This window comes from Rattus norvegicus, chromosome 18, assembly GCF_021556685.1.
Source record: "Rattus norvegicus strain SHRSP/BbbUtx chromosome 18, alternate assembly SHRSP_T2T, whole genome shotgun sequence".
NCBI classification, from domain to species: domain Eukaryota; kingdom Metazoa; phylum Chordata; class Mammalia; order Rodentia; family Muridae; genus Rattus; species Rattus norvegicus.
The window spans coordinates 71005254-71076217 of record NC_141551.1 but is presented as its reverse complement, the minus strand read 5'-3'; the positions used below and the strand labels follow the sequence as shown (position 1 = coordinate 71076217).

Below are 70964 nucleotides of genomic sequence, written 5' to 3'. Positions count from 1 at the left end.
AGAAACTAAGCCACTCGTGAGAAGTGTTTGTCTAGGTACACACGGGCCCTTACTCAGGGCCTGGGGAGCATTCTTATTGGCAGAGGCCAGGAGCTTTGCAGCATAGGTGGATGTTTTCTGTCCTAGTGGTGGTCGTTTGAAGCAAGGACTCACTATAGCCCACGCTGTCCTCCAACACCAGGTTTCTCTGCCTCGGCTTCCCCAGTGCTGGGATTAAAGACCAGCACCGCCACACTCTGCTTTGTGAACTGATGGTTTTAACAGTGAATTCATCTACCTGGGACCGTCTTTGCCTGCATTCTGATCCAAAATATTGGATTCGCTCAACTGGAGAGTTCTTTCTCCACCCAGAATTAGAGTCATAGCATGAGTCTAATAGTGTGACTTGGAAGGCCACGGTGGGAGGGAGATGGCGATGGGGGGGTTCGTGGCCTGACTGTACTGTTCTCAGGAGGGAGGTGACACTCACAAACCTGTCATGAACGAGGACCAGTGCATCAAGATAGATCTGCTGACTCCATTCGAGCAACAGCCTCTCTGTCCCTCGCACTAACTGTCGCTTCATCAGAGCGTGAGCAAAAGGGTCCCTAGGGTCCCAGGGATGCATGCAAAGAGCACAAGGTTGTCAGCCAGCAGAAAGGCATGCCCCTGGCCCCATGCCAGTCCGTTAGTTGTTTGTGAGAATGATGCTTCCTTTGGTTGGTTTGGGGTTTTCTTGCTTGCTTGGAGACTCGATCTTGTCAAGCAGCCCAAGCTGACCTCAAACTTGCAAGGGTAAGCCACGCTTGCCTTCTTGGAAGTGCAGGCTTGGGCCATCAGACTGGTGGGAATTGCTTCCTTAAGTTCCAGATTCCCAAATGTCACAGCAGGTTGGCATGTTGCTTTTCGAGCTGGGCTCTGAGAGCCTTAAGTCACCTCTGCTAATTTGGGGGGAGAAGTGGTATTAAAGAAGAGGTGTGCTGTCCAAACCACTTTGACCCCACCCCACCCCACGCCCCCACACATAACTCTCGAAGCCCGTCTGATCTCCCCCGGAATCCCCTCAGTACATCGGGTTTGTACTAAACACCGACCCACCTAAGAAAACTCAAGCTAGTTAGCCAAGAGTCTCCAGCCCTTCAGGAAAAGTCGTGCTGATAAAGACAGCCTACAAAAGCAGTGTTCTTCCCACGGTAAAGGAGTTCAGGTACCTCTTGTCCTGCAGGTCCCTCTCAGAAGAAAGGGGCACAGCCAGGAGGTTAGTTACATGAAGAACTCTGCCAGGAGGGACCAACGGTGTGGATTCCGGAGAGCAGAATCTGGCTCCTGGCTCCTTCGGTATGCTCACATAGCTCTTCTACCTCCTTCTCTCTTCCTCACCTGCGCCTCCAGCCAATCAGCTGAAGGCTTTTCCCCCTGAGCAAGCCTCGGAGGGAAGGAAAGGCCAAGGTGGTACCCTCTACCTTACTAGGTAGACAGGTTACCCAGCGCAGCACTGATCCCCATCTGCTTATGGGGCCTCCTCATTCTGGGACTGTGGAGAATGGCCCCACCCCAGTCTGCTGCCTGAAGCCCAGGACCCTCCTCTGCCAGGGCTCTACCAGGCTGGGTCCAGCTTGGCTGCCCGCCTGGGCTGCCGTATCGATTCTTTTGGCTCCTTTTTGCTGGGGATATCAATCTAGCGGGTTCCCGGGATGGCTGTGTTTTAACCTCTCACCCTGGTCTAGACTCTGTCGGCTCCTGCTGTCCCTCAGCCAGAAGGAGATGGAGGCCCCGAGCCTCTTGGGCAGGCTCTGGAGCCAGCGGATTTCCAGGAACCGAAGCTGGGATCGCCTGGCGGCTCCGCAGCCCGCCAACCTGCCTCTCTCCAAACCGGCCGGTGAATTATTAAAGATGCAATTTCCTCTCATCTTTCCAGTAAAATTGCTCCCTGTACCGTGCGTTGCTGTCTTCCTGTCACTGGCCAGCTGGGGTCTTGGCAGAACTGTCATTCACCCCAGACTAGGGCATAGGGGTCTTAGGATATTAGTGCCTGTTTGATTCACAGCACAAGTGAAGGAAGCCCAGAGAGATCCAGCAACCAGCCCCGGGTGGCCCTGCAGCTACCGGCAGAGCTGGGCTGTGACCCTGTGCTCCAAACAGGGCTTCCTCGTCTCTGCACCAGCAAAGCCTGGAGCGTCCCCACACCGGTGGTTGCTCAGGACTACTGGCACACACACTCCCTGGTGAGAGTTGGGTCAAGTTCCCTGTCTATCGATCTGGTCTCCAAGTGTGATTTACAGTCTTTGCTCGTTATTTACCGCCAGGTCCCCCACCGCAGCCGCTCAGCTAGGTAAAGCCGTCATTGTTAGTGCCCCCTTGTCTGGATTTATTGTTTTGGGTTTTGCTGTTTACCGTTGGTGGTCATAACGCCCCATCATCTTCATGTATGTTCTCTGTAACTACATGGCCGTGTGCCCAGGTACTGCTCTTTAAAGCCTTGCTCTGGCTGACTTTGTCTAGATGCCCCTTTTGTTTGTAAGAGAAGAGTCTGTGTGTGAGAGAGAAGTCTGTTAGAAGTCTATGAGGGGGGGTTAGGGATTTAGCTCAGTGGTAGAGCACTTGCCTAGCAAGCACAAGGCCCTGGGTTCGGTCCCCAGCTCCGAAAAAAAAAATAATAATAAAAGAAGTCTATGAGGGAGAGAATTCTCTGTGTGAGAGAGACAATTATATGTGTGTGAGACAATTTTGTGAGAGGAAGAGAATTCTCTGAGGTGGGGATTCTGTGTGTGAGAAAATTTTCTATGTGAGAGTCAATTCTGTATGAGAAAATTTGTATGTGAAAGACAAGAGAAACAATTTTCTTTTAATGAGAGAGAGGATTCTGTGTGTGAGAAAGAATTCTGTGTGTGAGAGACAATTCTGTGTGTGAGAGAATGTGTGTATGCGAGACAATTCTGTGTGTGAGAGACAATTTTGTGAGAGGAAGAGGATTCTCTGAGAGAGAGAGAGAGAGAGAGAGAGAGAGAGAGAATTCTGTGTATGAGAAAGTTTTCTGTGTGAGAGAATTTGTGTGTGAGAGACAATTCTCTGTGAGAAACAATTCTGTGAGTGAGAGAGGATTCTGTGTGTGAGAAAGAATTCTGTTAGAGAGAAGTCTGTGAGGGAGAGAATTCCACGTGTGAGAGAGAATTCTGTGTGAGAGAATTTGTGTGTGAGAGAACTTCTGTGTGAGAGAATTTGTGTGACAGACACAATTCTGTGTGTGTGAGAGAGAGAATGGTCATTGGTGGGTGTGTTTAAAAAACAGCGATAAGGGTGAGAATTTTATGGGAGAGAAATGATAAGTTCATAAATGCAATATTCATGAGTAAATGTCCCTTGCAAGCGGGTCTGTTTGAGAGAGTGGACATGCTGACTCTGGATTAGCAGAGCTTCTCCAACAGTCCCCAGATGTATAGAGAGACCCGGGCAGGCCATGAAGGAGAAGGTCCCCGTAACTCCTCCCTTTGGGGAGGGACTTGTGACTCCTTTGTGATGGAGTGGAGCTTGAGAACCCTCCCATGCTCCCTCACCTGCCACAGGCTTGGGCTTGGTGGTCTCCTCAGAAGCAGAAGGCTCAACAAATATGCCACTCATTGATAGAATGGCTTTCCTGTCAGCAGCTACTGAAAGGACTGGCAGAAAGCCCTCTGACGTGTGACAGCCACCTAAACCTTAAAGCTCTGTGGAGAATTCCTTGGAGAACTCTGGGCATTGGCCCCATCCATGCTCAGAATGGGCAAGACGTCTTCTCTCCAGATGCCCCCAGCAGTCAGGGAACCACTGTGTGGCGGGGAAACGCTGACAAACAGGCAGCAACCCGCACGCTCAGGCCTTTGGCCCTTTACAGAGTCTCTCGGAGCTCTTTGAGGAACTGAGGGGAGCATGGGTTCGTTTTCTAAAGAAATGGTTCCACCCATATAGATCTCCCCTCTGATCTTAAAAGCTTCCTGAGTCCCATTCCTCCATTCAGTGTGGGTCTCCATGCTCCAGTGAAATGCAGCACAGGGGGTTGGGGATTTAGCTCAGTGGTAGAGAGCTTGCCTAGGAAGCGCAAGGCCCTGGGTTTGGTCCCCAGCTCCGAAAAAAAGAACCAAAAGAAAAAAAAAGAAAAAAGAAATGCAGCAGAGCCCCTGCACCAAGGTAGCCTGAAATTGCCTGCAAGAGCCCATCCCCCATCCCAGATGATCCAGGGCTCGGTGTTCTGAAAACAAAGAAGCATGTGCCTGTACTCTTGGGAAACAAATAGACAGAAGGCTAGAGGGCTAGAGGGTAACCTGAGCTACATGGCGAGACCACGCTGAGAAACTTCCCACAGGGCTCTGGGTTAGATTCTCTAGTATTAATAGATAGATAGATAGATAGATAGATAGATAGATAGATAGATAGATAGATGATAGATAGATAGATAGATAGATAGATAGATAGATAGATAGATAGATAGATAGATAAAAATACCTAAATAATAAATCTGAGGAATAAATGAATTGCCTCCCTACCATGATGTGATGGTAGAGGTGGTGGAGGGGGAAGGAGGTTGTGGTAGTGGTGGAGGGGGAAGGAGGTTGTGGTAGTGGTGGAGGGGGAAGGAGGTTGTGGTAGTGGAGGTGTTGTAATGCATTTAATTGTCCTTAACAAGCACATTGTAGGGGGGGAGGCTGGAAGTAGAAGAAAGAGGATTAAATGTTTAAGGTCATCCTTGGCTACATACCAAGTTTGAGGCCAGCCTGGGCTACATGAAACACTATCTTGAAAAAAGAAATTACAAATTGGAAATAGAGTTCACAAGTATTTTGCAAGTTGGATTCGAGAGAGCGGATTCTAGTCATTTTTCCCTCCCCAAAAGAGGAGAGGTTTACAAGAGTAAACCTCTGGGTCCCCCAGATTCTCAATTGTGTCCAAATCAGCAAAATGTACCAGGGATACCAGGCAACAGGGGCGTATGAGTGGAAGGGGGGGCATAGTAGCAACAGACACGGGTATTTGGCATGTCCAGATATTGGTATTTAAAAGGATAGACTTTAAAATAATTGTTATTCATGTGTTAAAAGGGTGTAGAAAATAAAGAAGTTAGGGCTGGAGAGATGGCTCAGAGGTTAAGAGCACTGACTGCTCTTCCAGAGGCCCTGAGTTCAGTTCCCAGTAACCACATGGTGGCTCACAACCATCTGTAATGAGATCTGATGCTCTCTTCTGGTGTGTCTGAAGACGGCTACAGTGTACTCATATATAATAAATAAATAAATAAATAAATAAATAAATAAATAAATAAATAAATAAATCTTTTAAAAAAGAAAGAAAAGAAAGAATTTTAAAAGAACTGGAAATCAGCCAGGTATGGTGGTAGTTCCCTTTAATCCCAGCCCTTGGGAGGCAGAAGAAGATGGATTTCTGAGTCTGAGGCCAGTCTGGTCTACAGAGCAAATATTTGAACAGCCAGGGTTACACAGAGAAACCTTGTCTCAGAATACATACATACATACATACATACATACATACATACATACATACATACATGAATAAACAAACAGACAGACAGACAGATAGGCTGGAGAGGTGGCTCAGTGGTAGAGCACTGACTGCTCTTCCAGAGGTCCTGAGTTCAAATCCCAGCAACCACACGGTGGCTCACAGCCATCTGTAATGGGATCTGACGCTTTCGCCTGGTGTGTCTGAAGACAGCGACGGTGTACTCATATATAATAAATAAATAAAATAACTGGAAATCATCAAAGACATCAAATGGAACTATAGAAATAAAAGCATAACTATAAGGTAATGGACAGGTTATCCAGCAAATCAGATGAAGTTAAGTGAGGACTGGGAGGCTGGAAATCAGGGAACTATAAAATATGAGGCACAGTAATTTAAATCATCAGATGGATATAAAGGCATCACAGTCACATTAGAAAAATCCCTACACTTACCCCTCTACAGCCCTTATAGCGTAGAGTATATGTAGACTACAAGCAATAATGAGCCTTATATAATAAAGAATACACGTACTTAAAGCTTTCGATTATCTACAAGCTAAAGAGCCCAGGGGTCTCCAGTCCTAAGTGTGCTACTGTTACTGCTCCCTGGGGAATCGGACAGGGCAAGAGAACGGACTTTTGACCACAGCTTGGTAGAACCCTGCACCTGCCTCCTGGACTAAACCGTGGGTTTCTCTGAAACTCTTTTGTCATCTTAGAAAGGAAAAATACTGCCGTGTCACCACGAGGATCCAACAGGTGTGTATTCTGGGTACCAGGCGCTGCCTAAGGGACAGTGAGGGGACAACTGGCTAGACTCAGGAGAGGCAGGCTCTACTCGTCTCTCCACCGTGGAAGTGTCACTCTTCCTGCCTTCAGGTCCTCCACCTCGCTTTAGTTAGGCCAATAACCTCCCTTCCATTCCCCTGCGTGTTGGGTGATATGTCCTGGGAAGAAGATACAAACATCTTTTCACCACAGATAGGCCCCTGGAAAACAGACCAAAGAAATGATCCTACCTAAGTCTAGCCTGGTGGTCTCTTAATTTATTAGGGTTACTTGAAGGAGCATGCACGACTCAGAGGAAACCGCATCACCAAAACAAAACAAACAAACAGAACCCAGCACGCGCGATGACTTTGGTTCTGTGGGACAAAGTGGGGTTCTTCCAGGTCTCTAGAAGGAGATGGGGGAGGGTTCCATGTTATCTAGCCTACATGCTAGAAGTCACGAGGCAGGAAGACACCAGATGTACTTCAAGGTTTTCGTAAGCCTGGGCATCAGAGGAACTGGGCTTTGTGCACAGCTGCAAAAGGGAGGGAGGAGACTCACGACTGCAAGGTCACAGCAGCTCCCCAGAGCCTTGAGAGACTGTGGAGGGGAGGGCCTGGCCTGATCTTGGGGAGAAAGAAGGCCAACTAGAGGATGTGTGATCTAACACCTGTATCTTGCCTCTACCGCTTAAAATAGCTTCTACGGCCTCTCGCCTATCGCCGTCTCTGTTCATTTGAGTCTAGAGGTAGCAAGACTCCCTTATGGTTTCGAAATGAAATGTCTCCCACAGAGTCCAGTTTTGAAGGCCTGGTCCTGTCTCGGTGGCACTATTTTTGAAGGCTTTGGAGATCCGGGGAGCAGGAGGACCTATGTGAAGGAAGTGAGTCTCTAGGGGTATGTCAAGGATATGCTATCCCTGAGCATTTCTGCGCCCACTGCCATCTCAGTGATGTTGCCCTCCCCTGCCCTGATGGATCGAACCCTTTGAAACTGTGAACCAAATGAATCTTTGCTTCTCTAGGTTGTCTATGCCCCATAATTTAGACACCGCAATGGAAAGGAAACTAATGACACAGGCATCCTTCACAGTACGTTTTCTTAGCTCCTGTGCTGTGAACAAAGGCTCTGAGGAAGACCAAGACTCCACCCTGGGGGACTTGGGAAAAGGTGTACAGAAGCAAGCATAAAACTTACCAGGGGTGCTGAGTGTACCCAAGACACATACAGAGTCAAAAGGGGACTGACTATATTGCAGGAGAGGGTCCCTAAGTCCCCTCCCTCTGTTAAAGTAACACACACAAAGCACTAAAGGAAAGGTGGCACTAGCCAAGAGGAGATAGGTGATAGATAGATAGATAGATAGATAGATAGATAGATAGATAGATAGATAGATGATAGAGATAGATAGATAGATAGATAGATAGATAGATAGATAGATAGATAGATAGATAGATGGATGATAGATGATAGGTAGGTAGATAGATAATAGACAGATGATAGATAGATATATAGATAGATGATAGATAGATAGATAGATAGATAGGTAGATAGATAGATAGATAGATGATAAACAGACAGACAGGGATAAGTATTCATATATATGAGTGGGGAGGATCCTCTCGGAGCCCTCAAAAGAGAATTTATCACCTTTGGTAAAGTAGAAGATTATATTTGTGTTTGGTTTCTAAAGCAAGTTGTCCCTTGTGATTTGATAACATAAATCAAGGCTTTATTTTTTTTTTTTGGTTCTTTTTTTTTTTTTTTTTTTCGGAGCTGGGGACCGAACCCAGGGCCTTGCGCTTCCTAGGTAAGTGCTCTACCACTGAGCTAAATCCCCAGCCCCAAATCAAGGCTTTAAAGTGTGCATACTCTGATCCGCAAGTCCGCTTAGGAACTCAGCCACTGGAAAAACAATGTATCCATGTATGTACATATAAGGATATTGATTGGGGAAAACTCTTTTCAGATAGAAAGGAAGATAAATGTTCAACGATGGGGAAATGGTTAAATTAAGATCGTCCATACTACTCAGAGGTATATTACTTTATCAGCCTCTGGCCAAGGTCAAGAATAACATCTAAGCCAGGTGGTTGTGATGTAGGCCTTTAGTACCAGCACATTCAAGGCAGAAGCATCAGATCTCTGAGTTGAAGGCCAGCCTGGTCCAAGGAGCGAGTTCCAGGACAGCCAGAGCTACACAGGACTACCTTGTCTCGGAAGAACAAACAAAACATAACAAAACAAGACGATACGCCATTTTGTAAAGGAACACTATATTGATATATAGAAAGTATATAAATATCAAATTATGGGCGGTGATCATTAATAAATGATGATATAGTTAACCCTTGGAAGTTTTTAAAGCTTATTCAACATCTTTTTCAATTTAAAAAATATTTTGTATTTGGGGGGGAGGTGCTTATGATCACAGGTGCCTGCGCAGGCCAGAGGCACAGGTCCCCCTGGAGTAGAAGGTGGTTATCCACTGCCTGATATTGCAGAGAGAACATCTTGTGTGTTGTATGGACACACCACCTGTCAATCAAAGAGCCTATGACCTATGGCTTAGACAGGAAATAGAGGTGGGACATCTGGGAGGAGAAAGAATTCTGGGAAAGAGGAGGCAAAAGGAGAGAGAAAGGGAGAGAGCACAGGCAACCAGCCACGGGGCAGAACGTAGGCTAGAATGAACGGGATGCTTTAAGTTATGTCTACTCAAGGGAAGAGCCTAGCTATAAGGCCAAGGTATTTGTGAATATATTTTGAGTCTGAGTCTTTATTTCTAGGAGCATGGAGCTGGGAGGGAGGAAGAACCAGGGTTTAACTTCTACAAGATATAAATGCTAGGAACTGGACTCAGTTTCTCTGGAAGAGCAGCAAGCACTCTTTACCCCTGAACCATCTCCCTAGACCCTTAAAGTTTTTATTTATTTATTTATTCATTCATTCATTCATTCATTCATTTATGCATGTCTGTTATCTAAGACTTTTGTACTGAGTATATATGGTATTAATTTTTAACTTACGAATACTAGTCAAAAGTCCAGATGTTGGGGAGCTCTTTTGTAAACTCAGCAGGCAGGAGGCAGGAGGAGCCAGAGTCCAAGGTCAGCCTGGCCTGTATACCCAGATTGTGTCTCAAAACCACCACCACCAAAAGGCAATCAGCATACTTAACTCTTTCTAACAGTCAGGTACACCTTGAGTAAGGAGAGAGAGGGAGGGAAGGAGGGAGGGAGGGAGGGAGAGAGAGAGAGAGAGAGAGAGAGAGAGAGAGAGAGAGAGAGAGAGAGAGAGAGAACAGTCTAGTAGTTGGGTAGCACAAATACCTGAGGCTCCCCAGGGAGGAGGGAAAGATGGCGGGAGGGGGTAGAGGGGCACAGAGGAGGCAAAAAACATGGTGTCTTCCCCCTCCTAGCTCTGAGCTGACTGTGGGAAGGAAAAGACCTGCCTTACCAGACTGCCTCCGGGAAAAGCAGAGTCTTCAGGAAGCGTCAGCACCCCGCCTCCCAAGAGTTGAGCCTTAAGTCCTTAGAGAACACCTAGGACAAAGAAGAGCGCGTGGCTTGTCCCGTGGTAGACTTAGGGGATCTGCCCTAAGCTGTGAGTGAACGCTGGTATCCTGTCCTCCCAAGCAGGTGCCACGCTCCTGGGGCCTTCTCCCCTCCTGAAGGGTACCACTCCCCCCCCCTCCCAGAGCAGGCTGTGCCCACTCTGGCATCGCGCCTGCACGCTCAGCACCGGTCCTCGCGCCTTGGCCCGCATGGCATGACATTCTCCCTTCCCAGGCATTCCATTGTGCTTTAATGCAGAGCTGTACTTGTTAAAAGAGTAAATTTAGCTTTTATTGGGAGAAGCAGCAGGGTTTGGTAAGGGAGGATAAGGCGGGGCCTGAGATGCCATGGCAACCTCAGTCCCCTGGGGCCAGACTGGGAGGATCCGGATCCTGGACACCTCTCCTCCTTCCTCACCTGCTTCCACCTTCCCTTGTCTCCTCTCATAGTCGAGCAAGAGCTGAAGGTGTGACGAGTTGAGAGAGAGGAAACAAAGCAGGACCACAAGTCTGCTAGTTCCTCTCAGGCTTCATATGGGAAATGGGTGGAGTAGCCAACAACGCTTTCTCAGAGGTGGAAGAGAGGAAGCTAGTCTCACGGCTGCCCATAAATATTTGCCCCTTTATATATCCTACAGACTGGACGAGATAAAAGCAGAGAGGTCAGGTTCTCCTAGAGCAGCGGTCCTCAACCTTCCTGATGCTGGGGCCCTTTAATACAGTTCCTCATGTTGTGGTGACCCCCGGCCATAAAACAATTTTTGCTGCTACTCTATAACTAAGTTTGCTACTGTTGTGAATCGGAATGTAAATATCTGTTTTTCCTTTGGTCTTTGGCAACCCTGTGAAAGGGTTGTTCAGCCCCTGAAAGGGTTCGTGCAGTTCACAGGTTGAGAACCACTGTCCTAAAGAGGCCCCAAATTACAGAACTGTGGAGGAAGGTCTTGAAGAGGGCACTGAGGAATGCCCTGAGCCACCTCTGTGCCTCTACCTAACAGATGTCTCAGGGGCAAAAGGAAGTAAAAGAACCTGACTTCCCAGCTATGCTGACACCATCCCCCAATGTCCCTGTAAAGATACAGCCCTGTGCCAGGTGTGGTAGCACCTTTAATCCCAGCACTCCACAGGCAGAGGCAGGAGTGTCTATTAATTTGGGGCCAGCCCGGTCTACAAAGCAAGTCCAGGATAGCCAGAAGTCTGTCAGTATCACACCTATAAGCGGTTTGTCAAAGCACCACATCAGGTCAGAGAACAGGGAAGGACGAGATCCAGGCTTGAGAGCAGAGCACTATGAGAAAAGGTTGGCTGCACAAACCCTGTGTGAAATGAAGGACAGCATAGCCCAGGGCCTGCCCTTGGTGCTCTAAGGGCCATGTCCTGTCTGTAGCAAGCAGGCGGTGGCACCCACCTCAGGAGTTCTGTGGGATGTAGAGACAGCAGGACCTCAGCCAGAAGACATCTGCACTTTCGGCCCAGATTCTGCTTTCTTCTCTTCTCAGCCTTACCCAGCTCTAACTGAGTACCATGCCCTGTGTAAGTGTGTCCCAGCCCAGGCCTGGGAGCCTCTCCAAGCACATGTGGGATAAGCGCCCGCCCAATGAACTGCCTTTAGGAACACTGAACAGACACAGCACAGCGTCAGCCGTGTTCTGAGGAGCTCTGGGCTCAGCACAGATCTAGGTGCAGGCACTTAGGGCTGGGTCCTCTGCTTCTAAGATGATGCCAAACTGTCCTGTGAGGGAACACTGAAGACAGGAAGGAATGGGAGTTTACCACCACATACCCTTTAGGCTGCACCAATCCATGCAGACACCCAACTCCCCACCCGACCCATCCCAACGCTGTTCTGTGGGATGAAATCGTCCAAGCGCAACCCACCAACAACCCCAACAGACTTGTTCACTCAAGAAAGACCTCTGCCCTCTTGCTAAGGTCACTGACCCGTCAGGTCACGAACTATGCCTTCTTCCCCAACCCCCACAGACAACACTGTCCCACAATCTGACAAGCTGTGTGTGACGAGTTTGTCTCCTCTCTGAAGGCGGTAATGTGTTTCTGGTGGTGGTGTGGCCCTAGGAAACACTCACGGTCTCTGTCTACTTCTCCCTGGTGTATGGTCTTAGGCAAGAAACGTCACCGCTCTGCACAGGAATGGTGGCATTTGGAGGGATGGTGGCATTTGGAGGCTGCATGAGTTAGAAAGCCGTTCCAGATCTTTCCCCAGTTAAGGGAAGATGACAGAAATGGGACCCTGATTGCCACATGAATAAATCGGCCTGGCTCGTAGCCTGGGCCCTAATAGAAAGATACTACAATAATAACCCCTTAGTCAAAGTAAGGGGCTTTCTCAGGGAGCTGAATGGCCCAGGACCAAAGGAATTGAGATACTAGGACAGGAAGCAGAGAAGACCCTGAAGTTGAGAGCGGGGGCACAACAGTTCCTGGTCCTCAAACCACCTCGTAGTTGGCCATGTAGGCCACGCTGGCTGCAGAGAATGTCACCTGTAGAGCAATCCAGGGTGGTACCCTTGTCCTCGAAGGGCACGTAGGAAACATTAGCCTCCCTACTACATCCTGTCAGTTTCTCCCACCAGGATCCCTGTGGGGTAGGCCTTGCTATACCCATTTGTCAATGAAGGCCCGACGAGGCTCAGACAATTTTATCGCATTCCGAAGCCCTTCCTTCGATCCTTGCCCCAAACATAATCACACCCATGGTGCCTCCCTTTGCCCCACAGTATGGTGTATGGATGTGACCAGAATCCAGGCTCTCACCAATCAATATCAGAAGGATCCAGGGCTTATAATATTAATATCAGTGGGATCTGGGCTTCCTGACTGACATAGATGATCCAGGGTAGAAGATGGGAAACGAGAAGGGCCCAGATCATCCCGGCCTGCAGAAACAAGGGGAAGAGAAGAAACAGAAGTAAATGGCCAAGGCCAAAGGCGAGCGGCTGAAGCTTCACAGAGCTTTCGCAGGGTAGGTAGAGACAGTCATGGCAGACCTGGCTTCAACACCAGCTCTGAGGCCCAGACGAGGCACCTGACTCCATTGGTTCCAGCTGCCTTATTTGTGGGGCTAGTCCTGGTCTTTTCCTTCATGTTGGAATGAAGTAGTTTAAAAAGATTTGCTAGGGGCTGGGGATTTAGCTCAGTGGTAGAGCGCTTACCTAGGAAGCGCAAGGCCCTGGGTTCGGTCCCCAGCTCCGAAAAAAAGAACCAAAAAAAAAAAAAAAAAAAGATTTGCTAAGGGGCCAGAGACATGGAGTAGCAGTTAAGAGCTCTGATGATTTTTTTTTTTCCCCAAAGGATCCAGGTTCTATTCCCAGCTCCCACAGCGGGGACTCACAACCGTTTGTTAACTCTAGTCTAGTACCTGATGCCCTCTTCTGGCCTCTCTGGGTACTGCTTACATGTGGGGCATAGACACCCACGCAAGCAGAACACAAATACACGTAAAAAATAAATGAGATTAAATAATGTGATGAGCAGGAAGCATGTTGTGCTAGATCTGGTGTGGGATCAACTAGTCAATACCGGATACAGCTATGAAGTGGGAGCCAGTCAACCCTTAGGGAACCTGGCGATAGGGACAGGCTAGCAGGCCCTGAGACTGTGTCCATGCAGAGGGCATGCTGGGAAAGACTGCCATTCCAGAAAGCTCAGTCCTAACACACACACACACACACACACACACACACACACACACAGAGCTCCACTATTCTCCTTGGGCTGGGGCTCTGGAAAGGTTGGTTGCTCTCTGTTTAGGAACATCCCATGACCACACCTCCCAGTCAGATCGTGGGGAGAGGAGCACAGAGACGCCCATCTGCTCAGCCAGAGCCAGTGCCCCGCAAAGAGGTGGGCCTGAGACTACAGGCAAGTGCACCACCCCATCCACACAGTACACACTCGCTGGGGAAGGTGCCAGCATGGTCCCCGAAGTCCTGCCAGCCGGCACCGTGTTCCAGCTTGTTGACCGGGTGATGGCATAATTACAGTTTCAATCACAGATTAATAATAAGTCGTTTTTCCAAACGAGGAGACAGGTCTGCACTGGAAAGGGCCCCAAAGGGCCGTTGTCTCTGCTATCTGTGGCTGCTGGCCGCTGTTTGATTTTTTTTTTTTTTTTTTTTTTTTTCCGCCAAGCTGAGATTTTTCTAAGGACGTTTACAGCAACCACCACCACCCAGATAATAACGTCTTTGCCTGCACCACCGGCCTCAAATGGTGATGGAACCAGCTTCACAGAGGGCATCTGCCTGTGTGTACCTGTATGTGCATGTGTGTAGAAGCTACCTGTGTCTAGCAAGAGATGGGTGAGTGCACACATGGGCTATAGCATTCCTGTATGTTTGGTGTGCCGTGCACACATGTGCCCTTGTGTGGAACCCCGCGCAGAGAAACTAGACTCTGTAAGCACACTCCTCCACCGCCCCCAGGGGAACCGTGTCGGGAGACTGGGGAGGTCAGAGGCAGTTTGTGACTCCCCAAAGTGTTCCTGGAGACAGACAGCTTTAGGGTAGAGCAAAGACCTGACTCTGAAGGAGGGCTGAGAACCTACCTGCCTGCAATGGCTGTGCTCCCACTGGGCTAGTGGGAAAGCTGATATTAACAGCCATGCAAGTATATTCTGAGGCTTTCACATTCTTTCCTGTTCTCCTTCATCTTCATAGTCTGATCCTTATAATCTGAAGGAAGGTAGGGTGAGGCCTCGTTAGACTCCCTGACCTCACAGGGAAATAGGGACGGGGGGGGGGGGGGGAGACCTGCTTGGGAGGCACAGTTCTGGATGACAAACGTCACTACAGCCCCAGATGTTCCCAAAAGACACATCTGGTCTTGGGTCCTGCTTCAGCATCGCAGACTCCCAAGAACCCCACATACTCTCTACGGGCGCCTGGTCCCAAGGTCCTGGGGCAGGCAGAGTTTAACAGTCCCAACTCCCCTCAAACACATGGGAATGAATGCCTACGCTTTAGCGAACTGATAGGTGACTGTGTCAACCGGGCCCCGATCTGCATCCCAGCATCACCATGGACCAGCCACACCCATTTTGCCTGAGCCCCAGCTTTTCACGGGACCATAATTTGGTCTGCTCATTCCTCTCCACCGAGCCTGTTCAGTGATTTTTTTTTTTTAACAACACCGTGAGTAGGGCCCCACCCAGCAAACCCCAGAGGAGGCTAGGAGCCCAGATGGAGGTAAGAAGGAAGGGTTCATGGGTTTGGCTTCCTGCTAGGTCCTGCCTGACCCTGCCTGCCCCTACTGCCTGCTCTGCCCCAAGGGCTCCTGGTTACCCAGTGTCTGGAGGGCAGGCCCATCCTCCCTCCAGAGCTGAGAGGCCGCCACGCTGCTCCCCCAGCTGAGCTGTCTGACTGCCAGGCAGTTCAAAGTGATTGGAGGCAACACCTAATTATGTGCAGGTGGAGCATGTCTTGGAGGCGGGGTATGAGTCAGGGCCAGGGCCCTGTCTGAGCAGCCCCTCGGAGCCTCTGCTCCTGTCAAGCAGTGGAGCAGGAGGGAGGAGCAGGAACCTTGGCTGGGCCCTGCTTGAAGGAACCCCAGCAAGAGCCCCTTCCTGTGGAGGCCCGAGGGGGTCTGTTAGTATGTGTATCTAAGCTGACATTAAGTCTTTATAAAATGATCCGGAGCCGTGCTCCACATCACCCCTTATCTCTTCGGGGCTCCTCCCTGACCAGGATTTCTACCCTTTGGCCCTGTGGCCAATACAAGTCTCCCTCTTCTGTCTAGCCAAGGTTGTGAGCTTTTAAGCCACTGTTCAGCCTGTCTCTGTCGTCCTGAGCAACGTTTGGTGCGCAGCAAGCCCTCGATGAGCGTTTTGCAAATGAACAAATGCATGCGCTGGGCACACAGATGCCAAGTTGGTGAGCCCTTTCTTCGGATCCCTTGAGATGTAATTTAAACTGAAGGAGCTTCCTGCTGAGTGAAGACAGCCTCTGGCAGCCAGAGTTGGGGCTGAGGCTGGGGCTGGGCCTTCCTATGTCTTCAGGCATCCTCATGTGCCCCAGTACACTCTCTAGGGGCTGGAGAGCACCTTCTAGGTTAGTGGATCCAATGATAGAAAAGAGTTGGTCAGGACAAGGAGGGAATCGTATTTTCTGTTTTTCCTTTTATTGTTGTGGGGATCAAATCCAAGGCCTAGACCATGCTAGATATGAGTTCTACTGTGGAACCACTCCACTGATGGCATTTAATTTATTTTGTTTTTAATCAATGAATGCATAATGGGGCCGGTACCCGTGACTGTGGCCCTTGGAGACCAGAGATATCAGATTCCCCTAGACCTGAATTCTGGGAACCCAGCTCAAATCCTCTGAAAGAGCACTCTATGCTCTTAATAACTAAGCCACTGATAGCATTTTTTTTTTTTTTTCAGAATAGATGTTCTTAGTCAGACAATGGTAGCACACACCTTTAGTCCCGGGACTTAGGAAGTAGAAACAGGCAGATTTCTGTGTTCAAGGCCAACCTGGTCTACAGAGAGAGTTCCAAGACAGCCAGGGCTACACAGAAAAACCTTACCTCAAAATAAATAAACAAACAAGCAAACAAACAACAAACAAACACAGGCTGTGGGTTAAACTCACACCTTTAATCCCAGCACTCAGGAGGAAGAAGCAGGGGAAGTCTCTGAGTTTGAGGCCAGTCTGGTCTACAGAACAAGTTCCACGACTATACAAAGAAACTGCCGTTAAAAAAAAAAAAAAAAAAAAAAAAAAAAAAAAAAAAAACAAGCCAAACAACCAAACCAGATAAATAAATAAATAATAATAATAAAATTTAAAAGATGGCGTCTCTCCTCAAGCTGGTGGAGCAGACTGTTCTCTCTTTGCTTTTTGTCCCTGTGGTGATCATAGCTAAGTTGTTACCTCTGAGCCGGTGCCCTTCCAGGCAAACTGAATACACTGACTTGCTTGCCGATCGGGAAACACTTATTGGGAACATCTGGAGACGGTTTTGGGTCGTCACAACTGGAGGTAGAGGGTTGAGTAGGGCTCAACTGAGTGGAGGCCAGGCATGCAGATAAACAGTCAAAAATGCACAGACAGCCTTTACTTGAAAAGGTCATCCAACTACAGTTTCCCGGCTGCCTCTAAGGTCTGGCCATCAGCCCATCTATCACTGAGAAAGTCAAGGCCCCAAGGAATCGAGTAATTTTTCTGATATCACATAGTTGATTGGCAGATTTTTTTTTTTTTTTTACTCCAATAGTCTGGGCCATGATCCATGCTCTATTCTTCTCCATCACTTTTTAAGACAGTCTCGTTTCAGCACCGTGACCAGACTTCTCCCTGAAGGCAGCTGTTTTGTCTACCCACGACACTAAAGCCTCCTCCAAGTCACAAAGGAGAGTGTCCTACCAGGATACTGATGTGGTCACTGTCTTGATAACTAAGAGTACACTGACCTAACTTCTCAGAGCTTGTCTCCAGCCATAGGCAGAGTTTCTATGCATCATCTGCACAGGGCCCTGTATAGAGGACCAAACGGAACCACAGCTCCTCCAGTGTCCTCATCCCTCATGCACCCCACAAGGCCCACACCGAGTGCATCCTGGCCCAGGTCATCCCTCTTGAGACTTGGCCAGTGGCATGGGGACAGTAGGTCAGAGATTTGGTACTGGAGAACACAGATGACAGCTTTAGGGTCTCCAGGCAGCTCCCAGGTCCCACAGGACCCGAGCTGAAGAAGAAGCTGCAGCTGAGACAAGGAACTGAACTTCCAGGCATGGGGAAGGGGGCAGTGGAGAAGGAAGCCCTGGAGAAGGGAGAGGAACACACAGACTGGCACTGATTGTCTAGAGCCCTGGGCCCCTGACTGGCCAGATGGACAGCCACTGCCCTGCTTGTGAAACATTAGGGTGAGAGGCCCAGGCTGAAGCAGTAACAGGAAAGAGATTGTTGGTACAGTGAGAAAGTGACCCAAACTTAGGGCCCCGTTGTTTCTCTTGCTCCCCGCCCTCAGATGGACAGGGTCTTGCATAGTCCTGGTCCCAAGGTCCTGCTGCCCTCCTAGAGAAGCATAGTAAGGGGGTGGGGAGTGGGAAGAGTGACAAAAACAGACTAGAGCTTACGGGGTGGGGTAGGGTGGGGGAGATGGGGGGAGGGGGTAAAGGAAGTCACGGCAAGGTCCTCCCTGCAGAAGTCCTTAGGAAGGGGGGATGGAAGGGGGTGGGGATGGGGGGGGGAGAGACACAGTCCTCCTCCCTTGGCCCTACAGCTAGCCCTCAGGCCTCTGGGAGCAGCTTCCTCCCCCTCCCTGGAGTGGCACAGCTTGCTTTGGCTGTGGCCTCTGGCACAACCAGAATGGGCAGGTGAATTTCCCATGTAAATAGTCAGCTCCTTCCGCCAACTCTGCAGTCCTCTTTCTGACTCTCTCTGAAGGGCTCTTTTGCCTCTGCAGGACACCCTCCTCTGCCACGCTTCAAGGAAGAGGAAGAGTCAAGAAAAGCCAAAGGCCAAGTCTGCGTGCCTCCTTCCCATACTCGATCTCACTAAACCTCGAAGCTTGTCCATGGCTACCTGTCCTCACAACACTGAGTGCTGTAAGCACTTGTTCAAAACATAATAGACAAATCCAAAAGTAAAAATTATTCTTTAAAAAAAATGATGATAGCGTCAAAAAGAACAAACTACTTCAGAGTTTCGCAAGAGACGTGACATTATCCTCTAAAAACTAGAAGACGTGGGGCTGGAGAGATGGCTTAGTGGTTAAGAGCCCTAACTGCTCTTCCAGAGGTCCTGAGTTCAAATCTCAGCAACCACATGGTGGCTCACAACCATCTGTGATGAGATCTGATGCCCTCTTCTGGTGTGTCTGAAGACAGCTACAGTGTACTTATATATAATAAATAAATAAATCTTAAAAAAAAAAAACAAAACTAGAAGACGTTTAAAGAAGAGAAGGAAAAATCTACAGAATTGAAAAAAGACCTGGGTGGTAGTGGTACTCAACTTTCCTCCCAGCATTCAGGAGGCAGAGGCAAGCAGATCTCTGGGAGTTCAAAGCCAGCCTGGTGGTCTACATGGTGAGTCCTAGGAAAGCCAAGGCTACACAGAGAAATCCTGCCAAGAGAGAGAGGGGGGGGGGAGGGAAGGAGGGAGGGGAGGAAGGAGGGAGAGGAAGAGAGAGAGAGAGAGAGCCATTGCTCGGGATGGAGAAGATTTGACATCTCAAGGTCGACACCCCAAACTGACCTACTAATTCAGTGGGTTTGCTGTCAAAATTCCAGCTGACTTCTGTATGGAGACGCTGACAAGTTGATTAGAAAACTCTTAGAATTGGCATAAGGAGCTGAAGAAATGGCTCCGAGGTTAATAGCACTCAGCGCTCTTGCAGAAGAAACCCTAGCTTTGATTCCCAGCACCTGCATGGTGGCTCGAGGTCCTTTGTGTAACTCCAGCTCCAGGGGATCCAACGTCGATATGACCAGCATACACACTTGACGCACTTACACACATGCAGACCAAGCACTCACATACGTGAACTAAAAATAAAGAAATAAACATTTTTTTAAAACACTAACGCCCATAGCTGGAGAACAAGACAGTGAACGCAATCAGAAATACACAAGGAAGACCGAACGGATGGTTCCGTGAAGAAATACTTGTTGTCCTTGTAACACGGGTTCAGTTCTCAGCACCACATGGTGGCTCACCACCACCCTTAATTCCAGTGCCAGGGGATCTGACACTTCTTTCTGGCCTCCACGGGCACCAGGCACAAACGGGGTGCACAAACATGCATACTGCCAAAATGTTCGTATACATAAAATAAAAAAAAAAATGATTCTTTAAAACTTAGACAAGGGCCAGGTATGGTGGCATACACTTTTAATCACAGCACTTGGGAAGCAGAGATAAATGGGTCTCTGTGATTCCCAGGCCAGCCTGGTCTACATGGTCAGTGAGTTCCAGGATAACCAAGGCTACATAGAGAGAGACCCTGCCACGATCAAAACAAAATAAGGAGAAAAGATATAAGTAGAAAGTCCTCCAAGATAATCCAGTGGCCAATGAGGACACAGAAAGAGACTGAGCAACATTTGTCAAAAAAGTGAACGTGGGGCTGGAGAGATGGTTCAGCGGTTAAGAGCACTGAGTGCTCTTCTAGAGGTCCTGAGTTCAATTCCCAGCAACCACATGGTGCCTCACAACCATCTATAATGGAGATCTGATACCCTCTTCTGATGTGTCTGAAGAGAGTGACAGTGTACTCACATATAAATAAATAAATAAATAAATAAATAAATAAATAAATAAATAAATAAATATTTAAAAAAATTAGCGTCAAGGGAGAAAAATAAATGTTACATCTGACTACTTGAGTTCTATATCCAGGGATCCACATGGTGAAAAGAGAGGACAAATCCTCCAATTGTTCTCTGACCATCACAGCATGCACACACACACACACACACACACACACACACACACACACACACGCACACAGAGTAAGTGCAAAAAATCTTAAACAAACATAAAACAGTCTTGGGGCTAAAGAGATGGCGCAGAGATTAAAAGCACTGACTTCTATTGCAGAGGACCCGGGTTCAGGTCCCGGCCCCACATAGTGGCTCATAACAGTCTGTAGCTCCAGTTCCAGGAGATCCAAAGCCCTTTTCTGGACTCCATAGACAATACACACATGTGGTACACATACATGTATGTAAAATGCTCATACACATAAAATCAAATAATTTAAAATCTTGTCTAAAAGAAAGAAAGAGAGAGAGAAGAAAAGAAAGAAGTCAGGTAGCTGTGGTGCACGCCTTTAATCCCAATGCTTAGGAGGCAGAGGTGATGGATCTCTGTGAGTTCGAGGCCAGCCTGGTCTACAAAATGAGTTCCAGGACAGCCAAAGATAGACAGAGAAACTCTGTCTCAGAGAGAGAGAGAGAGAGAGAGAGAGAGAGAGAGAGAGAGAGAGAGAGAGGCAAACAGAGACAGAGAGACAGAGACAGACAGACAGAGACAGAGACACAGAGAGACACAGAGACAAAGAGAGAATGTCAAAACTACACCAAGGCTCTCCACTAGAATGACTGCTCAAACAGTGACTAATGAGGCAGACACGGAAGCCCGTGCCTATAATCTTAGCACTCTGGAGGCTGAAGAGGAGTTTGAGGCCAGCCTGAGCTTCCCCGGGAGCTTAACAGCGTAATGAGTTCCAGGCCAGTGTGATCAGAAGTACATGGGAGGTAGCCTAGGCGTGGGTGGGGGCTGGGGGTGGGGGCTGGGGTGGGGGAGAAGGGATTGAGGGAGGAAGAGGAACAATAGCTAATGTACACAAGGTTGTTTTAGGAGTGACAAGGTCAGGGTGGAGAAGGCTGTTCACGAAATAAGGCTGAGTACTCAAAGCCATTGCACTGTGAGCTTCAAGCAGGCAGCGTAGGCCATGTGAACTATATCTCAATAAAGACCGTGAGAAAACTCACACTTCTGCGTAGGGACAGATGAAACTAAATATTGACTATGGAATAGAAGTCTGTGTCAATATTAAAACTCTGGCTCTGCTCATTATAAAACAGTAGTGGGCAGCCCTATGAGGTAGACATGACTATGCCCTCACTTTATAGATGCAGCCACTCAAACACAGAAAGATCTAATTACCTGCTTGGGGTTACACAGCAGAGTCCACAGTCTTTGTTTTTCCTGGCAGCCTGATGTCTTCCTTTGAAGCACTTTTATTTGTTCCTTCCCCAAGATGAAGAACTCCCTTGGGGCAAGTGCCAGTCTCCTCTCTACCACTTATTTTAAGCAAACACTTACTCAGATTCCTATGAGCCAGGTTGTGTATGAAAGGGTCAGGTGAGACTTGGCTCAGGTTCTCCATAGGTTCATGTAGCTTTGATGGACAGATGGATGGGTGGGAGAGCGCATGAGTGTGGAAGGGGTATGGATGAACAGATGAACGGATGAATGTGAGGCTAGGTAGACAAGTGTGAACTGGTGGGTGGCTAGACAGTACACAGGTAAGCAGATGGGTGGTGCGTGGGATGGATAGATCGATGGCTGGGTGGGTGGTCGGTGGGTACATGGATGGGTGTGTGGCTGTGTAGGTGTGTGTGGGTGGTTGGGTTGGTGCATGAGTAGGTAGGTGTGTGGATGGGCAGATAAGTGGGTGGATGGGTGCACGGATGGGTATGTGGATGAGTGTGGACAGATGTGTAGATGAGGTGATGTCAGGAGTGGGTGGTAGATGAGAGAGTATTTGCATGTGTGGCTAGGTGTGTAGGCCAAATGTGGGTATGCAGGTATGTGTGTGTGTGTGTGTATGTGGGTATGTAGGTGTGTGGGTATGCAGGTGTGTGGGTGTGCAGGTGTATGGGTGTGCAGGTGTGTGGGTGTGCAGGTGTGTGGGTATGCAGGTATGTGGGTGTGCAGGTGTGTGGGTGTGCAGGTGTGTGGGTGTGCAGGTGTGTGGGTGTGCAGGTGTGTGGGTGTGCAGGTGTGTGGGTGTGCAGGTGTGTGGGTGTGCAGGTGTGTGGGTGTGCAGGTGTGTGGGTGTGCAGGTGTGTGGGTATGCAGGTGTGTGGGTTTGCAGGTCTGTGGGTGTGCAGGTGTGTGGGTATGCTGGTGTGTGGATAGGTGTGTGGATGGGTATGCAGATGTGTGGGCATGTGTGTGAGTATGCAGGTGTGTGAGTATGCAGGTGTGAGTGTATGCAGGTGTATGGTTAAGTGTGTGGGTATGCAGGTATGTGAGTATACAGGTGTGTGGACAGGTGTGTAAGTATGCAGGTGTGTGGGCAGGTGTGCGGGTATGCAGGTGTGTAGATATACAGGTCTGTGGGCAGTTGTGTAGGTATGCAGATGTGTGGGCAGGTGTGTGGGTAGGCAGATGGATAGAGTATATGGATTTGTGGGTGGGGCTTGATTTGTGGATAGATGGCTATGGGGCTAAGATAGATGGGTAGGTGGATGGATGGGTAGGTAAATATGTGGATGAGTGTGTGGGTATGTAGACAGATAGGTGTGCAGCAGTAGGTGTGTATTTGGACAGCTCTGTGGGCGGTGTGGGCAGACAGGTAGGTAGGTGGATGTACTTGTAGACGGGTCAAGAGTAGGGTTGAAGACAGACTTGGAATGGGCATGTTCAAAGCCACCAGTGTTCTCTTCATCCCACTCCCTTCCACGTCCTGTTTTCAAATTCATCATCTCAGCTCCTGCGATGGTGTCCAACACCAGGCTCTTCCTCTCTGCAACCACCCGGACTCCATCCTTCGAGAAGCCCCACAAGTCAGCTGTTGTGTAGTAGCAACGAACATCCTTACTAAAGCGAGTCACTCAGAAAGATGTTCGAGAAGCAGACCCAGAGCTGGGGAAGGGCAGGGTTCCCTCTCCGTCTGCATTGGTGAGGCCAGGGGCAGCCACGGGGCGAAGTTACTGCTATGGCCGCTTAAGTAGGGATCACAGCCTTCCCTTGGCAGAGAAGGGGCTGCTGAAGCATCACTAGGAGCATCATTGCAAAGCCTCAGCAGGGTGGGCTTCCGGGATACCATCAGGCCCAACTGGAGAAGGCTGGGCCAGAGCTTGAGCCTCGAGTCAGGGTGGGTTGAGCTGCAGGAGGACCAAGCAAGCTGGATGTAATGCGGGCACCTCCCTCCCCTCCCAAGCCCAGGCCAACCAGCCACCAGGCAGGCTGGAGGCTTGTTTTCCTTGGCTTGGGGCCAGGGCCGCCCCGCCAATGAGTAATGCGTGAGGACCGCTGGCTCCAGTTCAAGGGAAATGGACTGGAGACGGGGCCTCCTTGGCCTTCACGGGGCTCAGTTGAGGGGGGCTTTCCAGAAGGTGGCTGCCAGCTGCCTCTCTGCTCTCCTTCCTCATCCCCTGGTCCTGGGCCTTTCTCGCTCCCCTTTTTTTAGCTGTTCCTCAAAGACCAAGGAAAGATTAACTGAGTTTTCAAAAGGTGAGACAAGGAGGAAAAAACGGGCATGGTCCAGGACCCAAGGAGAAACTCGGTACAGGGTCCTCAACCCCCACTTTGCACCCACTGATATAGTCAGCCACTCCCTGGTCCCGCCAACCACACTTTCTTCACACATACTTGTAGAGATGGAGAGACACAGGTTGGCAGGAAGGCAAAGGGTATCAAAGGTACTGGGGGTTGGAGGGGGACGCAGGGCAGGGCCCTGGTGCTTTTCCAATAGGAAGCTTGCACACCAGAAAAGGCCTATCAGCTTCCTGCACACATCGAAGTATCTTGGGGAGGACACTGAGCCTTGGGGACTAGGACTTACCCAAGCTCGTGAGGGAGGGGTTAATGGCAGGAGAATAAGGAAGAAACCAGGCTTCCCGGTCCTGCTGCTCCCAGCAGTGCCCTGTCTTAGGAAGCAGCATAGATCTCATGAATGAGGTTTTTTTGCCTAGGATGGCTTTAGTCCAGGCTGGGTCTTCCTGAAATAGTCCCAGAGGCAGAAATAACTTTACCAATCTGTCGGTGCAGAGTGGCCTGTGTAGGAGGATGTCATGGTTACAACACCGTGGTGAGGCACAGACAATCCGCGCCCTCCTGTCCCAAGGGGAATGCCTTTTTAACCAACCTTGCCCAGTACCCCAAACTCTAGCCATGGTCAGTCTTCCTGGTTGTAAAAATACATTATTATGGCTAAGTACAAAAGAAAAAGTCACAAGGGACCCTAAGGGAGTCACAGAAGCAAGTTACAAAGTTTCTCCATGGTAAGGATGACTGTCAAGTCATACCTCACGCTGATCTCTCAAGGGCTCTGCTGACCTGACGTCACAGAACCCCAGGTGGCTCTTCTCTGCCCATTGACATCTGCAGTAGGGACTAAACTGACTCTCCTCTCATTCTGTGGCCCCTGCTGTCCCCCTCAAAGCAGTGCATGGCTGTGATTCTGCAGGATGATTCTGTTTCTCCTGTTGCCAGATCCTGACTCCAAAATGGCAGGGGCATCTGATGGGCCAGTTGCTGGCCACTGGAAAGCTGGGAAAGCAGGAATCTGATCTGTGCCCTTCCAGAAAACCCAGCAAGGGAAACTTTCCCAGGCAGAGCCCAGGCGACTGTGATCAGATTAACAAAAATGCATGTCCTGTTGATTGCATCCTGGCCCTGCCTCAAAACCCTCACTGCTCCCGTGAGAGTGAACAAACAGACAACTCGTGGCACATGTCCTTGCACTAAGCGTGGAACCTACCCCAGGGCAGGGGTTAGGCAGTGGCCCTCACAGGGATCCTCTCCATGAACAGTAGGAAGACAAAGGGCTGAGGTGAGGTGACAAGGGGCAAGGCTAGCTGGGGCAGCACCCGGCCTCTGCTACCTGATTTCCTCTCTCTGCTCTTCCGTGGCAAATGAGAGCGTTGGTTAAAACCAAAGCCAATGAGGGAAGAGATGGATTTCAGGAGACAGGGGAGCATTGCACTGGGGGAGCGTGGCTAGGTGTGCAGCATGCGGTTATGGCCATGTAGGGCGGAGACAAAGTCACTCAGTTTACTGACAGAGAATATGAAGCTCAGCGGTAGAGCGGGGCACTTAAAAAAAAAATCACACTCTGGGGCTAGAGAGAGATAGCTAAGCCATTGAGAACACAGGTTGTTCTTCCAAAGAACCAGGGTTTCGTTCCCAGCACCCATTTGGCGGCTCACAAGCATCTATAACTCCAGTTCCAGAGGATCCGACCTCCTTTTCTGACCGCAATGGGCACTGCATGCGTGTAAGATAACATGAAGGGAAACCATCTATACATATAAAATAAGTGACAAGAATTTAAAGGACATTCTAGTATCATGTTATAACAAATATCCCCTCAGCAGGGTTCTTGTGAGCACCTAGCTTGTGGAGGGGACATAAGAACAACGGGAGAAAGGATGAGGTGACTTTCTAAGCGATGGCTGGGATCGGAGGTGAGATTTTTGTCCATCTGGAGGTGACGCTTAAACTATTTCTCCTTTTCCTATGTGAACTTGCCTTTGTGTTCTGGGGACTGGATCCAGAGCCCTGCACGAATGCTCTCACTACATCCCCTGCCTCTATTTGATTTTTAAATAGGGAATTAAAATAAAATAATAATAAACAAATGACCATTTTGAGCATCTCCCAAATAATAAATAAAACAGCACCTGTAAGTTTGGTTGCACACCTGGCTGTTCATCAACTGAGGCACTGTGAAGGCCACTACATCTTCTTGGTGTGCCAGGGTCCCACAGTCCACAAAGAGCAAACGCCAATCAAAATTCAGTGTGTGTGTGTGTGTGTTTGTGTGTGTGTGTCTGTGTGTGAGACTGTGTTTGTATGTGTATGTCTGTGTGTGTGTCTGTGTGTGAGACTGTGTGTGTTTGTGTGTGTATGTCTGTGTGTGTCTGTGTGAGTGTGTGACTGTGTGTTTGTGAGTATGTCTGAGTATCTGTATGTGTATGTCTGTGTGTGTGTCTGTGTGAGTGTATATCTTTGTGAGTGTGTACCTGTGTTTGTGAGTATATCTGTGTCTCTGTGCGTGTATGTCTGTGTGTGTCTCTGTGAGTGTGTGTCTGTGTGTTTGTGAGTATGTCTGAGTATCTGTATGTGTATGTCCGTGTGAGTGTCTGTGAGTGTGTGTCTATATGTCTGTGTGAGTGTGTGTGTGTTTGTGAGTACAAGTATATCTATGTGAGTGTGTGTATGTGTATGTGTATTGTAAGGGTAGAGGCTTCCTGTGTACTCCTGGCTCTCCAACAGGTACATGAATATGAACTGGAACGCCACGTGTTTAAAGGCGCAAGGAAGTGATACAAAGAAACAGATTTTTAACACAGGTAACACTCACCACCCTGTTGCTGCTAGCAGCTGTCGCTGCCTATGTGTCTGTCCTTGTATGTAATAGCTGGGACTTGGAAGCTGCCATCTACAAAGCTGTGCCCCCACAAGAATGTCTGTCAGTGCCCTCCAAAGTCATGTGAACAGTCACCACCGCTGTGCCTCTTCCTCTCTCTTCCTTGTCTTCTCTCCTCCCCAACCCAGATGCACACTGTCCACCAAGGCTCCTTACCCTCTCACCCCCATCAGAGGCTGGTCCCCAGGGTCCAGGGAGTCCCAAACCAGTAGTGTCAGTGTTGTTCTGTCCCTGCCCCACCGTGTTAATGAAGGTCCTCTTGTGGGTGCAGTTGGCAATGTGGGGGAAGACAAGAGAGCAGAGGCAAGCTTGGGAAAATGAGACTGACTTTTTTGAAGGGGATTGAGTGACTCCACTGTTTTTATTTTTATTTTTTCATTTTCCTGTGTGTGTGTGTGTGTGTGTGTGTGTGTGTGTGTGTGTGTGTTGCTCATATGTGTTTGCATGTTTGTATGTGTGGAGGCACATGCATGTGGGTGTATGTGAAGGCCTGAAGTTGATGTCAGAAATCATACTTGAGGGGTTGGGGATTTAGCTCAGTGGTAGAGCGCTTGCCTAGCAAGCACAAGGCCCTGGGTTCGGTCCCCAGCTCCGAAAAATAGAAAAAGAAAAAAAAAAGAAATCATACTTGATCACATTTTCCACCTTCTTCATCGAGGCAGGGTCTCTCAATCAAACTCAGAGCGGCTAGTCCTGACGAGCCAATTTGCTCTGGGGATCCCCAGGCTCTATCTTCTGAGGGTTAGAGTTACGGGCAGGCAGCCACAGTCCTCTCTGCTGCTAAAAGAACAGACTAGCTGAATTATTACATGTGTGAAGAAATGTACACAAATCATTTTTACAAACTGTGCCACATGTGACCAACCCCAGACAGAGAAACAGAATCCAAAGAGCCAACGCTCTCCTCTTGTCCCCTTCCTGCTGTCTGACAGCAAAAATTAGTTTCACCTCACTTTGAACTTCACGTGAACGAAACCATCCCTTATGAGGGGGGTGTTCTTGTCTTTTGTTTCTTGTTTTCTTCTTTACTGAGGGGAATGCAACTCAGGAAACCTAGGGCAGTTAGCACACTAGGCAAGCCTTTTACTGCTGATTGACATCCCCAGCCTGGTGTGTGGCGTCTTTAACACAGCATTGAGATCGTCAGAATCACCGTGGTGATTATCATCAAGGTTCCCTCCTTGAAGTCAGACACCTTCTCCTCAAAATCTGTTAGGTGAGCAGCGTGGTCATAGGACTCTCATTCCTGTTACTTCTTGGTGAGCTTCATACATTATACAACCGCTGTACTTTTAATGGGTGTTTTAAGTTATTCTGAGGACTGGAGAGATGGCTCAGAGGTTAAGACCTCTTCCAGAGGTCCTGAGTTCAAGTCCCAGCAACTACATGGTAGCTCACAACCATCTGTAATGGGATGCTCTCTTCTGGTGTGTCTGAAGATAGCTACAGTGTACTCATATGCATTAAATAAATCTTTAAGTCATTCCGAGGTTAGGGCTCCTTGGATCGCCGTTGCCATGAAGATACTTCTACATGTCTTTTGAAAAATATGAAAATACATTTCAGATGCCAGTGTTATTTTAACTTTGGCAAAGCCTGCCAGCCGAATGTTTTCCAACAGCAGTTAAGCCAGGTTCATGCCCACCACCATCACCAGAAAGTGCCCAGTCCACGCTGGTAGTCCTACTCAATACTAAGTGGCATTATCGTTCAAGTGAACACTGGCATCTGACATTTCAGCTCCAGTACTAGACAACTACGAAAATGAATGACCTACAAAAAAAAATGTCCTGGATGTGTCATTGGGGGACAAAAACAGGTCGCAGGCCAATACAACTCCGCTTGTCAAAATCATGTCTAGAGAAAGGATTAAAGGAGCTGAAGGGGCTTGCAACCTCATAAGAACAACAATGCCAACCAACCAGAGCTCCCAGGGACTAAACCACCAACCAAAGAGTATGCGAGGACAGACCCATGGCTCCAGCTGCATATGTAGCAGAGGATGGCCTTGTTGGGCACCAATAGGAGGAGAAGCCCTTGGTCCTGCCAAGGCTGGACCTCCCAGCGTAGGGGAATGTTGATGGAGGGTGCAGGAAAGGGTGGGTATTTGGGTAGGGGAACACCCTCATAGAAGAAGAGGGAGGGGGATGGGATAGGGGGTTTATGGACAGGAAACCAGGAAAGGGGATAACAGTAGAAATGTAAGTTTAAAAAAAAAAATCTAGGGGCTGGGGATTTAGCTCAGTGGTAGAGCGCTTACCTAGGAAGTGCAAGGCCCTGGGTTCGGTCCCCAGCTCCGAAAAAAAGAACCAAAAAAAAAAAAATCTAATAAAATAAGGCGGGGGGAATCATGTCTGTACAGATTGATGAGCACGGGCGGAATTCAGAAAGGCAGCGCTCAAAGGTCTCCAGTCCAGTCACCTCTGGAGAGCAGCTACAGAGACGCTTTAAGTTGTGAGACTCTGGGTCACTTTGACTTTTTGTTTTTCATTTTATACCTTTTGGGTATCATTGTTGTTGTTGTAAGACAGAGTCTTGCTCTATAGCCCTGGCTGTCTTGGACTCTAGCTTCTCCTGAATTCAGGAGATCGGAGACATTCAATAACACACCTGGCTTGTTCTTTGGAACAAGTTAAAATCCTCCATGTCCCTCACATGCCCTTCTGCTACCTAAGGTCAGCAGCCAGCCCAGCCCTTTCAACTCCCCAGTCTTCATCCCAGCTCGGGCATTACACCGGGCGGGGACAAGTCACCTGGGCACTGTCATTTCAATGGCTGAAGTGTGTCATTAGACTTGGTGCTGATGCCACGACACCTGTGTGAAGCAAAGGTTACAGCCCCGGCTCGGATGAGGCAGGACAATCTAGCCGTGGAGCAGCCCTCGCTGCACAGCTCCTCCCCTCCTGTAGTCAGTGGGAGCCTCCTGTTGGGGTTCAAGACCCACAGCAAAGCTTGGGATGCAACAGACTTCCACTCTCTCCTGTGGGTCACTCATGAGCCTCCACATCCTCATCTGTAAAATGGGCTAATGACAGCTTTTCTTCTCTTAAAGACCACACAACACAACTTGCAGAATCTTTCCCTCACACACTGTGCTCTCTAAATACAAGCTGGGTTTGTTTTGTTTTGTTTTTATTGCTTTTGCATGTGTGCCCATGATCTGAACATACACGTGGAAGACAGAGGAGGATAGCTTTCTAGAATCTATTCTCTCGTTCTATCTTTGCATGGGTTCTAGGATCAAATCCAGATCATTGGGTTTGCATGCTGTCCTCCTAGGTAGGGTTACTATTGCTACGGCATAACACCATGACCCAAGCAACTTGGGGAGTAAAGGACATACTCACACTTCCACATCACTGTTCATCATTGAAGGAAGTCAGAACTCAAACAGGGCAGGAACCTGGAGGCAGGAGTTGGCACAGAGGCCATGGAGGGGTGGTGCTGACTGACTTGTCCTCGTGGTTCCTTCAGAACACAGAACCAGCAGCCCATGGATGGCACCTTCCGCATCATTCACTAATTAAGAAAATGTCCTGAAAGGGGCTGGGGATTTAGCTCAGTGGTAGAGCGCTTACCTAGGAAGCGCAAGGCCCTGGGTTCGGTCCCCAGCTCCGAAAAAAAAAAAAAAAAAAAAGAAAAAAAAAAAAGAAAATGTCCTGAAGTTCTGCCTATAGCTTGATCTCACGGAGACATTTTCTTAATTAAGGTTCCCTCCTCTCAAAGGACTAACGAACGCTTGTATCAAGCTAGCCTTAAAACTATTCAGCACAATTCATACTCTGTCAACCTGTCACACAAACACAAAGTAAAGCCATAACCTTTCCTTTCTTGGCAATCCCCCCAAGATCTCACATTAATATAAACATCACGGCGTAAACCATTTTACAGACTTGCTTTAAAAAGTCCCACAGTCGTACGAATTCAAGCACATCACGTGGCGAGCACTTTTACCCCCCCCCCCAGCCATCTTGCCAGCCCCTGAGTTGTTATTGTGTCCTTATTCTGGTGATTTCGGTAGTTACTACCACCCCAAGAGGGAGAGCCTCTCAGTCATCTTTTTGGAAAGAAAATCACAAGAGCAACCTCTTTGCTTTCATGAGGTATCTGAAAGTAAGCAGATGCCCACTGTCCTTGGAAAATTTGGCACAGATATGAATGCACCTCCCCGTACCCCTGGAAAATCAGTCACTGCACATGAACTTATTTAAACAGTACCTGCCGGGTCTACTATGCTGCCGGGCATCACTCTAGATGCCAGGGAGCAAAGACGAACAGTCATCGAGTCTACACTGTGCCACAGGAGTGCACCGGCAACCAAACCAACAAGAAAACGAGAGACAGACAATCGTACACACAGTACGCCACGTTGGATGCCGATACCGTGAAGAAAAACCTAGCAGAATAAGACAGGAGAGGGGGGCTGGGACACCTGGTGACGATTGCAATCATTGTGCTCTCAGCAGGGCCAGTGCTCTGCTCATACTTGAAACCAAAGTGCCCACAGGAGAAGAGAAACTGGCAGGTCTGGAGCCACCATTTACTGTTACCCTCAGAAACGAGGAAGCATCCCCCATGTGTCTGGTATCCCTTCCGCCAAAGCTTCTATGAAAATGTCAGCCCCACGTCTATCTTCAGCTTTTGGTGTTCAGGAAAGGAGGTCGGAAGCTGGAGCCTGTGCCCGGCTCTCAAATACCCAGAACCACTGGTATGGACTCACTGGAAAGAGGATCCTGGCTGAGTTTTCGTGCGTCTGACAGCTGCTGTGTAGATCCCACAGTGGACCCAGCCTGTCCCCACAGAAGCTGTGTGCACTCCCCTATCCCTCCTCAGCCCTCCCCATCACTAAATCATCCCCGAATTAATCAAAGAGCGAGCACTGGTCCGAACTCTCCAGAAGCCTCCTCCAGCGGCCACTTTGTGTTCAGTAGATTAATTGCAGTTGGGGGAGGGGAAGGAATCCATTTTTAGAAAATCATTACTTTCAGAAGAGAGGGGGGCACTTCTGGCTGAGGGAAAAGTGCTGAGTTGGCAGCTCGGGCCTGCTGTTCCACAGCCAGGAAACCGGGACTGTACTGTGCAGGCTGCTCCCCAAACAGCCTCCGTCCACGCTGCCTGAAGGCAGTCCACCCTGGCTTTCGAGCCATGGCTTCTGTTGGCCTTGCCTTCTGCCTGGCCTGTGTTCAACAGTTTGATGGCGTCCTAAACGGAAGGGCCTCGCCCCAGTGTTGACCATCCCCACAACCCACTTACTATCTCCTCTCAGCCCCCTCGCTGTGCATACCACCCTGAGGACACTGTCAGCCCTGTCTAGCGGATGTCTAGACACGTCTAGAGAATGATGAAGGTTGGGGACTCCTAATCTCCACTCGCTTGACTGATCATTTCAATTGATTTAACTGAATGAAACTGTTGGCGTCTGTAGGTCAAAACGTAGCCGCAGTTCCACTCCCACGTGGCTCGGCCAGCACTTTGGATGTATTTTCTCAATAATCTCCATTGCAGCCCCACAGGGCAGGCAGAAGGTCTGTTTATGTTTCATAATGGGGGAGGGGGGTCACCCAAATGAGCGCTCCAACCCACCTGTGCCCGATTCCCAAGGCTGTAACTGTGAGCCATCTTTTGCGTGCCCTGTCCTAGGCACCCTGCTTGCCCTCGACACACCTGGAGTGGCGGCAAGCTTGAGCCCACTTTCTTTGAACCGTTGGGAATACACAGACCAACAGAGATTCCTGTCACTCTGGACTGTGTCATCTGGGTGTGCATCAGGAGCCGTGTAGGGTTGGGTGGTCTGAGGCAGATCATTTACCTTCTGAAGACTCTGTTTTGGGGAGATCCACCAGCATCCGCTGCCGTATGGCATGATCTTAGGAGAATCCTCGGTGTAAACGAACAGCGCAAATACTGGGAACCAGGCTTAGAGGTCAAATGGCGTCTGTCCTCTCAAACCAGAATTTACTTAAGAAAACGCGTGCACCTGCCTTGCTCACCTTAGCCCTGCTCTACCCAGATTAGACAGCTGAGTGATGAAACCAGACCTAAACCTTCCTGTGGAGGAACCTTAAGAAATGGCCTGACCAGCAACGGGGGTGATGGTGTGTACCTACAGGGAGGCTGATCATAGAGACCGTCTGGGCAGTCCTCAGGACACTGAAAAAAGGTCAGAGCCCAACCAAGTTGTTACTTTCAGGCTACACTAAAGCTAACACAACTCTGCTCTCCCCACCCCCCTCCTCAGAGCCAGACAGACCCTCAAGGGAGGCTGGAACAGTCGTCTACTAACGCCAGATCGCTAAGTGCTCTGACAGCCTCCCTAACCGGCCAGCCACCCCACCAGAACTCACACTACATATCCAAATCCAGACTCCTTCTAGAACTCAAGTCTGTGCCTCCCAAATCCAGAGCAGGCTGGTGGTAGTGAATTATGGGACTCTGGCCACATAGGATTACAGCCCAGCCAATTGTACTTGCCAACTGATTTCCTTAGCCCCCCACCCCAAGCCTCCATTCTTGCCCAGGGTCCTGAGAAAGATGCCCCTATGTAATTAGGGTCACGCCTGGCACCCAGTGAAGCTTTCAGTATTAAAGAGCTGGAGAGATGGCTCGTCCGTCCGTTTAGAGCACTTGTTGCTCTTACAGGTTCTGGGTTGGACTCCCAGCACCCACCCACACTCCAGTCCCAGGGGATCTGACATCCCCTTCTGACCTCCTTGGGCACCAGGCACACACCTAGTACTCTATGTGTATGGCATAAATCTAAAACACGGACGGAAGTCTCAGCTCAGCGTATGCAGATAGAGCTCTTAAGAGGGACCTCACAGAGAGCCCCAGGATGAGCTGGACTACAGGATGGGTGAACCTGTCTGTCCTGAGCGTCCCAACAGACAGAGCGAAGCCTGGACTCAGTCATTATTACTGGAGGGGTAAGGAGGTGGAAGCTGCACCCCTCTGATCACTATGGACACTGAACTTTACGCTTCCTGGGGCCACAGTCCCCTCCCCTGAGGACGATGGATTAGGACAGTGTGGGAAGAGCAGGGGCCAAGTATCCTGGTTCTTGAGGATGTACCTGCTCTTCTGTCCCTGACCCCATCTACTTCCCAGTCTCTCAGCGTGGCTTTTCTCCCCGAATCAGTCACAGGGCTCCCTCCAGTCACTTCCCAATATACAATTAGAAAACCTGGGCCACACCCGACAAAAGGGTAGCTGGGGCGCGTGGGGTCCTCCCGGATCTGAGAACTAAACCCAAAGCCTTTATTTCCTGGCCCGTTCATCCACCTTTGTCTCCACTGATAAACCTCCCAGCCTCCCTCCGAGCAAAGAAAAAGCATCTGAACAACAAGGGATGCAGTTATACATTTTAAAAATTGTTTAATGGAACATAAACTCCTTTAGAAAAACATTCAGCTAGGTGATAACACCCATAGAAAAAAACACCAATCTTGTGTTTATCTTTTTTTTTTTTAATTTGGCATGTTATTTGCGTTTATATTAAAGCAAAGTGCATCTTTTCTTTATTCTCGTTTATACACATTGCACAATACATAAATAATGATGCTTATAAAACGTCTTTATATTTACAAGTAATAATATATTTATATATAACATAAAATACATTTTTTTCTTTAATAAATCTCAGCTTTTTTTTTTCTCTTTTAAGGAGTCCTTTCCTCTCTCAAAGCACTACGATGCTAAATTTCCGATGAGAACGCCTCTCTTGTTCATTTAAACCTTTGTAGTTAGAAAAATAGCTTATATTAAAGTGTGAGCATGCTCATTGAGCCAAGAACAGTGTCAGAGTATCATACGAGTGTATGAGCCGAGAGAAGGGCTGGGAGCCAGCCTACGATGGTACCTTTGTTATGACGGGGCTACACCCTTCTCAGCGGGAAGGGGGGGTGGGTGGGCACTGAGCAGGTCCCTCCCTGATGCCCCTCGCTGGTCTACAGAGCTCAGCACACAGGCTGGGGGATGGGGTGCTGAGCTGACTTTCCAGATCTGGGAGAAACCTGATGAAAAAACCACGGCTGGGACCGGTGGAAGGGCCTGAGAAGGTACTGGGGTAGCAATACTGTGACTGGGGCTGTCCCGGCAGCCCTTGGGAAGCCCATCTCAAGAGAGATCCAGGAGCAGATGGCCAAAAAAGACAGCCTTCGACAATGGCAGCGGGTGACAGGAGGCAGTAAGACAGGGATGAAAACAATTGGTTCTGGTTCAGCCTTCTAGCAGGCTGGCTTCTCAGAAGCCTGTGGATAGGCCCGTGTCCTGTGGGGAAGGGGGCGGGGGCGGGGGAGCTTCAGCGGAGCAGAGCTCGGCACCTGCTGGGACACCTGCTGCCAGTCTGCCCAGGTACAGCCTCTGCCCCACCGAGCATGTCCGAAAGGCTCATGAGAGAGACACACAGTGAGAGACACACAGCTTGGAACTGCAAGCCTCTCAGCTGGGGACATCCATAAAGAACACAAAAAAAGCACGCCATTCCCCCATCTGTCATTCACGTACACCCCCCTCACACACACACACTGACAACTGAAATGCTGATCCAAAGGGGAAGGTGGTACCCACTTTCGCACACCACGCTTGGCAGTGCTGACTCTTGCTTCCCGTTTTTGTATCGGGGTGTCCTGCCAACCGCACCCACCACCACCTCAAAACACAAACAACAACAACAAACAAACAAACGAAAAAAAAAAACACACAACCAAAAATCCGCATCATATTTTCTCAAAGAACGAGACACACAGGACACAAGAGTGACAAGAAAGGAGGAAAAAGAAGAAGGAAGAAAAAAAAAAAAGGAAAACAAAACAAAACAGAACCAACAATGAATGGCAAACAACAAAACCGACCGAAAGAGTTTTGCATGAAAGATTAGCAGCAAGTAGTTTGAACGGTGGCCTGCTCGGCTCACCCCTCCGTCCTGTCCTCTTCTCCCCACACCGGGAGACTACCGGCTGTTGAAGATGACCTCCAGCCAGCACGGGCAACTGCTGATGAACTGGCGGGTGTAGCACTGGCCCCAGCCCTTCACGAAGCTAATCTGCACGGTGAAGCCCGTCCATGGCTGCTGCATGAACTCGTGGTCATTGGGCCGCTGCAGGCTGTAGGCCTTTTCATAGTCAAAAGCCTTGATGGAGAAACCAGGGAACACTTTGTGCACCAACAGCGTCCTGGAGTCCGGGTTGTCCAGTGTGGCGGACTTGATGAAGATGGGGTAACTGCTGCGGTTGTAAACCCACACGCCATCCACTTCCCTTGTCAGCTGGATGCCACAGCCGATCTTGCTCCTCACTTTCTGTACCAGCTGACTCTTGTTGTCCGAATTGAGCTGTCCGAGGCAAAAGCCATTCCCCTGAGGTAGATCATAGAAGATATCCAGGGAGGGCTCTTGGACACAGTAGAGCCTCCCCACTCGAGTCTTCTCCTCCCAGTATGCCACCACGCACCAGTGTGACCGATCCCCAGGCTCCAGAAGAAGTTGGGAATCTACAAGACAAAATGTCAGACGCGGTGAGTGGTGACAGAGACCAGGGTTCTTTTCTCCTTCTAGAATCAAAGGGCACACATGTACGCATTTGAACTCAATGCTTATTTAGTCTCCATAAGCTGTCTAAAAACATAAACAGGGGGTGGGGGGAGGTAAGCCTGGACTAGCTGTAGGGTCTGTAGTGCTAATGGGGGGAAGAGCCTTAAACCACCTTTAAAATACAGGGCTTACTGCTGTCATCCTCCCTCTCCTCTTTATCTGAGCCCACAGCATCAGCACCTGCTGGTCCCCGAGAAGCACAGACCTTGGGACCACTGACAAAGGCCTCAGAAATGGCCTAGATTAAGAGTTGCTTCCCATGGATGGAACCTGGAGGGCAGCTTCTCTACTCCCTGCTCCCCTAAGACTTGGATAATAGATGCTGGCCTACTGGGTGCTGACCCAATCAGACTGTGAAGCCAGGTGGCCTACACAGCCTCTGTACTAGCTTGTCATCCGATTCTCACATGCCTTGTTCACCAGGGAACGTCAGCTGGTACAAATAAAGATGAGGGTGACTCTGAGGTCTGAAGGTGTTATTTTTTTTTAAAGTCATCTTCCTGACACAAACCAACTCTATCTGTAGGACAGCAGCAGCCTGTAGGCTTTGAAAAGGTTATTAGTTCAAGGCCAAATGCCAAATTACAACATGCAGGTGGACATCAGCCTAGACCACAGCCAGCCCAGACAGACGATGCCATGTCTAAATTAAACGTGACCATCATTGATGTACTCCCTCTGCCGGTCTGTCTCCCTGACGTGCTCCCTTCTCCTCCAGTTTGACCCTGCACAGCCCACACTGCCCTTTGTGGCATTTCACCCACCTACCCGTCCCCTCAAGCCCCCCCACCAAGCCCACAAAAGCCTGGAGGCCTGGCTTTCCTAAACAAGAGTTCTGTGAACTTTAGGGAGGGGGTATGTGGAAGAAAGTAAAGTCCCTCCCCCTGCATGGGCAGCCTACTACCTCCCTTCACTCTAGCCAAGAGAAAACCGGCCCCAGACTGAGGCCTATAAATCTCCCCGGCCCGCCAGGCTGCAGGAACGCTGTGGTTTGTGGCGGCAGGGTGGAGAGCGGAAGTCTTGTATTTGCTAACAAAAATGGGGGAAGGCAAGAGGGGGAAGGAGTTGGGGGGGAGGGGAGAACATCAAGGCAGATTCAGAAGCCTCCTGCCTCTCTCTCACCCCTGTAAGTTTGGAGGGCCCTGAAGATGGAGTTGCATGGGGGATGTGTGTCCTCGAGGCCTTTGTCGTTTCTGGGCTCAGAACATGATGAGGGCTGTCCCCGTCCACGGGCAGGACCAAGAAAACTCAGCCTTGTTGGTGACCCAGGGCAGCCTGGTACATCAATCCATTCCAACTTTTATAGGCATGTTAGGACCTGGGAACCAGTCAGCTCGCTGCTTGCTTTCTTATTTTATTTCTTCAAAGCAGCAGTGGGTGCGGAGTCCCACGTGTGAGTGAGTCTGAACACTTGTACAACCCACAAAGGTAGCCACCTACACCCAAATCCTGAGTGGCTGTCCCCTACCTCAGACACCCCCTCTAACTGGCCTCCCCAATCCACGCCCAGTTACGCACAAAGGGGATGCCAAGACAGGGTGGTGGATTCCTTTTCTGAATCCCCAGGCCACTGGGGAAAAAAAAAAAATCGACATCGAAAACCTGCGCTGTCCCCTGCCCCCACCGCCATGGACCTACACCACCCAGTATACAAACCGCATGTGTGTCTGAGTGTGTGTTTATGGTGGAGTGTCTGTGCCCGCACACTCTAGAAAGGACGAGAAACAAGAGAGGGACGAGGGCTCCGAGCAGAAGGTGAGTCATCAGGCATTAACTTGTTCCTGCAGAGTATCCATCAACTGCTAATAAAGTGAGCACAGGCAATCTCTGAACTTTCTTGCAGAGGGAGCTCAGCTCGAAGGCCGCACCAACATCCCCTCACGTTAGTCCAACGAAGTAAGACACTTCGGGACACAAGAGTGTTTCCCCAAAGTGTCCCAAACTTGGGTCAAGAAACCGGGCCGTGGGGGAAAGGAAGACTCGGGGAGCGGCTGAAGGGAGGGAAGGAGGTTGGGGAGACTCTCAAGAGGGGCCTCACAAGGCTTTGTTTCTTGTGGCCCAGCCCCACTGAAACCTGGCACCACACAGCAAGGGTAGGGGGAAGGAAGAAGAGGGAGGAGGAGCCTGGGATCAAGTTGCTCCCCATGCCAGGCCTCCTGAGCAAGGGGTGAGGGTCCTGTCTGCCAGGCAAGCCTCTGGGGCAGCGCAGACTGGGCAAGGCTGGATGGCCTGAGGTCTGTGGGGAGAGAGGGAGTGATGCAGGGAAGCTTGCCTGGGTTTCTCTTTCATCTACACAGACGGTCTTACCCAGCAATTTGCCGCCAGACATCCCCAGGAAAAAGCCCTTTTCTGTTGAGGTTAATGGCCCAGCCCAGATAAATGGTAGTGTGTGGGTGTCCCCTCAACGCACTACAGGGAGACCCCTGCTTGCTCCTCCCTGTCTCCAGCCGCACACAGGGCAGCTCTACACCTCCCCCTTGCTCTTGCCCAGACTACTTCTGAGCACACACACACTCTCCTCTCCAGCAAGCCCTCAGTGAACACATCCCAAAGCAGAAATCACACCTTCTGAGAACCCAGAGCAGTACCAAGCCATGGCGGCTCCCGCAGGTCCCCCTTGGCCTGAATAATGACTGCTTGGGCTCACTTATGGGAAGTACCCAACATCGTTACCCAAACTGCGCCCACATCCCACAGTCTTCCAACAAAGGTCAGGGTAGGTATTTCTCTCTGAGAGTTTCCCAGGACACATGGACAGGGCCAGCATCGCCTTGGTCACCGCAAAGGGAGGAGGAGAGAGCGGGAAGTCCAACTCTGGCTTCACTACTCACATTCCCGACGCAAACCCACTCACGCTCCTCAGTTTCTCCCGGCTCTATAACCTTCCCGGTGTTTTTCAACTTTTCCTCCCCAGACACTGCACAGGGGGCCTGTGTTTAAACTGCATGCATTCATCCTCAAGCATCCAGAAGAAAAACTACGTTGTAAAAATCTCAGTGATCAGATGCCTGCTCACAATTTTTTTTATTACAGCTGTGGGGACTTTTTTTTTTTTTTTAAGCAATACCAGAAAAATGCTGAATAGATCTAAAATTCCATTAAGGTGTTTGCCCCGCTCCCCCTCCGCGTTTTCCTAACGCATAAAATCTTCCCTTTAAGGGGAAGGGGTAGTAAGGGGAAACCCGAGAGGGAGGATTTCAGTGTCTACACAGGGATGACCACACCAGGGAGCAAAAACCAGCGAGAACCCTGGTCACCGAGGAGCAAACACTTGTAGACCAGACTCATGAACGCCTCTCATACTTTGGACCTCAATGGCACAGGGTGAGTGGCACTCAAGGCCACACATTAGGTACAGAATTTACCATCTCACCATTTAAAGGTATATAGGGCTGTAGAGAGGGCCCAGTAGGTCGAAGTGCCAACAACCCAGCCAGACACCCCGACTTTGATCCCTGAAGCTCAGATGGTGGAGAGAACCAGCTGACCTCTGACCTCCACACGGACAACCTCGCACCCTTGCCTTGCGCTCCCCCTCACGAAAATAACCATACGCTAAGTTGGTAGCCGAAACTTCAAGGTGTGAAGAGAAATTACGAGGTCGCCCACAAATGACGGGATTCCGAATTCACAGATGCATCCAACAATGGGGTTCACATACAGAGCAGGCGCGTGGAGAGTCACAGGATTTAGACCTTTTGTGACAGAAAACTGAAAGCCAGAATGGACAGAGTCACTGGAACTGGCACTCACAAGGTTAATTGTCCCCAACTACCAGGACACTGGCTGGAGTGGGAGATGGCTCACCTCTGTGGGGCACTTGGATTATAAAGTGGTTGTTTTTCTGCCAAAACCTGAGGGTGTGATAGACCGTGAGCTCCTCCTGCACACTCAATCCAAACAGGAAGGGAGCCTAAGGAGCAAGGCTGCTCCCAAAGGCCTTTCCACCAAGGTCAGGGGCAAACAAAGGGCAGACAAGTGGACACCAAGGCTGGGCCAGCAACCTGGAGCAAACATTGAGTACCGCACCTCGCCCGCCACAGGTCAAGAGTCCTCAGCACCCAAGAGCCGCGCCAGCCGTTGTCCCTTTCTACATCAGACATCTCAAAGGTTAACAGCACCACGGCCCTGCTCCTCCCTATTAAGAAACTGAGTGTACTCCAGCCATTCCAGGACAAAGGAGGAAAAGAAGAGGGCCCAACACCCAGTCTAGGATCCCGGCATCATTACAAAGACACTCGGCCTCCTCCTCATGAGGCAAAGGATCAAACCCCACAGCGAACAAAGTTACCTGCCTGGTTTATTGACTTGACCCTGCCATGCAAACAAATAATGGAGAGAACAGGGGTAGAAATGCAACCTCCAGAAGGTCCCAAGGCAGCTGGGAGAACTCTGGACTTTGGGGCAACTTAACCTATGAAAGCTGAAATGTATCGGGTTAACTCTCCACCACGGAGGGTGCTAAGCCTCAGCCTACACTGAGAAAGATATCACACACACACACACACACACACACACACACACACACACACACGCTCGCGCACACCACACTCGGAGGAATGGTCGGAATGGTCAGAGGATGTTGGGATCTCCTCCAAGGCCAGGGTGCTCAGTCAGATCCTTGGGTCTAATCCAGCTGGATCTCTAAATGAGCCCTTCCTAAGGTCTCTCCCACCCCCAATGATGGCCCATTCCAACTCTGGCAGGATTCTTAAATTCATCCTAAACAAGAGTCTCCAGCCTTGGAGTTATTATGACACCCTAATACAAAAATGACCATGGATAGTCCATCCCATGGTATGCTACACACACCCAGAAGTCTCGACTCTAACCTCTCAACTACTGAGAAAATGCTGACCCACACCTACAATCACACAGGTGGCAGGATAGTTCAAGGTCAGCGCTAACACCTAGCAGGCATTTCTATGTCCCGAAAGGCCCAGGATACCCGCCCGAGGCCGCAGGGTATATCGTCACCTTCAAGAGCAAGGAGGCCCAAGTCACAAGCCAAAGAATGAGCTGGGATTCAAGCCCAGGCTAGCGAAAGGTGAGCTAGCCCAGGCCACTAACTCCCTCATTCTGAAAGTCCTCTCCTATTGCTCCCAGGGAGAACCTGAGTAAGGGTCCAGTTGCTTTAAGCCAAGGAGAGAGAAGGTACAACAGCTTCCTTGCCATCGAGTCACTCCATCGCTTGCTTTCTGGGAGTTATCGCTCTGATCTGTCTATGAATTATATCGGAAAGCAGTTTGGGCAAAATGGGCCTCCTGGCCTCACTTTGTGGAGCACAAATGTGAGCTGAACTATGGGCAGTTCCCTCACGTGCGCGTCTGAGTGTCGCTGCTACCTTCTAGAAAAGTAAGGAAATCTCTGGAAGGAGTTAGGCGGTTTTACAGTTAACTTGCATAAACTAAACAGCCTAAAGAAAACTTGGCCATGTTCACTTCTAAACCAATTTTGTTGTTTCTTTTATTTCCAAAGGAGTTTTCTCTTGTCACTCACTCATCTCCTTTAGAAGGAAGGGAGCCCCCACAAAACCAGGCCTCTTACCGGCACCCTATTTCCAGGACCCACCCAGCAGTTTCTCTCCTACTGCCCTCCTGAAGACTACCCAAGCTTCCACACAGCCTGTTGGTCTAGAAGGACGATTAGTAACTCGGTCCTGTCAGACAAATAATGATGAATCATGATTATTAGCTCGGAGGTGTGCTACCCTGGCACTGCCCCCACCCATGATGCCTGAGTCTGAAGCCCCTAGCCAGAGGGCTCTCTCCTTAGAGCACCATTTAGCCATTGAGAAGAAGTAATGCAGGGTAGCAGGGCCCGAGAGAGGGAAGACACAGAAATCAAAAGCTCCTTTCTGTCTCGCCAGTTGGGCTGACTCGGCTTCCTGTGGCCCTGTGTTCAGCCATGCAAATTATAACATGTACCCGGCTGCCGCTGCTGCGGCTGCTGTTGCTGCTGCCGTCTGAGGAGAGACCGGCTCTGCCCAAGCTCGGAGAAGCTCAGAGGAAGGGTGGGGCCTCCCAACCCAGCCAACTCCATTCATAATATTTACAGTAAATGGCTTCTCTGGCTGCCGGTGAGTGTCTATCCAGCCTAATTACCTCTTGAGTTCGCCTACAAGGCTTTTCCCCTCCCCCTCCTCGACGTATGACCAAGCTCCCACCATGACCCTCCCCCCCAGAACAGCTCAGCCACCATCCCCTGTGAGAGGCTTTGTGTTGTTGTTTATTTATTTATTTTGGGCAACCAAACATCTGGAGCCCCCAGATCTACACAGTATTATCTGCTTTCCTACTTTTATGTCTTGGTATGGACCCAGTCAGGCCCCAGAAAAACATAAGAAGTGGGCCAATGCTATGACAAAGTCCACTTGTAGGTGCAAAAAAAAGACATCCCTGTTCAATTCAGCTCCTCGCCCACCCACCCATCCACTGTGTTTAGATAGTCTGGAGAGCTCCAAATTCCAGACCTGGACTCAACTGCAAAGCCAGCACTGGATACAGACAAACGGACACCCGAGAAGCTGGCAGACAGAGCCATAAGCCACCAGAGTCCTCTCTGCTTCTTTCACTAAGCATTTTAAGTAAGTGTGTTAGCATCATGCTAGAAGTTCGCTAAGTTCAACGAGACTCTTAATGCAGGCCCGAGAAATGCCACCATGAAACTCATTACTTTGTGTGCTAACTTTAAAAACCTTGCTTCTAGAATAAATGGATAAATAGAATCAGTTTTCCAAGAGGGCAAAACTCCTCAGGCACGGAACACAAAACCATCTTGCCTGCTTTTGCCCTCGACTTTGCTTTAATAAAAAAGTCCCAGGCCACGCTGACCCCAGTCCCCCAAAAGCCGCCCACTCTCGGCTCCAACTCTCTCTGTCCGCTCAGTTCTTTCTAAAGGGTTAGAAAACTTTTAGATGACAGGAAAAAATCGGGAGCAACAAGCAACCTTTGCATCCATCCCTCTCCTTCCTGGGCTCCCCTTGTTCCACAACAATTATGAAAACTCTTGGACGGGAAAGCATTTTGAATATTTACGGCATTCCAGCCAATAAATTCCAGTGCAGGAGCTGATGAAGAAAGGCCTCCCTCTCCAGCAAGCTCCCTCACTGCTCCCTCCCTCCCCTGTTCCGTCCCAGCCCTCATTCCTCTCTTCTTTACAACCCAGGACCAGGGCTGGCCAGGGCCAGGGCTGCACTGTACTTACGGGGGGGGGGGGGGGGGGGGGGGGACAACAGAGAGACAGCCTGGAGACAGTGTGCAGACTGGAAAAGTTAATCATTACTTCTGTCTGCCTCTGTAATCTAATCTCCCCAGCTTGGACACACTCACTGCTCAGCCATCTCAACCCTTTTACCCCCAAAGCACCCAGGACCTCCTAGACCTGAGCCTCGACCTAACCCCCAACCCCTCCCCTCCAGTGTGGGAGGCCATGGGAATGCAAGGCTCCGGAGAGACCTCTTATAAACCAGAGTAGTACCACAGGGATCTGCAGTCCACCGTGCATAGTTGCCCTTCTGTAGAGTGTTCCACAGGTCTAAACATTTTCTGGCCTCACATGATGGGGGTTCCAATCCAGCTGGTACATTAGCAGCTGTCCCCCACCCTAACCCCCTGCTGCTTTCTCTGTGTGGAATATACAGTTAAAAAAAAAAATCAGTGATTAAAATAAGTGTATTTTACCACAGAATGAAAAGGGTAAGCAAACAGACAGCTCACTGGTAAAGCATTTGCACTGTGCTGACGATCCTGGGGTTCAATGCCCAGCACAGGATGGGAAGGGATCCCCATTTTCCAAAGCTTCTATGTATCGCTATGAGCCTGCTCAAACACAGGGTTTTAAACTGTGGATTAAAAGGAAGCAAAGCTCCCCTGAAATACATGGAAACAGTGCTGTGAGCACATGGCACTTTACTCTGAGCTGAGGGTCCCCCATTTTCCCGAAAACTCAGAAGAGTTTGCAAGCCAAGAGGTATCTAGAACCATAACCCTATTTTAGAATAAAAAAGCTGGCGATAAATCCCTAGGCACTGCCCCACCCCACAAATCACAAATCCAGGAGTCAAAGCATCACAGATCTAAGGGTGAGAGGGGGACTTGGTGACCAAGCCTAGGCCCTTTTCTCAAAAGTGAGAAAACAAAAATGGCTCCTATATGGCCTACTCTCAAGCCTGTCAGTGTCTATCTAGGACCTACACTGTAGGAACAGCAAAGGTACGGGAGAGGGGAGCAGTGAAGAAAGAGACTCCTGACTCTTTCAGGAAATACCCCCAGAACTGGAGATGGGGCCAATCTATCTTCAAGCAGTGGGCACACCCAGTGCAGGGAGAACTTTTTTCCTTTCCCTCTTGGTTACTGATTAATGAGGGGAGGGCCGGTGCTGTCTAACAGGCAGCCTGCCACTGGGCTGACAAGAGTCCCTCCACACCACAGCAGAGTTCATAAACAGCTTAGATGGCCTTCACTTATCCTAGGAGCTGGGGACAATGATTTCAACTCCCCACCCAGCCCCACAAAATGCAGACAGGCAAACCTGCCACCACCTGTATTGACTCTGTATTCGTTTGTGTCGGCTGAGCAAAGGTCCCAGATTAAAGAGTAAAAAGGCTATGGAGAAATTAACCAACACAGGAGCCAACAGCCAGCAGTTACTGGCCTGGTTACCTGCGTGTCTTTTGGCTGAGAGAAGTTCCCATCTCCACGAGGTAAAATTGAGGTAAAAAAGAGAGGTCCCTTCTCTTTCGGCTCCAAGGGAAACCAGCTCCCCAGCCTTCTCCCCGCCTCCTGGGGGGGGGGGGTGAGGAGGAACACCAGAGAAGCTACTAGGATAATTCAATTAGTGGGCCCTCAGAGCTCACAGGAGCCTCGGGTAGTCCCCCCAGGGAGCCCACAGGGCAAGAGCAGTCTAGAAATGAAGAACCTTGATAAACGCATTCTTAGATTGCTATGCTAGGTGCCAGCAACCCTCAGGTCAATCATGGCCTCACCCAATCAAGAAGAGTTAGACCTCAGAAGCAGTCTTAGGCTCTGAAAATATCCTACCTCTCCTCTAGCTGCCAAAACCTTGGCTGCTGCCCAATCGTGCGTACACCAACCACCCACCTCAGTGGTCTCACTAAAAGCCCAGCTCTCTGGTTATTTCTAGCAGCCTGTGGCCCCAGGGGCTACCAAGGGTCTGCAAGGTGAGTGGGCGTCTCGCCTTGAGTCAGGCAACAAGCAGCGAGGGCTGAAGCCAGACCACGGGAAGACCACCACCAACTGCTGTGGTTCACTTTTCCATAGAAGCAGAGGCAGGGTTTATGACAGAAGAGCCTGCCCCACTGCCCAGAGAGCCATCCCAGCAGAGCCTCTGTGGGACGGACCAACTCTATAAGATGCTGTCCCTGCCTTTAAGGAGGCTTTTTGTCTAACTCCATCCTCTGGGACCTATACCATGATCCTTCACACTACCCAGGGCCTAATACGGGACAACTCAGGAAACGGCTGATAAATTAATAAGCCAGACATACTGGCTTCTCCCAAAACGAACAGCCCCGCTCAGTCAGCTTCACCCCTGGGAGAGGGAAGAAGCATAAATACCCCCGCACCGGGGGAGAAGGAACGGACAACGGGCCTCTCCAGCAGAGACAGCCAGAAGAGCCAAGGCTTGTCTTGGACCCTGAGCAGTTGGGAAGGAGAGACTCCCCTGCTCTGGGCTGAGAGGATGCCCAACCAGTGGCTGGCACAGGCTGAGAGGTGTTTCCAAGGTAGGCGCCGGCCAGGCAACCTCTGTGGGTACACCACCTGCCCACAGCATTCTGCTCTGACGTCCTGCTCTGTTTGGACAAGTTACCCTCAGCAAGTGTTCAACAATGCTTTTACACACCCCAGGGCTCTTGTTGTGTTATAAAAACAAAACAAAGCACACTGTGGGGGGGGGGAACCTGGGGGGGGGTGAGAGGGAGGGCAAAGCAGGCAGCCACACACAGTCTCTTTCTTTCTGGTCTCCTCTCCAGCTCTGGGCAGCACTGTCTCATATCCCAAGCCACCAGAACAAGGGTATCCGAGAGGACTTGGATCCCTAGGGATGAATGCATGGATGCTGTACCTTATCTGACCCTCCTTTGGGGTGGGGGTGAGGAGGCTTCCTGAGGCACTGATGGCCACACGACCTACTTAAACAGCTACGTGGATGGGCTGCCCCATCCTCGGGGACTGAGAAGAAGGAGTTATAACAGTCCGGAGGCTCAAAGCGTCCCTTGCCAGCTTCCTCTCCAAAAAGACAAGAGTGCTGTGAGACAGCTAAGGAGTGAAGTAAATTCCTACCTACACTTAACAAAAAAAAAAAACAAAAAAAAAAAATTTTTTTTTTCTTTTTGGCAAGTTAAAACTGAGCTAACGACACAGGGAGGGGCCCAGGGTTCAGGATGCCAAAGCCAAACCAAAATTAGTTCCCAGCCAAGTGTTGCTTGGCCTCGCCATTTGGGGCAGGGAGCTGAAAAAGTCATGAAAAGATTCTTCAGTAAACCGGGAAATAAGGCTGCAGTTAACATTTCAACTGAAGGTGACCCTTCTGGTAAAATACTTTAAAAAAAATAAATAAATAAAAATAAAAGGTAAGTTCTCAAACAGCCTCTTTCTTAAAGAAAACGGTCTAGAAGTTCTCATGGGCCTAGAAGGGAGGAAGGAGGACAGGGATGGAGGGGCGATGCCCGACAGCTTCCTCTACTGAACTACTTTTCACAAACCAACACCCCCCAACCCCAGTTCTTCTGAGGGGGGGGGGTGTGACACAATTTCCTGTCTTGTCCTGATATTTCCTGTTAGCTGGCAAGTTATCGCTGGTTTAAATGACTGTCCTAAACTCCATCAACCCTCTCCCTGCCCAGTTCCCAACTTCACTACAACCTGTCTCCATCTTGGCACACACGCAGTATTGTTTTCTACTCCTTTAGGAGCGAGAAGGCAGGCAATACTTCCACAGTGGCAGCTTGCTCCAGGATCAGGGCCAAGGGCCGGGATCCCCAAGGTGATTCATGGGGAGAAGAGCCAAAGGAGGGGCTTACCCACCTCCTACCAACGTGTATAAGTTGAGTAACCGAAATCAGGGGAGAGAGCTTTCTTGGTGTGTTAGCCGCTCGACTGAGGACAGTGCCTCAGCAGTTAATAATATCTTCCCCTCTGAAAATAGCCCGAAGAGGAAGCCTCTGTGTGACAGTAGGCAGGCAGCCAGAGGCTGGGCCATTCAATCCTCATCGAGAAAGATGCTAAGGCCAATGGTGACCTCCCAGTGGCTACACTTACAGTATCTTCTCTCAGACTCCCACAAAGGGGCACCTTGCCTGCCGGGAAACAAGGGAGAGATGTAGCATGTACCGTGGGCTTTGGAAGCTAACCCCTGTAACCTCTCTAGCTCTGTGTCACATTAGGCAGGCCCCCAAGGACATCTGGGGAGAAGTAAGAATAAGTATACTTCCCTCCTACTCCTAGCCCAGACAGAAAGGGTCAGACGTGGGGAACAAAGCTAAAAGAAATGTCCTACCGAAGGTTTCTGCAACTTGCATGGAAATGGAAAAGGTTAAGGAAGATGGTGGCCCTATAGGTGGTCCTCATCCCGCACTTGGGAGGCAGAGGCAGGCTGAGCTCTGAGTTTGAGGCCAGCCTGGCCTACACAGAGAAACTCTGCCTCCGAAAACCAACCAACCAACCAACCAACCAAAGAAGGAAGGAAGCTCAACACTGAGGTGCAGCGTTCACTCCCAGCAAGCTAGGCTCTGAGACCCGTGCCAGGACCACCCATGTACCCATAGTCCCAGAGATCTCCAGGGATTGCGGAAGCCAGCACAGCTCACCAATAGACCCAGCCCCTGCCGGAACTCTCTCCTCACCAGTCACTGCTCTTCCCTGCCAGGACAAACCTCCCACATACATTTAAAAGCTACGTCTGTAAAAGTTGCTGTGAAACACACGTAGTGTGAAGTGCGCCGTCCGTGACAGAGTCCAGTCACAGAACCACATATCACCATCAGCATAGCCAGCAGCAGTTAAGATCCCACTGGCTGCTCTGGCCAAGGATCCGGGTTCAGTTCCCAGCACCCACGTGGCGGCTCACAACGGTCTCTAATTCTCATTCCAAATGACTGCCTTGGAGAATCCTTTTTTGGGGGAGCCAGGAACAACACCAAAAAAAAAAAAAAAAAAAAGCTTGTACAACAGGGTGCTTGACACTAAGAACAGTATCCTATTTTGTCATATTAGCTGTCTAATACTTTAAAATATTAAAAATTAATATATTTAAAATATTAAAGGAATTCTTTCTTTCTTTTTTTTTTCTTTGAGATAGGGACTCACCATGTCTCCCTGACAGGACTGGAATCCACTATGTAGACCAGGCTGGCCCCAAACTCAGAGAAACCTGACTGTTTCTGCCTCCCAAGGGCAGGGATTATTTTAAGTGTCACTCAGCTCAAAGTTCAAAGCACACAATGAAGAAGAAAAAAAAAAAAAAAAAAAAAAAAAAAGACCAACCTAGAGGAAGGGTTTTAGCTTGGTGGAGTGGGGTGTTAGAGCACAGTGTGTGTGTGTGGGGGGGGGGGCTGGGCTCGCTGTGCTCAAGGGGTCAACCTTCCTTAAGCACTTTAAGGAAGAAGAGAGAAACACCCTGCCGTTATCGTACGATACACCATATAAAGAATTATTATGGAGCTAATATGGAAAGAGGCAAAGGAGGTCAAACCCTGTCATGAACCTATGACAGACAGGGTCTCCCTTTCTCTGCTGCTGGCCCTCGAAACTCTCAAAGTCTGAGCAGTCTACAGCGGGCTCTAAGAGGTCTAACTTTATAAATGGGAGTTGGGGTGGGGTGCGGGGAGCCGTTTGCAGGACCACAGCCAAAGCCAACTGCCACCCTAGCCTGGCCTTCTTGGTCCCTCCCCCACTCCCCTTGCTGGCCTGACTTGGGTTCTGCCTGGGGACAGGATGTAGAGGCAGCAGCCATCTAGTCTAGCCGGCAGAGCAGCCCAAATATGCTCCAGAGATTTTTAAATGCTGTCACCCAGCATTTAACCCCTGCCTGACTACCTCATTCTTTCCAGGACAAAAGAGGTTTATCAGGGAGTCATTCTCCAGAGGCGGGGCCCATGACCTCAGGCCCTACAGAAGAGGCCAGCCAACAGCCCCATGCTGCCCAGGACTGGTCTACACCAGGGTGTGGGTGTGCATCAGGTAAGCCGCCCTAGCCTAGAGCCATCAGGCTGATTTGGTTTAAAGAGATGCAGACTGTATTCTGGGAGCTCCAGACGGTCATTTCTCATAGAGACCTGGAGGGAACAGGTGGTCACCCCCAAGCCTGTCCTTACTATCAGCTGTGAGCTCAGTGTGTGACCGACCCACCCTCACTTCCAAGTATATTGGCAATCACAGTCAAACTAGAGGTTACCTGTTCCCAGGCATGAAGAAGAGACACTGGAAACATAGCACGTCCTAAGGCCCAGACTCCCTAGTTTAGTCTCACAATTTCATGCCAGACAGTAAAAACTGCTTCACATTTAGCTGAATGGCTTTCTTAGATCAGAATGTAGCCATCTTCCCTGAGAGTTGCTTGGTTTGAACCCGAGTTGCCGTGGACTGAGCCGGGGCAGCGTTTCAGAATGTATATGCATTTTTTTTTCAGAGCTGGGGACCGAACCCAGGGCCTTAGCAAGCGCTCTACCACTGAGCTAAATCCCCAACCCCTGTATATGCATTTTGAAGGCTCTCCTCAAGACACTATGGCAAACGCCAGCAGGGAGCAAAGAGGAGACAGACCTGTCCTTGTAGTTGACTTGGTACTGACTCAAAGCCTGTCCACCCCAAACCTGGACACCAGAAGCTAAGACCTCAAGCAGAGGAACTAGCCCTTCACAATCCCCTGCCCCTCCACATAAACACGACTGCATAGACAAGAGCTGGGGTTTCTTCAATGCTCCCAAGAATCCTGCATGCTCCAAGTCCCCAGTGCCCATCCCTCAACCCCACCCCCACCCTGTCAGTAGGAATTCCTCCTTTCCTCAACTCTCTAGATGGTGGCTTCAAAGATGCTGAGCTGAGAGCAATTCTTCCCAGGCGGAGGGCTGAGGCGGATGTCCTCGCTTCCTCCATGAGTTCTAATGTCCTTGCTTCCTCCATGAGTTCTAGAGTTTTCCAGCCATGACCGCTCTTGCCAAGGTGGGTCTCCCTGACTCATTCAGGTGGAAGCAGCAATAGTCTGACCTGCATTTGCAAGCCCTTCCAAAAAGACATCAGTGTCCAGAGACAAAGCTAAACCCAGGCTCCGAATCAATACAAGCATTGGCCCCCACACAGTATACAACCTCATGTAAGGTCCACCTCACCAGAGCAGGACCCCAGGTTCTCTCAGACCCCGCCTGCAGGTGTGGCATCTCTCTGCTCAAATGTCAACACATGAGCTTGTCTGTCTGTCTGTCTGCGGCGCGTGAGCACACAGGCTCGCAAGCCTGTACAGAGCAACCCATCTGTCTCAGAGAGCCGGCTGTCAGAAATGAAAGTACAACCTTCTGGAACCAAACTATTGCCTTCTAAAAACGTCCCGTTTTTCCCAGACTGAGGAAACTTGCGAGGGTGGGGTGTGTTGCACTGCAGGTCCCCAAGGACCTGGCCTGTCACCCCCCCACACCAACCCCACCCCACCCCCCGCCCTCCCCGCACACTGCAAAGCTGGAATTCCAACCTGAAGCCAGGGTGCTGCTCCCAGGACTCGTCCCCGCCCACTCCCCTTCCTCTAGCTGGCCCTGTGCAAGGGCGCAGGAAAGGGAAGGGCCAGCCTTGGAGTCACCCCTGCATTTCAGAAGGGGCCGGGCCTTTGAGCGCACCCCACCCCCATCTCCAAGGCACCACATTTTCACATTCTTTCTCTTTCTCTTCTTCCCTTGCCAAGAGAATCAAGCCCTGGCTCACACGGTCGACCTTCCTCCCACCCTAAACTGAGCCCCATTCATTAAGCCTGCTCTCAGCCAGGGCTGCACAGGAAGGAAAGCAACACACAGGGCCTGTGAAAGAGACTCCCAGAGGTTATTTCAGGGGGGTGTCACTACCCCCCACCTTGATTGATGCCCGACCTGCTCTAGCCCTGCCTCACCCCGACATCCTCTACAAGAGTCCCTTCCCATCTCCTCTGGCCTCATTCAGCCACTCCTGCCTAAGAGCTCAACCTACTCAAAGCGTACACATCTGGACACACACACACAGACACACACAGACACGCAGACATACACACACAGACACACAGACACACACACACACACACAGACACACACACACAGGGCACCTCTGTAAAAAGGAGGCTTGGCCTTCCAGAAGGTGTAAAACCTTCTGCCCAAGCTCATGAAACTCTTTGAGGGCATTCACAGGACAAAGAGCATGGGTTCTCTCTGTGCTTGTTCACCTCCACTTTAGATACCCCCAGAACCATTGGCATCAGCCCAAAAAAGGGTCTTCCTACAACCCCATCCCAAACACTGTTACTATATACACGGCTCCAACTGCGTCCAGAAAGAAGAAAGAGCTCCAACCCGAAGCCTTGGGAATTAGTAAACCAAGGGCTGAAATTCAAAACAAATGCCCTTTCATGTGGTGGCCTCCACCTCACCCCACCCCCAACCCCCTTTTTCCCTTTTTACGGTCTTATTCTATCATGCTGTCCCTTTCCAAGACACACTGCTACACCCTAGCAGAACCTCGTCCGTCTGAGGGGGCTGCGGTTTCCCAGGGGGTTCTGGGGAGTGGAGGGCTAGAATGTGGCTCTCTCCCAGCTTCTTTCTAGAACTGGAAGGACTTTGGGAAACAGAGTTGGCTGACCAGGTCATGCTGGGTTCCTTGGGAGGGGTGAAGAACTCCTCTCAGCCTGATGTCGTCACTTCCTCCAGTAGAGGAGACAGACGAGATGTTATCAATAAGACAAACCTTCCGAAAAGCACCACTTCCCTTGCTTATTTTATGTGGTTTGGAGAAGCTGGGGCTCCTCCCTGCACGCCCAGGGCTTAAAAAATCTAACAGGCCAACAACATCCTGAGGGTGATATTCCTTTCATACTCTCCCTCTCCTGGTCCTTCTTCTTTCTCTCAAGACTCTCATCTCATTTCAGCCTTGGGAAGCAAAGACACAGAACAGAGCCTTCCCAAGGCACACTGGCTCCCTCTCTCCTAGGCTGCTAGGACCCACTCCCTCCTCCCCCTGGGGTCCTGCTTTCCTGCTCAGTTCTCATTAGAAGCTTTGAGTAAACAATACCCTCGTTCTCAGATAACAGTCAGAGTACACTGCGCTGAAATCAAAACAAACAGGGTCTCCCTACAGCCATTTCCCAGCAGGCTCCACTCCTGCAGGGGAGAGACTGGGGTGTGAGTCCAGAATGAACTATATACCTCCAACACTCGGGAGAAACTCTTCAACAGTCAGTCGAGAGGAGCCACCCTGCAACAGGTCTAAGGGAGGTCCCATGACTTCCACTCAGAGATGCTGCACCAGAAACCTCCACCAATGGCCAGCTATGCTGAGTGCCCAGAACTGTCCTGGAATTTCCCCACCTCAAGTTACTTTCTCTCTTGCTTTAACGAGTTCTTAGAAAATAATGATGGTGTGGAACAGTAAGAGGAAGGGAGAAAAGAGTTCTTAGAAAAGAAAGAACAGTCTCCCGGAGCGAAGTTGCCATGTTAGCCTCTCTTGTCCTTTGGGATACAAATGCACAGAAAGCTCCTCCTCCAACACCATCTCCCCAGGGCCCAGAGAAGCCTGTCCAGCTGAGGACAGCTCGGGTACCTATTTGTCTACAGCAAGCCCTGCCCTGTTGCTCCAGAACCCCACAGTCCTCTGAGATCCATCTTGCACCTGGGCCATGCCTTGTAAACCTGGGTCTGTCTCCTTCAAGGCATGCGTGCAGGAGCAAAATCAGAGTTCAAAGCACAGGAGATCATGCCAATGGTAAGAAATGGAAATAACTTAAGTCGGGGGTTGCTCTAGAAACGACGAGGGAGGGCGAGATGGGTCCCATGGGAAACTAAAAGCCCCCACCGCCAAGCTCTGGGAGCTCCATCCCTGAGCCCACAGGGTGGATGGAGAGAAACAACTCCTACAGGTTATCGTCTGACCTCATGTGGATGACACACACACTCAACTTAAGAAACGAAAAATAGCCCTGAAGCTCATCACACAACACAGCTCCCCCGGGTGACTCCAGTTTCCCCATTCCTGGGAAGGGCAAGGTTCTGGCACAAAAAGAACCCCAGAACGACAAGCCGAGAACGCACCACAGTCACCGGATGTGTCCAGTTTAAAGAATATGTACAACAGAACAATTCCAGAGCAACCAGCCTCCCGAGGCCTCTAGGAAAAGAGAAAGTGTCTTACCTGAAAGCCCCCCAGGGGCCAGATAATTCGTTCCCCCGGTTTCATCGGAGGAAGGTACAGCGTCTGGACAGTCTGCTGCAGTCAGAAAAAAAAAAAAAGAGAGAAAAAATAAATCCACAAATAAAAACATCAGCACTCCTTCTTACAAACACCGAGCAGCATGAAAGAGGAGACCACACATTCCAAAGGGCTGACTCGCAGCCGCCGTGCAGATTATTAATGGTCTACTCGGCTTCATGGTCCAGCCTAAGACAGACCACAGCACCTTGTCACCAGTCTCGGCTCCAGGCGGCCAGTTAATCATTAGTCAAGTCAGGCTCAATCACAGACTGCCAGGAATTTCTCTTCCATTATAAGTCTCCCATTGAGCTCAGGTAACTCTCGCAAGGTCAAGGAAGGTTCGAGGTGTACTTTTCTCAACCCTGTTCACTCTTCTCCTATCAAGCACGAAGTCTCCTTCCTCCCACTCCCAGAGATGAGGGTCTCTCATCCTGGCCTTCACAAAAACTATGCTCCCTTCTTCTAACTGAGATATGGCGAGTACAGAAATCGCACAGGCTCACTAACTTCTACCAGTTCTACCATGGATTCATGTGTGTAACCAACCCATCAAGTCAAGACGGACTTCTCAGCCAGGACCCACTTGGAGGGGAACCTTCTACCTACTTCCAGGCTGGTCCAAACCCACATCTGGAAACCCTGCCCAGACAACCTCCATTCTACAAGGCCGCTTGCCTCAGTACCTACACAATCTTTCCGACACTATATCCTGCCATTTTCTTTACTAGACCTTAACTGGCGGACTCCATATCCTCTCCTACTCTCCCAGTGCTAACCAGGAAAATGCCAATTCCAGTTGAGAAGAAAGAGACAGACTCTACAAACACCCCTCCCCCAAGCAATTACAACAAAAAGTAATGCCCACGAACCACAACTCCTCGGCCCCCTGGAACACAAGTGCACAGGCCCCTGTCTCTTCTGCACTCTCTGCCAACGTCAAACTTCTTCCTACGTCCCCATAGACAGTCTGGCTCCAGAAAAGCAAACGCACCACTGGTTTGTACAGACAGACTCCAGTCCTCCGACCCTGGCTACCAGACATTAGCAGACGTCTCTCAGGCCACAATGGTAAATAGTTACTCAAAGCAAAGAGCAGCCTGGAAGCAAGTAGAAAGGCCTAGGACAGTCCTTTAGCTCCTGACCAAGGGAAGGTGACCTACCCAGAGGTCTCTGCTGAGAACCCCTTCCACCACTTAGGCTTCTCTCCCCAGGGCTGAAAGACTATTCAGAATTCTGCAGTGTGTTGGAAAGGGAGGTGTGTGTGTGGGGGGGGGGGTACTCAGGTATATACAGCACTTGTCCAGTGTGTGTTTATAAATTTAAGAAAGGGCTGGAGAGATGGCTCAGTGGTTAAGAGCGCCGACTGCTCTTCCAGAGGGTCCTGAGTTCAATTCCCAGCAACCACATGGTGGCTCACAACCATATGTAATGGGATCTAACGCCCTCTTCTGGGGTGTCTTGAGACAATGACAGTACACTCACTCACATACATACATACATACATACATACATACATACATACATACATACATCTTTAAAAAAATTAAGAAAAACCTCTTCTAAATGGGAGGGAGCATGGAGGAGTGACCAGCAGGGGATGAATGTGTACACATCCATTCCTTTAATGGAGAGGGTAATTCCTAGCAGGAATATGGAGCTTTTACAGGACACATGGTGAATCAAGTGGAAAACAATGGGGGGGCACACAAAGGAGTTCCTTGGCCTATGATGCAAACCTGTACTTCCTAAATTACAGATCCTGGCCCCACCATCTTCTAATCTTCATTAGAGATTGGCTTCTTGCTCCCCTCCCCCACACACTCCCCCAAATGGAAGACACCCCACGGCCACGCCCCCAGCTCTCGCTGGCTTCCTGCCAGGGGCAAGGTGTATTTCAAAGGCAGAGCCTGGCCTCTCCAGGGCAGGGCCTGGAGACCTCAGTCAGCGTGTCAGCCTGTCTCACATCAAAGGTGAGATGCAACCACAAGTGATTTTTATGAAATGCGCTCTGCCCTCTGCATCGCCTTTGATCTTAGGAGGGATTTACACACGTTAATTAGGCCTCCCTACCACCCCTGTGAGGCAGCAATGCATTTGAGAGGCACCCAGGTAAACTGAGGTGCCTTGACTAGGCCAGGGGCCACCCAGGGAGCTGAGCCACCCCCCCCCCCCCCCAAGTCCAGCTCCTATTCCAGGGCTTCCATTCCCAAACCTTCCTCCCTGGAGCTGGCCAGGCTGAGCTGAGCTGGTCTCGGGTATCTAGACTCCACCCACCGAAAACTCTGCAAGGATAAATCTCAAGTCAGAATCTCATCTTCTACCACAGAGCCCAGACAGCAGACAGCAGACAGCAGACAGCAGACCTGGGCCGTCCCTGGGCCTCCTCTGCCACTGTACATTACCAAACACCTAATTAAGCCCCGGGTTTCTGTGGAACAAAGACACACATCCTCTTCTCCCAGCAGTTCCAGGGGAAGTGCAACCCAGAGCCTGGGGAACTTTCTTTCCCCCACTTAGCTCTCCTGAGTTTCCCCAGTACTACTTTGTATATGGATGGAGGCAACAACCCGAATAAATGAATGAATGACCTAATCATTCATTAAAGGGACTTGGAAAAGTTAAGAGACGTAAATTAAGAGGGCCAGATGGCAGATCAAGATGCCAGCCGTTCTGGTAGGCTCTGAGGGTTGTACCACAAGAGGTCATCCCTTGCAGTCAGTCCCTTTCAGAGGCAGAGACAGAACTTAGAAGGTAAAGGGCCCATCCAGGCTCTCCCTCCTGTATCTCTACAGGTGAGATGTGGGGACAGAAGCAGCAAATCCTTTGTCCTCAAGGGACGGGAAAGTGGGAGAACCTTCATGCCTTGCAAAGGCCACAAGTCACAGCCACCCCTGTGCCAAGGTACAGGCAAGACTCCTTGCACACAACTGTCTTGGGAAATAGAGAACCAGGTGTAGACCTAGTCCAGGTCCTTCAAGGAGGCTAGACCCATCACAGCTTTTCAAGTTCAGCCTCCAAAGGATCCCTCAGTTCCAACTACACCAGGCCCCAGAACCTTTCCCTTTGCCTCCTCTGAAGCAAGAGACCTCACGAAAGGGATTCCCTCGGTTTGACTGGCTCATTAAGGTTTTAACAGTTGTCCATTGTAAAACCCTATTTTCTGTTTCACCTACGTAACCCAACACCAAACTCCTCAACCTCAAGCTGGGAAAGAATTCTAAATCCCCAGGTCAACACTTTCCCATACACTAGGTGGGGAGAAAATTGAGGGACTTGAGGGAACCCCCCCCCCCGAATCTCTAGCTACAACGCTCCTGGGTCACCACAACCAGCAAATCGGCCATAGACCAGTCTCTTAGGACAGTCCCTGAGACCAGCTCTGCTATCCAGACCACTGCTCTCTCAACAGGGGCTTTTCCACTACTTTGCCCCGTGTTTCTACACAGTGGTGCCTGAGTTTGGGTCCTTTTTCTTGTTTTGTTTGAAGCAAAACATTTGGGGGTGAGTAACCAGCTGGTTGGGTTTCGGATTGGCAGGTTAATCACCTCCTATTGGCTGATCTGGGGAAGGTTGCTCCCCTCCTTGGAAATGGCACACATTCCTGTCTTTGTGGCTTCTCTGTTTACACACATTTTGCTACCTAATGTCAACACTTGCTAATGAATAAATATATCACTCCACTCCCCGAAAATGAGGTCCCGGCCTGCCAGGATGGCTGCTTAAATCTTGTGAACAGATTTTACCCAGTATCTTTTTTGGCAAACCCGAGAACACATGGTCCTTCTTTGCTATGGAGTTTGGACTTTAAGGGAACCTCTACCAGAGCTGTCTTCACCTCTGGGGCTACGGGGCCTTCCCTTTCTGTTAAGGTTAACAGGCCACATTTGAAAGACGGATGAGGAAACCACAAAGCCAAAAGAACTGAGGGTGGACCCCCGGAGAAGTGACCTCTGGGAACAATTCTGGATCCTTTAAGCCACAAACTCAAGACAAGTTATAGCCCTTGGAGTTTGCTAATGCCAACTAAAGCTTGTTGCAAATGCAGAGAGCTGGGTTTATCTCGTCATTAATGACCATTTATCTGGTGTTTTGTAAATCGAAAGCAAAATATCACATACTCCACAGGCCACCTATTAGGCAGGCACCAGGCAAGCAGCAACGCCTTCCCAACTTGAGGGAACTGGCGAAGCATGTGGAGGGAGGGCTAGCCCGGACTTTGCTTACACATTCATTAAGCACTTAATTTATGACAAAGTCCCTGAAAAATTGGGAGGGGAGAGGGGGGGTTGCAACAGCCAAAACTCATGAGGCAAAAGGTTCCAAGAGCTAAAGGGTGCCCAGCCCTTCACTTTTCCCTCTCCTTGGCAAAGCAAAGACTTCACGAGTGTTGCGTTTTTTGTAAGCGCCACAGAACAGACACACAAAAAAAGCAAAGCTAAAAAACCCGGACTTGCAGCAAACGGTTCTGTAATCCTTGCACTGTTAAGAAGGAAGCAGGACTTGTCCCTGAGGCCATCCCCAATCTGTTTTGCTGACCCTGTCCCCTGGCACGGTCGGCTCTAAGGGATGGGACCTAGCACTGCCAGCCAGAAGACAACCACAACAGGGCTGGTGCCAGTCTCAAATGGGCTTCTGCCCTGGCCCTCTGCCATCAGGCCAGAAAGCAACAGGCAGAGCTGTGCTGAAAACTTTTATGGTCTCTCTCTCTCTCTCTCTCTCTCTCTCTCTCTCTCTCTCTCTCTCCTAAGAATTCTGAGAAAACCCCCAGGAGAAAGCAGGCTTGTGGGTGACTGAACAGGGGGAAGGAACATAATCCCCCTCCCAACTTGTTGCACTTCTTAACCTAGTGTGATACTCCAAACGGAAGCCTCTCTTCAAAATCGCTCCTCATCCATTTAACCATCCCTACCCACAGATCCTTCTGGCACTTACAAGGCTTCAGAACGTTTCCATCAACCTGTCCTATTTGGCTCCCAAGACATGCAGTGGATTAAAAGCCTCCATGTGTGAAAGATGAACAAACTTCCACCACACAGTTCAAACACATAAAAAAAGGAACAAATCCTAAAACATATCTGGGGGGGAAGCTATGTTGGGGGGGGGGGTGTCCAATCACAAGAGGAAAATCCACCAAACTTAAAACAGAGGAAAATTGCCTTGAGCAACCCAAGCACCACCCCAAGACCCCAACCTACACGCAAAAACAGGGTTCTGAGAAAAGAAAGACTTGAAACCCATCTACTCACCAGTTGGTTTGAGAAAATCCATCGGGTATCTGGAGTAAGGAGGAGGGGGAGACTCTGAAATTAAAAAAGTAAGAGGATATAAAGGCTGAGCCATGAGAAACAAGAGATAGAAACTTATGATAACTCAGGCATTCTTTTAGGCCAACTGTTTGTCTTAGCTGTGGGGGTTGGAGGCAGGGCCGCGAGGCGGTGATTGCCTTGATATTTAGCTGTCAGATAAACAAAAGAGGCCGCCTGGCGCCAGCCTCGGCGCTCTGCTCCTCCACGTCTGCGGCTGCCGCCGCCGCCGCGCTCGGCGGGCCGAGCTGGAAACCACCGGCTGGGCCAGGGCTCCAGCGGCTGGGCCGCGCAATGAACAGTCCATAGGGTGGGGGGCGTCTGGGGCTGCTTAGTGTCTTTTACAACTACAGATCCCGCTTCTCCGGCCCTCCCCGCCACTAGGAGCACAATTCACCTCCGCCCCCACTGCTGAGCTTGGCACCCACGCACTAGGGAATCCTACCCAGCCAGCCCACCTGAGAGGGAAAAAAAAAACACCCAAGTGAGCTGCTGGTGAACTTGGAAGATTTGCAGGGATCAGGGCATGATCCTCTACCCTGAGCACAAAGACAAGGAGCAAACAGAAGGCATGGAAAACCTAACAGGATAATATGGGGAGGAACCTGTTCAGGGTCCCGGCCATGAAGCCCAGGCCAATTATGGTGCAGGGAGGGACGTCACTGAAACGCAGGGGTGGGAGTGTCGGGCGTTCTAAGGACCACTAATTGTACGCTTTTCTGTGCGAAATAAAGATAAAAAAGTAGAGGCCACCCAACTTCTCCAGGCTGTTTGCTCCTTCTCGCCCCGAAGTGTGCACAGCTGAGACTGGATACCCAGTTCAGTCTCCATCCTACCACTGCCCCCAAACTCCAAAGCTGGGAGGCCAGGACAGTATCTGGGCCACTCGTGCCCCACGTGACTGTCCTTATTTACTAAAGGAGAGACTCTCCAGCCTTTAAAGCTAGTTTCTCCCAGCCTTCCTTGGCGGGCTTGGGCCGAATCCAACTCGGCCACACACCTCAACGCCTTTCCGGGTGCGGGGGAAGCGTGATCCCCCACTTTGCTCTGTATCCCCTTGCATACCCGGAAATAAGAGTGTCTCGTTTTCTGCAGCATGTCAGTTCAGTATAAGGCTAAGCAGCAGTATCCCTGGGTCTCTTCCTCTGGAGGGAGGGGGGATGGTGCAAGAGCAAAATCTTGAAAGGGAACCCCAAGGAATGTCAGAGTTTCCCCCCCCCCTCGTTCCTTCTTTGATTTAGTTCCCTTGTCTCCTCCAGGAGATAATGCACACACCCTCGAGCATTTCTACCAGCATTTCCTCGCCAGAGGGAACGAAAGGTGGACTCAGAACAACTTCTTACCTAGTTCACAGAGTCGACTAAGGTGATGGGGGTTGCAGCACACCAGCTCGGGGTTGATCTTCCCGTAAGATTCACAGCAACACAGCCTCTTGACTTCCGAGGAATGCCTGAGATCCGGCCACCTGAACACTTTGCACAGCAGGAGGGGGAGCGAGTAGGACGAGGGCGGCTGCGCGGGCTGCGCGCTGGCGGGCGCCCCCGGGCCCAGCCTGCAGTCCAGGCGGCCGGGCAGCAGGAGGCACGCGGTGCGCGTACCGCCGCGGGACTCCACGGCCTGAAGCAGCAGCTCCAGCTGCCGCTCCTTGAGTTTCTTGAGCACCGAGTGCGTGAGCGCCTTCAGATCCGCCTCGGCGCCCCCGGCCGCCCCGGCACCCGAGGATGGGGGATGGGGATGGTGGTGACCTTTGGCACCTCGGACTGCCTTACCCAGGCAGCAGCCAGCCCTGCCCGCACCGCCGCCACCAGCCCCATAAGCCCGGCCGTCCGTCGCCCCTTCTCCCCGCAGGTCGCCTCCGCCGCCGCCACCCCCCACGCCCTCCTCCTCGTCCTCGCCGCCGGGCGCACGGCTCCTCCAGAGACGCCGGACGAGCGCAGATCGTTTGGTCCTGAACATGCGGGGCGAGGAGGCGAGGAGAAAAGTCGTTTGCCGGCTAAGGAGCGAACATGACCTCCGCACACCATGAAGAAGTCGGGCGCCGAGTTGGGGCAGCAGGCGCAGGCGACAGCAACAACAGCAGGGGCCCGGGCAGAAGCGGCGGCGGCCCGAGGGGCGCTCCGTGGCATGCGCCAGTCTCCCGGAGGCCGGGGCGCGCGCGGGGGCCCAGGGGCGCCCGCCGGGGATCGGGGGCCTGCGCTTCGGCTGCCCCACCCGGCGCGGCCCGCGCCCTGCGCGGCTCTCGGGCCCCGGCGTGCCCCTGAGGAACGCGGCCGCCGCTTCCCTGGGGGCGGCCGAGGCAGCCCCGGTCGACGCCTCTCCCCAAAAAGGCCCCCCTACAGTGGCTCCCGAGTGTCGGGCTCGCCAGCCTCGGCTTCCTACATGGAAGATCCTCAGGGGCAAAAAACGAAAGACGTTAGGCTGAGCTACTGAAGGGAGGAAAAAGCCTCTTTCCCCCTTGCTAAGCAACTTAATTTGGGGGTGGGGAGAAGCAGGCAATTAAAAAAAAAAAAGGCAGGCACACGATTTATTTTTTTCTTCTATATCCTTAGTAACCGGATCTCCTCGAATTCTGTGCACGCGAAGACTTGAGGGAGGGGGCCGAGTAGACTTCACCCCTCGTGAGATGTCTGGAGGGTCTCTCAAAAACCCCAAAACCAAATATGCAAAGCCCCCAGTGAAAAAACACACCACCTTCTCGCACCTCGGAGGTCTGGAGGGCACCGGATGGAGCCGGGGTTTAAAAAGAGAAAATGTTTACAAAGTAGAACAAGATGTTGGAAGGGTGGGGGGAAAAACCGTATCCACGAGTTACATCCCCTTTTTTTCCTTGCTGAACCCCGCCGGTCTTCCTTTCCTTTTCTTCTGTCAAAAAAAAAATCGTATTTCTTTTAATCCACAGAAAGGTCTGGTTAGGCTGCTTCAATCTTGCGTATCTGGGTGTTTTAGAGTCTCTGGTCTTTCCTCCTGCGCTCCCGGGGGCCCAGGTCCTCGGCGGGGACTTCCTCCGCGCTGGGGAAGCAGGGACAGAAGATGCTGCGGCGGCGGCTGCGCCCCGGGGGGCTGTCAGCGCGGGGGAGGGCGGCGCGGCGGCGGGCTCCGGCGGGTCGCAAGCTCTCGCCCCCGAGGGCACAGGCGGCAGGCTAGCTAGCGTGGGGGCTGCCGGTGCCCCTTCTCCTGGCCGAGGGTGGTCGCTGGGGCTGCTCGCATAAGCTGCTGGCCCCGACCCGACAGTGGCGGCAGGAGGCCCGGGTGTCCTCTCGCAGCCTCTTCCTCCGAGACTCTCTTCGTCGCGCCCGGGAGCCTCCTCGTCCCCCGTCCGCCCTCTCCTGGCGCTCGAGTCCTTCTGCCGCCGCTGGGGGCTCGCCGCGCCGCACTCAGGGACTCCGGGGCCGAGCGCTCGGCGGCGTGGCGCCGGCTGGCTGGCTGCGTCTCAGGCAGCTCTCCGGCGCGGCGAGCGGACCGAGCGAGGCGCCCGGCTGGCTCTGCTGGCGCTGCTCGGGGACAAGATCCTCTGTGCGCCGAGCAGCGAGCGAATGTGCCCAGGGCTCGCCGCCTCCCGCAAGGCCTCCCGCCTCCGCCCCCTTCCCTCCCCCCTCTACCCCTCCCTCCCCCGCCCCCAGCCGCCGCCGCCTCCTTCCCGCCCCCCCACCCGTCCCTCCGCTCGGCTGGTTCCACTGCGCAGTGGCGCGCCCGGCTCCGGCCTCGTCACGTGGCCGTCTAGACACCCTGTCGCTTTAAAAAAAAAAAAGCGATTGTGTTTCGCAAACAACAGATCGGGTTTCTAAAAGCTATTTCAACCCCCCTCCCAGTTACCGCCACCCTCTCCCAGGTCTACAGAGGGGTACCCACGGGCGGAGGGAGGTGGGAGGCCGAGACGGCCCCGGGGGTCGGCGGAGACCCAGGGGGAGCAGGGGGAAATCGGAAGAGCTGGGGGCGTGGAGCGGGCGAGTTTGGAGCGGAATGAGCCGGTCAGTGGCCCGATTTAGACCAGTGGAGCTCGCCGGGGCGCTTCATTCATTCGTTTTGTTTTAAGGCCCTGGCGGCGGATCCCTTGGAAAGGGGAGGAGATCGCTGTCTGTTTCAAAGACATTTACACCGGCCAGGACAGAGGCCCTGGGAAGTGTGCGCTAGAGGGAACAGCCGGGCGGCCGAGGGCGGAGAGGCGGCGCGAATGTGACCTCAGCGGCCGCCGCGCTCCCTCCCGCCCTCTCCCGCTCCGGGCTCGGGTTTCTAGGACTGCCTGGAGAAGTGTGTCTTGTGCACAGCTCTGGAATGCATTTGGCAGGCTGACGAGCAGCGAGGGGCAGCATCCTGGAGGGAGGAGGGGTGCAGCTCGCCTGCGCGCCGCCGTCAGGTTTCCTCCGGGCTTGGAAGACCTCCGGCACCCGCCACTCGGCCTCCTGGCGCGCGAACGTTACCCAGTGAGCAGACCTGCTTAGAGCATTCAATCGCATGCGGGGCCTACTTGGGGTCAGAGAGTTTTTCCCTTGACCTCAGGTTCCAGAGAAAGCTATCCCCAGATGCAGGTGACTGCTTGGAACTAGAAAAGGTATTTGTCAAGCGAAAGTCCTGTGGGTGCTGGTCTGAGGATAGTACTAGGGTGTTAAATGTGACTGAGACAACTAGTTGGCATGGTGACCCAGACTCACATATTTATTGGGTTTTTTTGAAAAGTCTCTTGAGGGGCTGGGGATTTAGCTCAGTGGTAGAGCGCTTACCTAGGAAGCGCAAAGCCCTGGGTTCGGTCCCCAGCTCCGAAAAAAAGAACCAAAAAAAAAAAGAAAAAAGAAAAGTCTCTTGAAATTGTAACAGGATAGTAATAAAACTCATGGGGGTGGGGTAAAGATTTTTTACCAAATGTGGACTGTAATTATTTCTTCCAACCGGAATTATATGTTCTGACCAGTAACTTCTGTTTCTAACCTGATAGATACTTTCAAGGGCTGGAAGTATAATTCATTAGAGGTCCTGGGTTGAGTTACTAGCAACTCAAACAAGGTAGGAGTCAACACTTCGAGTTAGGTCTGCAGACCATTCCCCTACCGCACTGTATGATAAAAAAAAAAAAAGAAAACCACAAGTTTGTCACATGATCCTCTCCCGGCGTGGGAGCCCTAAGTTGTGGAAGGAAGACAATATCGTCATCAACAAGACTGGACAGATAGTGGCACGTAGGCAGTTACTGGGTAGCATAGTAATTTTGCTAAAAATTAAAATGCCGCTTATTGGAATTGGGTGTGAGCACTCTAAAGCAAACTGGGGAGAAGACAGCACTCAAGACCAAAGAAGGAGGGGAAGAGGGATGACCCCACCATTACAGACAGGGGATGAATGACCTAAGAGACGGAAATGCAGTCTAGGAAATGTGTCATCTGGGCTGGAGAGATGGCTCAGCGGTTAAGAGCCACCAGGTCCTGAGTTCAACTCCCAGCAACCACATGGAGGCTCACAACCGTCTGGAATGGGATCTGATGCCCTCTTCTGGTGTGTCTGAGGGCAGCTACAGGGTACTCATATAAATAAACCTTTAAAAATAAATAAAATGTGTCGTCTTAGAATGGGAAGGGGCTGGAAATGTGGGTCTTGAATTTTCAGGGGACCTGAGTTTGCCTCCTAACATCCACTTCAGGTACCTCATAACTGCATGTAACTTCAGCCCCAGGAGAATCTGACATCCTCTTCTGGTCTCCTCGGCACTGCATCGGCACTGTATTCACACACACACACACACACACACACACACACACACACACACACACACACAGTAATCTTAGAAAGACATAGGGAACCTTAAATGGGACGTGGGGGGGGGGCTCTTCGGCTCACTGGGTAGACAGCTTGTACTAGCAGTGGTCCTTAGGTGAGTTGCAGCCTTGAAAGACTTTCTAAGGCTTCCTAGAGAAGGGTCATGTTCTTGCAGGGCCCCATTTCTCTCAGTAGACAAGAGAGGCTAAACCAGGCTACAGGTGACAGGAAGAATTAAATAAACAGAAAGCAAAGGTCATCCTCCTAATTACACTTTGTGGCCGCACGGACAATCTGGAGAAGTCTGGAAATGTGAGTGGTGCCAATGCCCTCAGTAATGACAGGCCTGGGTACCCACGAGGCAAGTAGGTGTAATGGGGATTTCAGGAGCTTGCATCTGATGTCACAGCTTGTCTGGATGGAGCGTTCATCTATTTGCAGAACTATGTTCCCATCTAGTGTAATTGTGGGTGTTTTAATTCAGGCGTCACCTTTATTTTGCCCTCTCCACACGGCTTCCTTATACCATTTTACTACTTGAGGGAGTAGTGGGTGGGATGCTGGGCAAGTGGCTGCAATGGTTGGTGCTTTATGGTTTCCCTGGCATCCCCTGAATCTGTTAACATCCCAACCTTCTTGACAGCCAGCCCCACCCCATCACATTCTTACTCCTTCCCTTTCCAAGAAAGAAGCCAGAAGCCCGAAGAAGCCAGCAGTAGAACTCTGGCCGGCTAGTATACCTAGAAAGGGAGGGCTCTTCTTTCTGCCTCACGGTCGCAATGGGGACCCGTAGGCACCCATTTCGGACTATTGCGTCCCTTCGCAGAGAAAGTTAGGAGTCCGGGCTATTGTGAATGAAGTTGATTCTGATCGTCTTCTGGCAGAGAATGTGGAATAAAATATCTCATTTGCAGTTGTTTGTTTCCTGTTGGGGCCTTCTATTTTCATCTTTCAGTCACTTTGGTGATAGTAATCAAACCCTAATCATGGTGCAGCCACAAAGTCACAGGGACCAAAATAGCAGACGTATGACAGACAAGGACGGAGACAGCTAAGGACCTGGTTATTAATCACCAGTCCCTTCGCTCACAGCCCATTGGCTTAGGTGTCTGGAGAAGAGCGGAAGCCGAGAGATATCGGCCTGTGCCTGAGGCCTCTGAGCAGCCAAGGAAGGGCCCCTAGGTCCCAGAGCAGCAAAGTGAGCAGGAAGTAACCTCAAAAAAAAGTAAGTTCACTGCACGTGTCAAGCAAGGCGGCTCACAGAAGGGCCTGATTTGAGCCAAATCAAGGCCAAGAGAGTCTCCCCAAAACTCTTGACAGCTCAAAAAGACCACAAGCAAAAGCAGAAACCCCCCTACCTAGGAGGACAGGATTCTGCCAATTGGTTCCTTTCTCGTTTTTTTGGGTTTTTTTTTTTTTTTTAGAAGTTCCAAGAAGCTCACAGTGCCTCTAGGGGTGGGGTCAGGGTGAGGCAGGGACAGTTTTTCTTGCAAAAGCCAAAAGGAGAAACAATTGGAAAATATCAACATTTCTTGCACAATCGCCACCCCCCCCCCCCAAGAATGTGTGAGTGAGCCCTAAACCATCCTCGACTGGCAGCCGTACAAACGGAAGTGAGGTTACGAAAGTAAAGACGGGCGTGAGTAAGACTGGCGGGGCACTGAGCACTTCTCGCCTTATCTCGGGAAGAACCCCGAACTAAGTGAATGAAAAACGCATCTGATTCACATCAAATAAAGACGCCATAAGTCCTGACTCATCAAATATCGGCGTGTGACAGGCACGCCGTCAGCTGATCCACAGTGTCTGCCAGGTATCTGTCCAGAGCACTCACGTTAGGTACTGGGTGTGGGGTGAGGACACGGGAAATGGGTGCTTGTTGTCTCAATGAAGACAGAAACCTCCAGAAAAAGTGGCGTGAGACTAGGCATTGTAAATACATAATCAAACAAGGGCCCTGGGTAGCTGATGGACAGAGACGGGAGGGAATCCAGGCACTTAACTGTTTGGGCTTCTTGGATACTAAAGTGAGTGAACGTTATTACTTGTTCACAAATGCGGAGCCGTGAATCGTTTTAATCCTTGCCTGCATTCCTCATTTTCTGAAAATCAGTGCTAAAGTCCTGAGACGAAGGACGAGTTGGCCAGGTCCTACGTAGAGGTGATGCTGTAGATGGTGAGTCTCTCCGTGGGACAGTCGCTACAGGAAGGCCAATGACAACAGAAGCCAGTGTCTCATCACAGACAGCAAGGAAGGGCGGGAGCTCCTCCACCATGACCCTGGTGGGAGTCAGAAAGGAAGCACGCTGGTCCTCATCAGAAGACGTTCTAGATGCCAGTCAGGCGCACGTCTAAACCGGGGCCAGTGGCCTAACCGTGCTTGATATGACAGAGGTTCAAGAAGGAGACTTCTCAGTCGGAGAAGTTGAGAACTGTGCTTGGGGAAACAAAAGTGGACTCACATGATTCTCCGTTCACTCAGCAGACACCGGTTCAGAGCTGATGTGCCAGGCACTGAGGGAGACCTTGAAGGAAGTCAGTGGCCCTATTAAAACAGCTTCTGTCCTCAAGGAGTGCTCGGTGGAGAAGGGGGTGGGAATGGGAAGACACCCTATCCTATCTCCTGACTGGAGAACAGAAAATAGCAGACTTATTCTTCGGAGAGGGGATCTCACATGGTTTCTCAAAGGAAGAAGATTTGAGGACTGGGTGGACTGAGCTGAGGAGGTAGAGTGGAAGCTTATGGTAGTTCTGATGGTCCTGGCTGACGTAAACAAGGCCAGGCTGTAGTTCAGTGGCAGAGGACACCCTGGGTTAGGGCCCAGCCAAAATGGAGAAAAAGAAATCAAAATGGAGGGGCCAGAGAGATGGCTCTGTGGTTAAGAGTCCTGAGTTCAAATCCCAGCAACCACATGGTTGGTGGCTCACAACCATCTGTAATGAGATCTGATGCCCTCTTCTGGTGTGTCTGAAGACAGTGACAGTATATACAGAAGACAGCAATCATGTATAATAAATAAATAAATCTAAAAAAATAAAAAAAAATCAAAATGGAGCCTAACATGGCTTGAGAAAGAACCCTGTTCTGCCCTCGTGTTATTCTGAACATTGTCCAAGCTGCAGACAGGTTGCTATCTAGAACCTCAAGACACAGGCATGGAGACTCTAGTCACGTGGGTCTACCAATTGCTCTCTGTTACTGTCTAATTTATGCCTGGTTTCTATCTTTCCATTGCCCTGCAAAACTCATCAAAGCACCACTTAGGCGCTGAATTCTGCCGACTGGGTGCTGGTTAAGATCTGAGTGGGGAAGCCTGATAATGGAGACTTGCAGCCAGCAGCCCATAGATGGACAGGGACTGTCTGTCCCCTGTAGTCACTTTAAGGTTGGCCACATCTAATGGTCCTGGAATACAGTAGGACTTACCAGATGAGCCCAACTCTTGAGGGTGGTCACAGAAGACCTAGACCAGTAGTCCTCAGCCTATAGGTTGCAACCCCTTTGGGAATGCATATCAGTTATTCTATTCTGCGGATCAGATATGTACGTTAGCATTCATAACAGTAGCAAGATTACAGTTATGAAGTAGCAATGAAGATAATGTTATGGTTGGGGAGGGGGGTCACCAAAACATAACAAACTGTATTAAAGGGTTGCAGCATTAGGAAAGTTGAGAGCATCTGCACCAGAGGGAGGGGCAGGAAGGACCCCCGACCCAATTCTGGAATGAACCAGACTTTCCTGTCATTGCTAACTCCTGGGAGGCTTTTGCAGAAGCAGTTTCCGTTGTCTGCCTGCCTTCCTCCTCCAAGTCCCGAATTAACAAAGTCTGTGTGTGCCAGACTCTGAGCATCCCTCAGAAAACAAAGTGCTCCCCACGGGGCTGCCTGGAAGAGGTGCTGCCACCTTGGGGGCCCAAGTATATGTAAACCCAGTGGCATACAGATGCTAATCTATGTTGTTATCATGGATCCTGAGGTCTGGGCCTCTGGTCTAACCTTGCAGTGCCTAGGAAATGAATTGGTAATTGTCCAAGCAATAAGATAACTAGAAGGAAGCCAAGCTCTGGTGGCTGGAATTTTGTTTTGGGGGGAAGTTTACAATGACCAGTTTCAACGGGTTCTTACCAAGGCCAGTTACAGCTCATCCAAAGGTAAGACCGGTGTTTTGAGTTTAAAAACAAACAGGACTGGGAAATCTTTTCCTGTTGCAAAGAGAGAAAGTTAACTGAGAAAACCAGTGTGGCTTTACTTCTCTCCTAATAGGAGTCAGTATTTTCCCTCGCCCCGGCAATAGCTCCGTTTGCCATGACGGAGAGCGTGGCCGTAAGGAAGGGCTTCCCAGGTAGCCAGGATTCGGCCCCTCTGAGCCCTGTCTCTCCTTCCCGTTGACATTTGTTCTGAAGGAGCTCCCAGTTATAGGAAATGATGTTTCTGAGCTGCCTTGGTGTTTTGCAGACCCAAGGGCTAAGGATTCGTAGAACTGCACAGAATGGGAGCTGGGGCTGGCTGCCAACAGTCCTGAAGGGACTCAGCTCCTGAGAGCTGGCTCCAATCCAAACTCCGCCATTCTCGGTGAAGTTCACGTAGTGCTGGGTGTTCTAACAAAAAATCAAGTTCTTTGGTAGTGGTTAAGAGCACTGACTGCTCTTCCAGAGGTCCTGAGTTCAAATCCCAGCAACCACATGGTGGCTCACAGTCATCTGTAATGGGATCTGATGCCCTCTTCCAGAGTGTCTGGAGACAGCACAGTGTACTTATATATAATAAATAAATAACTATTTAAAATAAATAAATAAACAAACTTACGTTTTCTATCTTATTGGTGTTGTGTGATTGATGCACGATTAGTGGTATATGCTTGAAGAACACAGCTGCCCAGAGAAGAAAGGCATAGTTTCCCGGGTCCCAGGCATTAGTTTATCTGTGAGCTACCATGGTGACTGAAGATACAGGACTCCAGATGAACACTTGGCCTTCACTTTGAACTTTAGCCCTGCAGAACCATCAGCCTGTGTGACATTGCAAAGGCACCTCAGCTCTTCTGTCCCATAGGAGCAAGCCAACCTTACTCCAGAAGCTACTTCTCCAGACGTAAGAAGCAGACGCAGAGGACAACCTCTGCCTCACCCTCCTTCACACGACGACACTGGGTCTGTCGGTTTTGAGGCATTTCTCAAGCCAGGTTTGTCCCCAGGCCTGTGCAGAACACAGCCAGAGTACAGAACACGACCTCGACACCGGTCTGATTTCCTCTCCTCCTTTCTGCTCTTTCCCTGATGTACAGAGAGCTCTTCCGGCCCACAGGACGGCTCCTTAAAGACCTCACTGTGTCGCCACCCAAGGGGTCTTTGGCCCTGAGAACAGAAACAGATTCTCCACCTTGCACATTGAAGTCTTAATGGCCTGGAGTTTTTCCCCTGTCCCTGGCACCTCAGGGTTCCTGCTGCAGTTCCAAAGCTGGTGGAATAAGGGGTTGGGGGGGTGGGGGGGGCCAAGGTTGACTCATCCTGCACTGTCCCCTCCTTCTGTATGTGTCCCCAGTCTTCCAGACTGAATCACCCCTCTTTCACTATGCATCGCATGGTGTAGGGGCAGCTGCCCTTGTGCCCCCTTCGTACCACCACCTCTTTTAAGACAGAGTCTTATACAGCCCTGGCTGTCCTGGAGCTTATGCAAACCAGCCTGGCCTTGAATTTGCAGAGATCCACCTGCCTCTGCCTCTCAAGCGTCAGGGATTAAAGTCTGGCACCACCTCTCCCACCCTTCCCCCACCGCTACCCGGGCTGTAAGTTTCAAGAAGGAAGGAGCTGAGTCCCAGGAGCTCCAGTTTTGGGAGAAGCTCGGCGTAACATTCATTTCATGCTCAGCAAATGAGTAGACAGCCCACAGTGGGAAGGTCTGTCTTTTATTCTCACATAATATCCTTTCTAGTTTGAAGAACTAATGTGCCCCACAGTCGATGTGAAGTGAGGTGTTAAGAGACGATGGGTTTTGTTTGTTTGTTATTTTAACTTTATGTGCATTGGGTTTTGCCCGAATGTATGTCTGTGTGAGCTTTTCAGAAGTCTCTGAAGCTGGGATTATAGAGAGTTGTGAGCTGCCTTGTGGGTGCTAGGAACTGCAGCTGGGTCCCCTGGAAGAGCAGCCAGTGCTCTTAACCACTGAGCCAGGTCCCTAGACAATGTTTGCTTTTTTTTTTTTTTTCTTTTTTTCGGAGCTGGGGACCGAACC

The 70964-nt window shown here is 50.5% G+C and overlaps 1 protein-coding gene and 1 long non-coding RNA gene across 3 annotated transcripts; one reads left to right on the top strand and one right to left on the bottom strand.

The window, feature by feature from the left end:
* Positions 1-34009: 34009 nt before the first annotated feature.
* Smad7 (SMAD family member 7) lies at positions 34010-62522 on the bottom strand. Of its 2 annotated transcripts, none has more exon segments than NM_030858.2 (4): positions 34010-36144; positions 53623-53697; positions 58929-58982; positions 60329-62362. In NM_030858.2, coding segments are annotated over 4 exon segments (1281 nt in total). In that variant the 5' UTR covers positions 60942-62362; the 3' UTR covers positions 34010-35605.
* Positions 62523-66355: 3833 nt separating this feature from the next.
* Positions 66356-67765, top strand: LOC102556053 (uncharacterized). Its single transcript, XR_015643141.1, has 2 exons — positions 66356-66543; positions 66844-67765. It is a non-coding gene; the product is annotated as an uncharacterized LOC102556053 (long non-coding RNA).
* The last annotated feature ends 3199 nt before the right edge of the window (positions 67766-70964 follow it).

Excerpts from the sequence above, each read along its gene's own strand:
- Smad7 (XM_087593541.1), bottom strand. The coding sequence starts at position 60,941 with ATGTTCAGGACCAAACGATCTGCGCTCGTCCGGCGTCTCTGGAGGAGC. Across the intron at positions 53,695-58,928 it reads GGATTTTCTCAAACCAACTG|ACTGTCCAGACGCTGTACCT; the intron begins GTGAGTAGATGG and ends TGACTGCAGCAG. Across the intron at positions 36,145-53,622 it reads GGCCCCTGGGGGGCTTTCAG|ATTCCCAACTTCTTCTGGAG; the intron begins GTAAGACACTTT and ends TTTGTCTTGTAG.